Genomic DNA, 71,587 nt, shown 5'->3' on the forward strand with positions numbered 1-71,587 from the left:
TCAAGCCAAATGACCAAAGTTGAATGCTTGCACCTTATTTTTCTTTAACAAAAGCATTTTAAAGTTACAAAGCTAGGAAGGAAGTCTTATGCAGAATGTTTTAATTATGTGTCTTCAGTTATTGTTATTGATTTGTTGGGGGTTGGGGGATGTTGTTGTTGTTGTTTTGGTACTGGAGATTGAACCCAGGGGTGCTTTATCACTAAGCTACATCCCCAACACTTTTTATTTTTTTATTTTGCCAACTTAGTGAGGCTGGCCTTGAACTTGTGATTCTCCTGTCTCCAGCTCTAAGATTACAGGTGTAGGTCACTGCACCTGGTTTGGTTTGCATATTAAAGATAAAACTCAATGCTGTAAGAAAGGAAATAAGAAGTATGCTTCAGGGATGGGGGTGGTATTGAGGCCATTTGTAAAATGGGTTTGTTCTGGAGATGAAATGAGTTAATGCATGAAAACTTCTAGAACAATTACCGGCACTTAGTAAAATACACTTGGGAATTCAGTTCCCATTTTTCATGAGCCTCTTCATCTGTGTGTTCAAAATTGAACCCATTAGAGCTGTGGTTGTGGCTCAGTGATAGAGCGCTTGCCTAGCCTGTGGGAGGCACTGGGCTCAACCCTGAGGTCCTAAGCCATGCTCTTCCGCCAGGCTCTCTCCTCTGGCCAGCCACAGCACACTGCTCACTGGTCCCTAGGTACCTTTCTTTCAATGCATGCACCTCCTCCACCTTCAGACTCTGTGCTAAATTCCGCCATTACAGAGACAAATCCCTGCCTTCTACTTCTAAAACGCTGCCCACTTCCAGCTCTCACAGCCCACCGGCCCACGTGGTGAGCCACTCCCCCCCTTTCTGTGCAGCTTGGCACAGGCAAAGGTTTCCTTGGCTGCTTTTCCCTGAGACTCCCAGCTCCTCGTTGCCTCACGAACCACATCTCTGGGATGGCATCAACTGCTTGGCGCATTAGGTCTTCAAACCATATCAGAGGAAGGCCGGAAGGAAGAGAGGACAGAGCAAAACCAACTTAGGAAGGCTGTTCCCTGGTGCTGATGTTCACAAGGTAGGAGACAGTCAGGCTAAGCTGCTGCTGTGGCAGGGTAAGGACAGATGCCAGCATCAACAAATGGGCTTCTTCTGGTCCCTGGAGGGCTTTCCCCACTGCATGGCAGCCAGTGACATTGTTGACTTCTTCCTGGCCCACACCAAGTGGTTGATTCCAGTAAGGAAATTGGGGCACAGCGGGATCCTTTTTTTTATTCATTATTGCTGGGGGTTTTTTTGTTTTTTTGTAAGAAACAATACCTTTATTTTATTTATTTATTTTTATGTAGTGCTGAGGATCCAACCTGGGGCCTCAGGACCTCGCATGTGCTAGACAAGTGCTCTACTGCCCAGCCCCTCATTATTGCTGTCTTTTATAATAGAGGGACCACTCAGGAAATTCTCTCCCTCTTTCTCTTCCAAAGGGTGGAGAACCATTGATGTCTGTTGTGACAAAGAAACACCAAGAGCCAGCTTCATGCTCTGGAGGGAACACTTCACTTCCTCCGGAGAGTTTTCCAGAACTCTACGTGACCAAAGAAACCTCTCTAGTAACAAACTATAGAAATGATCCCTGTATAATCAGCTGGGTCACTTTATCAGCCACTGCTCGGGGCTTCCTCTATTTCCAGAGCACATTCATGAATCACTTATCTTGATAAAGAAGTTTACTGGTCTGGTGACTGACCTTCCCTATAATACTCTCCACTTTAGTCATTCTCCAATTTCTTTGGAACAGGGGAGGATGTTTCCCTCTAGTCTCTGTTGAGATCGTCTCTTGTCCACCCTCAAGGTAAAACAGTCTGCCAAGAGTTGGGAGCACATCTTGCCCTTGTTTAGCTTAGGACCCACTCAAATGACTCAAGGACAGACAACGACCCATACTCCCTCCTATGACCTTTATAGGACAATCACAAGTCCTCTTCTCGTTTCTCTTCCCTTTGCAAACTATTTCACCGGATGACAAAACCTACCAGTGGGGTCAAGCTCCAATGGGAAATTAGGTCATCAGACTGAATCTAGCCGCAGGTCCTGACCAGGAAGCCCTGGACAAAGCATTCCACAGCTTCCAGAACAGACTGCACCATTTTCAGATCAGGTTTAAGCTGACTCTCCTTGTTCAACACCTGAAGCCCCAGTCTCACAGTTAAAGGATTGAAAAACCATAGAAAGGAGCGATAGGTAATGAACCCCAGGAAGTAGCCCAGGCAGTAGAAACAAAACTAAACAAAATGTAATAACATTAAAAAATAAAGGATGTTTCAAGTGGTACTGCGTATAATGACAAAGTGCTAGAGGGAACAACCTGTGGGAAGAACAAATAAAACAGGACAGCGACAAGGGTGGACTGGAACTTGGCTGTTGGAAGCTGGGACCTGGAGCAGGGGTATGTGGAACTGGAAGTTCCCCTTGTTGGTGAAAGGAGGATTTCAGATCCTGCGAGAACGTCCTTGCCAGATTTAAATGTAAACAGTGAAGGATGAACATTATAAGTGGGATGAGCTGAATTAGGATCACAGCCTTAGCCACCCAGGGGAGAATATAGGAAGAAGGCAGCTGGGGAGCCAAAAAGTAGTCCCTCAGGATCAAGTTGGCAGAAGGCAGAGCCACAGCATACTTAGCAGGTCCCCAGTTCAGCCCAAGTCCCATAACGTAGGGCTTAGGTCCACTTCCTCCTCCCTGTTGACTACATTCTGTCATCTTCATGGTGACTACTGAATTGAGGCTAGAAGACAGGTTGATCTCATTCACCAAGGATGGTTCTGGGATCCCCAATAGAAGTACACATACCTGGGTGTTATGTCTGAACTTCATTTCCTGAATAATAAACCTACAGCAGAAACTGGGAGTTTGAAATCCTGTCTCACATAACACCAATGAAGCTTTCTCTTGCAGAGACACTGGCTAGATGAACTGTTACAGGTATAAGTTCTAGAATCTAAGTATGTGACTTTGGTAACATAATCTCTCTAACCATCAACTCCTATCTACAAAAAGGGGATAGTTGTGTGGGACTGATAATTTTATGGCACTGTAAGTGCCTGGCATGTGTGAGGCCTGGGTTTGGTCCCCAGCACCACAGGGAGAAAATATTTAAGACTGTTGAGGATTAAATAAATAACCCATCCTGAAAGCTCTTACACATGAGTGTGGGGCACAAATATTTGTCTTGATCAGTACTGGCTGCCATCAGGGAAGCAATGCAAGGTTCCATTCTCAAATTTAAGACATCATAATTATTTTCGTTTGGAGGCGGGGTACCAGGGTTTGAACTCTGGGGCACTCGGCCATTGAACCACATCCGCAGTCCTATTTTGTATTTTATTTAGAGACAGGGTCTCACTGAGTTGCTTAGCACCTCGTTGTTGCTGAGGCTGGCTTTGACCTGCGATCCTCCTGTCTCAGCCTCCTGAACCACTGGGATTACAGGTGTGCACCACTGTGCCTGGCCCATCTTAAATTATTTCTTAAACAAAGAGATCAAGAGATGTAAATCAGTCAGATGCCTCTGGGCACACCTGTAATCCCAGTGACTCTGGAAGCTGAGGCAGGAGGATCATGAGTTCAAAGCCAGCCTCAGCAACTTAGTGAGGTCCCATCTCAAAATAAAATAAAGGGGGAGAAGGGATATGGCTCGGTGGTAAAGTGCCCTTGGGTTAAATCCCCAGTACAAACAACAACAAAAAAGAGGTGGAAGTCTATGACCCAGCTATAGCATTTCTTGGTATTTACCCTGAAGAATTAAAGTTATCCTGCTACAGTGACCCATGCATACCCATGCTTACAGCAGCACAATCCACAATAGCCAAATGATGGAACTGGCCTAAGTGACCATCAATGGAAAATGTGTTATATATACACAATGGAGTTTTATTCAACCATTAAAAAAAATGAAATTATGGCATTTGCAGGAAAATGTAACAAAATAAGTCCAACTCAGAGGGTTAAGGGTGGTATGCTTTCTCTCATTTGTGGAAGCTGGAGAGGAAAATGAAAAAACAAAGGTGGAGGTAAATTTAAAAATAAAAAGGGAGATCAGTAGAGGAGAGGGACTAAGGGTTGGGAGATAGGGAGGGAGGAGGAAGTGCAGAGGGAGTGACATTGGTCAAGTTCTACTGCTATATTGTGTGCGTGTAACAAACCCCATCAATATGTACACCTATAATGCACCCATAAAAATGTGGAGAAAAAAATGTAAGTCATTTGCAACTCCAAGTCTAATCCATAATCTTAATACATGCACATTCACATTCAAACTTCTCAAACAAGCTCAGTGGCAAAGCACATGCTTACCACACAAGGTCATGGGTTTGATCCCCAGGACCAGAGGATAATCTTTTTAAAAAACAAAACTAGGTTAAGGAGCAGGGGAGCAGGGGAAAAAAGAAGAAACAAGAAAAAGACAAACAGTATATTGCCATTGCAGCAAATATTTTCCACTGTTCCCTGTGGAAAGATTTTCACAGGTCTGCCTAATATCCAGGGCTGCCACAAAAACCTACACGAGAGACATAGTTCTTAAACTGTCCGGCATGCTTAGTCCACCAATAGATAACCTGGAACGTCTCTTTAAGCATGCCATTGCCTAGCATTATCTGGTCATTTATTAAAAGACAGATGTCCTATAAAGACTGAATGGGGGGGGGGGGCTGGGGATGTGGCTCAAGCGGTAGCGCGCTCGCCTGGCATGCGTGCGGCCGGGTTCGATCCTAAGCACCACATACAAAGATGTTGTGTCTGCCGAAACCTAAAAAATTATCGTATTAAAAAAAAAAAAAAGACTGAATCGGGTGAGCCAAGTGGGAATCTAGGTTATCACACGATGCTCTTTTTTCACCAACCTGACCTTCAAAGAGTTGGCATGATCAGAATACATCATTCCCTTTCCTGGATTATAAGGAAAACAAGATCGTTTGCACAGTTCTTATTAGTGGGCACAGTTCTTATTAGTGGAAGTCCAGATAGTGGTCTCTTCACTTCCAGAGAGGTGACTGATCTGCACAGCAGCTTTACAACATCTTTTCCTCGTGGAGTCCTTATTTTGAACATCTGACCTTCCAATATGCAGAGCAAGATTAAAGCCAGGGAACCATTTACAACCCACTCGCTCCTTGCTGGACACAGTAGTGCACATCCATAACTCCAGTGACTCAAGAGGCTGAAAAAGGAGGATCACAAGTCCACACCAGCCTCAACAATTGAGAGATGGTTTCAAAAACTTAAAAAGGATCAAAGAAAGGCTGGTCTTGGTGGTGCACGCCTGTAATCCCAGTGGCTCAGGAGGCTGAGACAGGAAGATCAAGTTCAAAGCCAGCCTTAGTGATTCAGCAAGGCCCTAATCAACTCAGTGAGACCCTGTCTCTAAATAAAATTGTGTGAAGCACTAGGTTTGATCCTCAGCACATAAATAAAGTCATTGTGTCCATCCACATCTAAAAATGTTAGCTGGAAGATATAACTCACTGGAGAGTGCCCCCCCTGTTCAATCCGAAGTACTGCAGAAATAAAAACACTTGTCTCCCTTGTCCTGCAAATTTAAGAAAAAAAAACACCTGCTTTTCATCTGGGAACCTCAGACACCTGTGAAGTTGACCCTTGAAGGTCTGAGCATCTCAGATCCCGGACCCAAGAAACCCTCCCTGAGACACAGACACACTTGGCTTTCAATATAAGTTTCCTTTTATTTTGAAATTGAAACAGCGGAATAAATTGGGTTGTGGCTAAAACAACCTTCACGGGGGAAGAAAACTGGAGCGCTTATCCATCAAAAGAACAAACTCCAGAAGTCTGAAGCCAGCTGCCTCCCCCCACCCCCCACAGAGTGAGGAACAGATTATGGGGTGGGAGGAAGGGTACAATCAAATTCAAGGTGGTGATGGCTGGCAGAGTTCCAGTAAAGTACAATTTTCAAAGTCGCCACAATTACAGAATAAGGTAGCACTCATTTACAAAAAAAAAAAAAAAAAGTCACAAGCAGTAGCCCTCCAGCACCTCCCCTGATTTGCATTCATTCAATTTCAGTTTTCTACATAATGTCTCAGGACTGTATACCAATCCACTGTCTCAGCACAGGGGATGCAATGTTTTCTGATTTGGGGGACCAGGATAAAGATTCTGGAGAAAGGGGAGAACCCAAAGGGTAGTAGAGGATGTTTGTTATGCTAACTCATAATCTAGTGAAATTCATTTCAAATATCATTAGGTAGCAGTAGCTTACATAAAATTAGAGAAATGTTACAAGTAGTACCCAAGCCCTGGTAAGGGAAAATAATGAGACTAAGACTTGAGTACCCCAACACATGGGCTTTTGATTGGGGGCGGGGGTAAAGTCAATTGGCCGGGGAGGGTAGTAAGAACACAGGTAAGTGTCATTGGCAGGAACAGATGAGGGATGCAGCAAGCCCAGGGGTAGGCTGGAAAGCTGTACCTGTGAATCAGCTAAATCAGTGAAGAAGATTGCCAAAGAGTGAAATTTATGAGGGAAAAAAGGAGAAAAAAAGCTTGGGAAGTTAAAACAATCCAGAAGTCACTGGAAAATGTCCCCTCTTAAAATTTTTTTTTAATTTTTTATTTTTTGGAAAGTATTTTTAAGGTAATATTTTTTTTTCCTTTGGAAAAAGAAATCTTTTCCCCCCCTAACCTAAGCAAGTGGAGTTGCCACTACCTACTTTCTCTATTGTTTTGCTAAGAGGTAGATAAAACAAAAGTGAAACGGGGCTTCTATGAGGAGGTCCATTAGAGGGTGGGGAGGGGCTGGGTCGCCCAGAGGAGCTCCCAGACTACGAAACGGGAGTCCAGTGGACCAGGCCTTCAGACTCTCCCGGGGGTGAGGGGTCCTGCTCCACCTCAACTCCTTCCAGAGCCAAGTATCCCCTTGAAGATGGAGAAGGGGGGTCCACGGAGGTGGGAAAGTCTCAAAGAAACCCTGTGGAAGGGGTCTCAGCTCTGGCTTCCCCGGGTGTTGTGACTGACAGGTTGCCAGGCCAAGCCTGCGCTCACCTCCAGCCAGCCCCCTGTGGAGGAGTCCCTCACCATCTGGTCCAACAAAGCGAATGCAGGTGAGAGGAACAAGCTGGAGGAAAGGGGTGAAGCACCAGCAAGGAAGGCAGAAAGCGGGGACCTAATGGCCAGCCCTGCCAACCCGACCAATGAGTGGGGATGCTGGCAGGCCTGCCTGACCCCCAAGACCAACTTTGTGGCACAAGCCTCAACTCACTTGGGCTGGGACTCATACCCTCATGCACGAGTCCCTGCCCTTAGTTCCAATCTTACTGTAAAGGACTGAGGTAGTTAATCCATTTATACTCGTAGCATTCATCACCTGTGATCACTCAGAACACGCTCACGAAGAGCTTCCTGCTATTTCACTTAAGGAAAAAAAAAATTCTTTCTTTTGTCTTGTCAGTCCGGATTCAACCATACTAAGACACCAGTACTGGTGCCATCACACTGTGACCCAAGGAGGTCCACAGGGCGAGATTCAGGGCTGGGGCTGTTGCCCACCCCTCAACCCATCTCAGGCCATGAGGCCTTTTCTCTGCCCTGTACCCCCACTGAGTCAGTGTCCAAAGGAAAGAAACGGAAGTTTCAGCTGGTGTTAACTCTACGTCTGAATATAAGGAACATTCTGCATCTAAACCATCGAGTATTTGGAAGAGAAATGGCTTTTTACGTCCCCTGGCATCAGTGAGGATTTTTTTTTTCTTTTCTTCAATCTTCCTGCAATCATGTGTCAGGCTGTGCGGTTTTTCCTTCTATTGGTTTTCAACAGGCAAAACAGTCGCATGGATTGAATGGCAGAGCCAGGAGGATCTCCCCGCGAACACTTCAGGGGAAAGAAAGGGGGAGACCCCGCCCCGAGAGGTGGCAGGAAGGGTGGCCTAGAGGTGCTGGCTTCCTCAGCTCCCTCTGGGCTCGGTGAGGTAGTTTGTAGCACTGCTGGTTCCCAGATTGGCAGGTTATTTTATGTCTGGGGTGGGAGGAGGGGAAGGCACCCTGGAGAGCTAACTGAGGCCCCTCCTCACTGCCAGTCTGCCAGGCCTGACGGGAACTCCACGGTGCTATCTCTGCAGTGGGGACAGGGGACGAGAGCAGTCCCACAAACAGGAGCCCTAAACATCCCTTTTCCCCAAAGTGCAACCAGGAGCCAAAGAACCCCCTTTCTCAGCTCCCTACCCCTTGGCAAGCACCACTCCCAAGTCCCCTCAGAAGGGAGGGGACTCTGTCTTTAGCTCACACAGTTTCCAGGCCCCTCCCCCTCAGACAGCACGGGGAGATGTCGAAAGATGGCTACTGCTTTGATTCAGAAATGGCCTCTCTCAGCCTGTCTGTCTGTCTTTGGCACAGAGGAAAATGGACATAGAACCAACTGGAGCCCCCGCGCTCCAGCGTCCTCTGGGTTTCACCTGTGTGGTCTTTTCTGCCAACAGTGAGGCATAAATAAGAGAATGGCTCCCAACTTCCCCCCAGAAGCGTGGAGCTCAGGAAAAAAGGGAAAAAAAGAAAAACATGGAGAAGGACTGGGAGGAGGGGAGCAAATAGTAAACGGGGGGCTATAACTCCCTGTCCCAAAGAATGGCTCTCTCCTACCCAGACCCCTCCTAGGAGCCAAGTTCACAACCCAAACTACAAAAGGCAACAGGACCCTAGAGGGGATTAAAGCCATCAGCATGTAACTGGCAGATGCAGCTTCAAAGTTAAGTCAGTGAATCAAACCATTTTGGTTTTCTATGTGTTTCAAAGAATTTAAAAAATATATCCTAAAGAGATGGTCCTTTCATAAAAATATACATGTTGCGCACACACAAGTTAAGAGCACAGAAGCGTCTTTTTAAAAAGTCGCTTTTTCTCAAAACCATCCAGATATCCCGAGTGCTTCTCAGGATAGCTTGTTGTCTTCCCAAGGATTGGGGGAAAGGAGGTGCCCTAAGACCTGATCTTCAGGTCACAGAAGGGCACGCCAAGATGCTGCCTCCAGCGAAACCTCAACCCCCTAGCCAAATTCCTTTTGCTTTCTGGTAGCCTAACTTCCACAATTTTCCTGCTGGGCAAACATCAGCGATGAGTGGAGGCTTGCCTAATCCAAGTAAGTTTTCTGGTCCCCTGCCACACTTCCTGGTCTCTTCTGGGAGCTAAACCAGCCAAGCCAAAAGGACTCGAACTTCCAAGGTATGAAGGGAGCAGGCCCCCCCAAGGAACTGAACACTGCAACAATCACATTTCAGGTACTGTGGGATTTTTTCTTTTTCCTGATGATCATTTGAACCAGATATCAAAGCATGCTTGCTGCTAGAAATCAGCTTTAAATCACTAAATGGCCGAAGTCTGAATCTTATCTGCTTCATTTGGGGACAAAGAATACAGAGCCAGAGATGGAAAGCTGGGAGACCCTTTTTGTGGTTGGGACAGGTGGGAGGCTTAATTCTGTAATCCTGATCTCATCCCTAAATGCTTTCTTGCTTCTCTTCTTTGGGCCTAGAGTTCTGGGGGCTATGAAAGGATTTCATGTTGACAAAGTGATCAGACCTTAGCAAGGCAGAAAATTGTTCCAATCACCTGTGTCCGTTTCCCCTGTCTCTCTTGGCTACCCACCACCCTAAATCAAGTATTCCCTAAGTATATGGGTCCACTTTTTGAATCAATCAGATCAATCTAAAGATAGGGAGTGGGGGTGGGACAGCCATCTGAGGATCTGTTTGCCCCTTGGTCTATGAACATACTCTAAGAAGAATAGCAAGTTGGGATGGAAATGAATCAACAATTAACAAAAAAAAAATTTTTTTAAAATTGTATATGACAAACCAGGTGGACCTCTCTGAGGGTGAGAGGGTGGCCTTGTCTTTCTCCCATGAACGGAATCTTGGCTCCCATATTTTTAGACAGAGAAATATAGATTTTTTTAAAGGGTTTTTTTTTTCATTTTTTTAATCTTTTTCTCTTTTTTTTTTCTTTTTTTTTTAAGTTATTTTTCTCTCCTCGATAAAACGGAGGCAATATTTTAAAATATCACAACAGTACCACAGGTGGGAAAACCGGCTGGGAGGCCGTCTAACCGAAGGCAGGAAGAGAGGAGCCCAAAGGCTTGCAGGTAGGTGGACACTGCTGTTTTGCCCCAAGGGACCCAGGGCTCTGCGAGGCCTTTGAATCCTGTCAGGCAGGATATTTCAGCAGGGGATCCCAAGTCAGAGATCAGAGCTGGGCAAGGCTCTGGACTCTGCTCCTTGCGGCTGTCCAACCAGGGCCCTTCCGTCTCCACTCCCAGCCTCCTACCAAGGGTCCAGTCCCTGCCGCCTTTCCCACAGGGCCTGTTCTCCATAGGGAGTTGCTAAAGGTTACTGGCTCATGTTGTAAGAAATTATGAAACATAACTTTCTCATTTTTCTCTTTCATTAAAAAAATAAAATATTCAAGACTATCAGCTTCTCTTTTGCTTTGCTTTTCTTTTTTATATAAAATATCAGCAAGCCGCAAAGAAAAAAAATCAAAAAAATAATTAAAAAATGGGGTTCAGGGGAACAAAAAGGAAAATAATTGCTGAGGTAACTTCATACCTTGAGGTAGTTTACTTCGCACACGGCATTGCCTGACTCCACCCACGCATCATGGTTGTCCTGTTGTCACTGTTGTTGCAATGTCGGAAGGAGGGAAACTCCGTGCACGGAATTCTCCACATGCAGAGAGGCCTTCCTTCCTTCCCAGCACACTTGATAGTATTGTCCAGGGTAGCTAAAGTGCATCACCTGGCTAATCTGAACTGACAATCAATATAGTATTACGAGGGGAGGCCTAACCTCATTCAACTGATGGCTGCTGTTCTCCAAAAGGGCTAAACTTCCAACGGGATGTTTTTGAGCCTGGTAAATTAATAAATTATGCTTATTTATCCCTTTTGTAAATTATGCTGCTGATATTCTGAATTTTGTTTTTAGGCACACCTTTCATCATAATAATTCATGGAGTCAGAAGCCGTCAGTTAAATACTCCTCTAGAATAAAACAGAAGCAAATAATCTCCAATTTCCTGATTTTACCAGATGATGGACTTTAGCTTTTATCGGGAGCTCAAGGTTGGGTTCCAAGTCCCACCACCATCACTAAGGAAAGAGTGCTGTGGTGGGCAGTGTCCCACAACCCTTGCCTCTGGGAACCAGCCCTTATGGGAGCACATAGGCTGGGGTGAGGGCACCTTTGGGCCACTCAAGTCCTCCATGAAACTGAGACTTTATCAAGGGGAGTTCATGTCCCCTTCCCAGTGCTCATATCCAATCATTAAAATAGACTTTAAAAAAATATATAAAAATCCGCCTGAGAGTGATGGGAATCAGGGACAGTGGTAAGGCGCTACCCTGCTGAGTGTTCAGTGCCACCCATGTGCACCTGGACATGATGGGGGACCCATAGGGTTTGGAGGATGTAAATGTGGGGGAGGCCCAACAGCCTGAGGGGGAATTTCAATTGTGCCAAATTTTTAAGATGGTGATCTGGAATAGACCAGTCACAAGAGAATTTTTCTCTTTTTTTTCCTTTCATTATGGTACCGGGGATGGAACTACACAGGCTAGGCAACTGCTCTACCATTGAGCTGCATCCCCAGCCCAAGGGTACTTCCTTTTAAACGTGGATTACTATGTTTTTAATAAGCTCTTTCCCTGCCCCTACCCCTTCTTTAATTCTTTGCTGTTCCCTATTGGTTGGTTAGGGAGGGTTTGGAATCAAGCTACAGATGAAGATGTGTCTTCTCTACACAGTCAATACAAAGTAATGCATTAGTTCCCATTTTCCTGGTAGTAGTTAAAACAGTGTAACTATAGGAAGAGGTGGTGTAAGGGCATGAGAATGGAAGTATATTTTAATCAATTAACCAAGAAGGGGAAAGAAAGAAAGATTTTTGGGTCAAGAAACAAACCATCCTTTGAGGTTTTTATAAACCTGCAGGAAACTTTATTTCTCTTCCCCACTGGAGACTGAACCATCCTCTTGGTGGGATTTGGAGAACTTCCTTAAACAATCCACGTTTAAAAGCACCCTGAGCTAGAATTTGAATGGTGACACCCCAAGGTGTGGTGGGCCTGGCTGGGCTGGTCAGTCAGGGGTTTGGGATGGAGAGATCAGGATTCCTCACCAGAACATCCTTTTCAAGCAAGTGGGCAAACCTGATCTCCAGCCCAGCCCCAAGGAGGTCCCTGATTCCCACTCATTCTCAGGCCTGCCGGGAGAGTGCACTCCCCAGTTCTGCCCGGCATCCTGAAGCAAACGGGATTGGAAGGCGCTGGTCACTTCCTCCGTGCTTGGGCTTGGTTGCTCTGTCCCTTCTGGTGCTGTTGCTTAACTTGGGCCAGGATGTCTCGGATCTTCCGCTGAGCCATCTGCAGCAAGAACAGGCAAGCGAGTGGGATGAGGATCAACAAGGGGAGAAGTTCCAGGACTTATTAGAATATGTAGAAGAAGACTGAGGATCTAGGTAACCTTAAGTTTCTCTGCCTCCAAGTGAGCCTCCTCTGGGCAAAACAGAAAGTAAGCGGGGACAGAGAGGGTGAGCACAGAAGGGAGCAGAGACACAGCAGAAATCTATTAATCGGAATTTAGAACTTGACAAAGTTAACACTTTGTCATGATATTGAACCTAGAAATGGAACAACTTGAGCTTCGACCCAGAGGTACATTCCTGGTGTCCAGAGTCATAAATTAGCAGACACCATCACAAATCCAATAGTCATATAATGCCAGAGGGAGCGGACATAGTGCCCAGCTGTGGCTTAATAAAAAAAAAAAAAAAGTCAAATAAATACACTCCATTGTGAACTGGACTGGATTGAAATACCAAAGGATTTCCCCTACCTTTAGTGTATCCTACTTATAAGTTTCCTCCTTTAGAATAAAGTTTTGCAAGAGAAATCTACTGCAAGATGGAATTCATGTCTACAAATGTATCAGAATGTTTCCTTTCCATAAATTGAGTGCTTGGTTTCTTGGTTAAGAGAAAGTAGCTCTACATTGGGGAAAAAAATGTGGAATTCACTAGTAAATTCAGATTCAGATTCAGAGTTCAGATTCCATCAGGCTTGGCCTGATGTTTTAAGTATTTCACTTAATCCTCAAGCAGATCAACTGAAACTGCTGTAATATTTAATACACCCTGGTGGTATACATCCTTAGATCTACCCTCATTTCCTTGTTGGTAAAATCAAACTGTTAAAGGGATTAAATCAGTCAATATACAAAAACCATGATACAATGCTGGGTGTGTATCATAAGTACCCACAAATTTTAGCTATTATTCCTGTGGTCCTTACCAATACTTCTCCCAGGATTATAACAGAGTAGGCTGCTAATCCAGGTAACAGAGCAGAGAGGCTATGTGGGGCCTGAACTCGGTTTTCAGTGCTGCACCAACTATGCTCAGAGGTAAGGGGACAGTTTTGCCTTGGATTGTGACAACCTGCTGGAACTGTGTTCAGTGGTCTCAGAGTCCTTACTCTTAGGGCTAACACACAGAGCATTTCAGATTTTTTGAACTACGCTGTCAGTCACCCTTTCCTTGCCTTGTTGAGGCCCCAGTTTGAAGTTTGAAGCTGAGATTGGCCTTGTTTCTAGGCTGTGATGTCAACCCCAGACCAGGGAAGGGCAGGGATGAGGAGCTCCAAGAAAAGGATGGGAGGGTGGAAGATCAGGAACCAGGGAGGAAGGGGTCATGGCCATCATTTCTCTGGTTCCGGCCCCTGCAGCCCTTCGGAGATCGGGGAGCACCGGATGTACCTGGCTGGCATAGAAATGCCCGATGATCTTAACGATAACTTGATCATTTTCATCAGGCGTCTGGTCCCTCGGCACTACCACCTCAGCAGCTGTCAGATTCTGCAACTCATTCACCTGGGGGTGGCCAGAAAAGAGCTCAGGATGCTATCAAGAAAGCATGAGTGGGGAGCTGGGGTGTAGTTCAGAGATAGAGGACTTGCCTAGCATGCACAAGACCCTGGGTTCCATCACCAGCACCATACACACATAAAAGCATGGGTGGGACTGGAGCAAGACTACCACCAGGGAGTCAGGCATTGAACTTGGGGAAATAGAACTGGAGCAAGAGATAAGAGATATGGGCTGAGGTTGTGGCTCAGCCACAGAGCGCTCGCCTAGTGCGTGAGAGACCCTGGGTTCGATCCTCAGCACCACATTAAAAAAAAGGTATTGAGAACTACAACTAAAAAATAAATATTCAAAAAGAGATAAGAGGTACTAACAGGGAGTCAGGCATAGAACTTCAAGCAGAAGGGCAAGTGGGCATCCTGCAATCGAGCAAAACAGGGGAATAGGAGGCCAGAGAGGCCCTGTTGGATTTGGACTCCAAAGCCCAAAGCCTTCAACATGGCCCTAAGGGCTCACCGTTTTGCCGCCTTTGCCAATGACACGGCCAGCGGCCGAGGCTGGCACTCGGATATGTGTCTCCAGCTTTACTTCTTCCTTAGGACCAAAGAAGTTTTCTTCCTTGAGTTTTCCATATATTCTCCCCTGAGCCTGGGGAGAGGAGGTCATTGTTAATCAGCAGGTCATATATCTGTGACTAAAGTGAAGAGTGGTAAACACCGAATTTAACCCCACATTCCACTCCAGTCCGTCCTTTTCCGCTCTTTTGGCAGGTGGTGTGAAAGGCCCCATTCGGAAACCAGTCAAGGTCCCCTCCGCCTAGCTCCAACACTGCAGGTCCTGGAGCATTATTACGAATTGTGAGTAACTGAATAAATATGTCTAGGAGGATTATAACTCACCAGCTCCAAAGCAGACCTATAAGACCGGGAGGACTGCATTTATTTGGATGTGGCAAGACTAGCACATCAAGGCCTTTAATGGCAAATCATCAAGTCAAGCAGAGGGCAGCCCTGCCTGGCCCTAGAAAGCTGTCCCAGTTCTCCATCCTCATGTAGGTCAGGTTAAGCTATCTGGCCTTCTGATCACAAGCTCAACAACCTACAGATATGGTGGACACTAGGGAATTGGCATCGAATGCCAAGACCTCAGATTTCATTCTCTATAATTCCTGTATGAACCTGCAGGAACTGGAGGGGGAAGTAGAAGTCGACATGAAAAAGAAGTTCAATTCCACTTTGAAAGCAGCATCCTGCTGGAAAGAGTGAAAGATGTGACAAGAATATGACAGCTATCAGAAGCTGCACCGGGCTTTCTCCTGCACACATCAGGTTCCCAACCTCAATTCCCCCTGTAAATCAGTTTGGAAAAACAATATAAATCCAAACCTTGAATTGGGCCTCTGGGGGTCCGGTGATGATAACCATTCGAACTTTGGAGTCAGGTGTTTCCGGTGGAGCAATCTAAAAAACCAAATAGCAAAGAGAGACTTTCTAGAGGGAGATTCCTACCATCTCTACATCCTCCCGATCCCTTCCCTACCACACTCACTTCCACTGTCCATGCTGAGAACTGGGAAAGGGAAGAACCTGAAGCCCAAGTCACTGCCCAGGTGCACCCAAACTGTGACAAGGACACAGGTGGTCAGTTACAAGGTCCTGCTCGGTGACATTTTCTCATTAAGTTTTCCTGGCCCTCCCCACTCAGCCTGTAGTGGAGTTTCACTGTAAACTGCTGAGGCAGAGACACAAGGTGAGATGACCAATGGCAGAAGGGCAGTGACTGCACCTCCACAGGGGAACAATCACAGCTTCTCCCCAAAGATTCAAAGACCACTTCATCACTTGGAATTTGGGTTTGTGAAATTAACAGCACCTTTGCTTCATGAGGACACATTCTCCTTCTCTCCCCTCTACTCCAGATCCAAGGAAGGTAAAAGACAAATAAAATTCACTTAGTGTTACTGTAGCACAGAGTGAGCCGGGGGTTCTAACTGTATGGTTTCCTTGTGTACTGATGAGAAAAGGGAGGCTCCCTGTGGGGCTACTTCCACACTGAAGTCCTGCTCCTATCCAGTCTGAAAACCCAGAAGCACTGAATGCAGGCCACAAAGGACACAGCAAGGTCAAAAGTAATGAAAACTGGGGGAGGTTGTGGCTCAGTGGAAGAGCGCTCGCCTGGCATGCATGAGGCACTGGGTTCGATCCTCAGCACCACATAAAAATAAACAAACAAAATAAAGACATGCTGTCCAGATACAACTACAAAAAATAAAAATAAAAAAATAAAGTTATTGTGTCCATCTACAACTAAAAAAAATGCAAAGAAGATTGCAGTGGGGGGAGGGGGGCTGGCGGCACAGGTCCCTAACTAGAGATGCAGATTTCTCCAAAGCATATGGGAATCTGGAACAAACATCCCAGGAACTGGAGGAACACAGAGCAAATCACCTTGATGGAGGCACTGGCAAATCTGGAAAGTTGCTTGATGTGCTGTCCCTTCTTGCCGATGATGGCACCCACCGCCTGGGCAGGAATGAACACCTGCACCATCTCCTGCTCTGGAGCCTGCTGTAGGACAAGGACTTCTTACCAAGGGCCTGTGGGAAGGACCCAGGGGGTTCCTCCATTCCTCTGCCTTGCAGCCTCAAGGAAGAGGAAGTGCAGGTACCCAGCAGTACCCCTATGCTGCTGATGCATGCATGAGCTTTTAGCTCATCCTAAGCCCAGCAGGCCCAAAGGTAAGAGGCTGAGTAAGAGTGAGGAAAAGTGTTGAGCATCCGGGTAGCAAGCTCTGCTGGGCTCGGCACAGTTAGCATTCTGGAGTCAGAGCCCAAGGCTGGGAGCAATGCAGAGGAGGGCCATCTCAGAGACCTCCCATCCTTCTCCTGAGCACAGGGAGTTGGGCCTCTTAAGGTAGACCACCCACAAGACTGGGATCCCTGAGATAAGACCTTCCACTTACCATAAAGGAGCTGTAGGGAGCAGCACCAGTAACACTGCTGGGAGGTGGTGGGACTGCACTGGACGAGGCTGGGAAAAGCCCGACGGCGGCCAAGTTAAGGCCAGGGATGAGGTGAGACTGCAGCTGGGGAAAGAAGGTAGGGAGCAGGTCAGCTGAGAGAGCCCAGTGGTCCCTTGCCTGTGGCCCTGGCTGGTAAAAGTCAAACAACCCCAGAGGAAGTGGGCCAAAACCTTGAGAACTACATGCTTTTACATAAAAACCTGCCTGGCCTCGTGGTTTTCCTGTATTCTCACACTACACAGCTGTGGAATTGTTATTGAGGTCATGTCCTCACTGGACTAAGAGCCAGCACCTCCAACCTGAAGAGCCAACCAGCCCTGGATGTCAGTGGCCCTTCCTCTATGGTGGGTTCATCCACTCTAGTGGAAGACAGACCAGACTCATAATGCAGTAATCTAATGTTCAGCAGGGCAACAGAGCTCCCTCTGACTTCTAGAACTCAGTGGTTCCATCATATACCACTTCCACCCACATTTTCTTTTTTTTCTGTACTGGGGATTTAACCCAGGAGCAATGAACCACAAAGCTACATTCTCCGCCTCTTTTTTAAATTTTGACAAGTAGAGCATCCCTAAGTTGCTGAGGCTGCTCTTGAACTTGTGATCCTCCTGACTCAGCATCCCAAGTCACTGGGATTATAGGCCACTGCACCTGCCTGCACTCTCCTTTTGAAAATCAGATGAAAAATATAAAACCCTCTCTCCACTAAAGTGCACATAACCACAAAGTTTACAGAAGGGTCACAGCCACTCAGCCCAAGGCTGAATCTCAACTATAGGAATCTATAACACTCAAGACTGGATTCTCCACAGAAATCGAGGAAACAGATGAAAAGTCCCTGTTAATTAAATGTGGTGAAGTTATTTCTGAGGCTGAAAATGTTGCTCAGTGGTAGAGTGCTTGCTTCAGGTTCTGCCTTTCCTCGCCTGGATTTCATTCCCAGCATTACAGGGGGGAAAAAAAAAGCCATTTCTGATGAGTTCATGTCCAAAAAACAGAAAAGTGATGCTCCAAGGCCTTACAGCACAGGGTGCATGTGACTATCACCTTCCTGTCCATGGCCAGGAAAGGGAACACAAAGGAGCAAGACCTAATACTCACGCTCATGGCGGCCACGTCATTCTCATAAGCCTCCCTAACTTTCTTCATGATTTCCTGCTCAGCCCTGCAGCAGTTCTCAATGGCCCCCTTCACGGTGATGGTTCTCTCCGGGTTGTAGAGGGTGAGGTCCTGCAGCCTGGAGAAAAAACAGGGTGGTCTCAGGCTTTCACTAGCATCCCAGGACCTGGCAGGGGATGAGACCCAGAGACCATCCAAGTCCCAGGTCCCCCACTTCTGTAATCGGTGTGACTTATGGCAAGTAATTCTCCATTTCCAGCCTTTGGGGCCCTGATTTTGTAGCCAGGTCAGAGACAGAGGTACAGAGAGATGAGATTGCTCCACTGATACCCTTCTGCCAGAGTGGAGCCAATCCTGGGCAGGTTCCAGTCACCAGCCAACCCCAGCCAAGCCTAGAACCTGGCCCCACCTGTTAAGTCTCCAACATGGCTGGAGGCAATGGTTTTTTAGAAGATAGCAGTTACACTGCCCACAGGCTAGTAACTGAAGGAATGAGGAGACTTGGTACTTGCATAAAGGTAATCCACCCCTTAACTTGTTCTTCCAGGGAGGCTGCCCACTACAACTTCTTATGGGGACAGCAAGCCTCCCCATAAACAGGAAAGTGGGGGCTGCCTTACGAGGAGATGGTGATTTTCGTCTCTGTGTCCTGCTCCACCTTCTTCAGGTTCCGCCCTTCCTTGCCAATGAGACGTCCCACAAAGTTATTATGGGCCAGGATCTTTAGTGGGACTTCATCAGCCCTGGGGAAGAAACAGAGGACAAGAGTTCTTTTGGTGGTGGTCATCATGCCATCCCCAATATGGGGCTTATAGGACAAGCCACAAGACAAAAAGTGTTGGAAGGTTATAAAAATCAGCAGGTCAGTGGTTGCTTAGGAATAGAGAATTGGAAGAGGAGGACAGAGCGCAAAGGAACTTGGGGGCAAAGGCTTTATGTTAACTGTGATGATGGTTTTAATTGGTATAATACATATAATAAAACTCAAAACTGTATACTTTAAAAATAGATAATATCATTAAGTGCTAGAGTTGGCTCAGCGGTAGAGCGCTTGCCTAGCATGTGCACGACACTGGGTTCGATCCTCAGCACCGCATAAAAATAGATAAATAAAATTTATAAAGCAGGGCTGGAGGCTGGCATGGTGGCACACACCTGTAATCCCAGCAATGCAGGAGGCTGAGAGGCAGGAGGATCAAAGCCAGCCTCAGCAATTCAGCAAGGCTCTTAACAACTCAGAGAGACCCTATCTCTAAATAAAATACAAAATAGGGCTGGGGATGTGGCTCAGTGGTGGAGTGCCCCTAAATTCAATACACAGTACAAAAAAAAAAAAGTGTTGCTGGAAACTGAAGATTTGGACTCAGTGACAGAGCACTTGTCTGACATGTGTGAGGAGGCCTCCTTGGGTTCTAACCATAGTACCACCAAAAAGAAAGTTACGGGGACAAGAAAGTGTGTGTGAGCAGGAGTAAGTTAGCATTCTCTGAAGGCAAGAAAAGCTGGAGCCTTACGTTTTGGTGTCCTTTGCCTCCTTATGCATGATCTCCAAAATCATCTTACAGGCTGAGGAGCAGCCTTCGGGGGTTGAGTGGACGCTGATGGCCTTTTCCGCTGCACCTGCATTCTCCTTCCTATGCACATCAATCCTGAGGACCACAAGGACAAAGCCAGTTAGTTTTCCCCAGTGACAGTGGTCCTTAGGCTTCCCCACCTCAATCCACCAAAAGCAAAGAACATGCTCTTCTTCCAACAAGGCCAGTCAGGTACAGAACTGAGAAGGGCCAGGGAAATGTGGTCAGGCTGTTATTCTGACTCTCTCAGCAGGTGGCGAGGGACAAGTATGTCATCTACAACACTGATGCCAGGGTAGGGTTATCAGGCCAGGCTTGTAAAGCTGCATTTCCCCTTGAATTCTGTATGTCCCCCTTGAAGCAATCATAAGATACATTGTACCAACAAAAAGTAAGGAAAAACAGGATTTATTATGATTAAGGGAATAATGTGACCTTTTCTTTCCCACAGAGCATACCGATCAGCTATAAAAACTAGAGAAAGGTGGTAATTTATGGGAATGTGAGATGGGGGATAATTATAGCCCATATCATATGGCTCTATCTTTAGCCAGGTTTGACTAAGCCTGTGGCCACCAAGTGGTCATGAAAGCATAAGCATCAAAGAGCTACTGACTCATTACACTGGCATGTGTTTGAGACTTTCTGTGAAACTATATAGAACCCCTTCTTACTAAGAGTACAGGGCCCAGTCACTACCACCAGTGGTATACCCCAGATCCCTTGTCCCCTGCCATCTGCCCACCGCAATCCAGGAGGCAGAAGTGGAAGCAAGTGACCCCTAAGTATCCCAAGCAACTTTAAGAGTAAAATGTTGATGCCCCAGGGTGCTTCCAGGAGGTCTCCCGAGGAAAGAGGGAGTTCCCGCACCTAGCCTCTGTCCCCAGCAAACAGACTCACTTAGACTGCGTTTGTTTTGTGATGTTACGGATAGTGGCACCCTCCTTGCCGATGATGGCACCCACATATTGGGTGGGCACCAGGAGCCGAAGGGGGATGTCCACCTGCTGCTGCTTGGCTGGGGCCCCTGTTGCCACAGGAGAGCCCTGGCGGGGCTGACCACGAGAGCCAAAGCCTCCTCGGCGCCCATTCTCAGGACCCTGAGCTATCTGCTCATCAGGAATGTAGGAGACCTTCAAGGCATGATTCTCCAATTGGTGGCCGTTCAGCTTCATGATGGCTCTGGGAACAGAGGGGAAATCCACTGGTCACTCCAACCTTTGCCAATCACACCAGGAGCCTTCCTTGTTCAATAGCATTCTACCCAGTTACAACATGGAACACAGCGAGGAAAGGGAGGTAACCACCTCCTACCACCCCCATCTACTGTTTAAGAAAGCCTTCAGCTTACATGGTAGAAGACATCAAAAGAATAAATATAGAGATGCCTAATGACATTTGATGGGATGGCCTTCCATTTATATCATCAGAGAAGTGGCTTCCAGTACAAGGGAACATACAGTCTTAGGAGGAAAACCAAGTCATAGGTCTAAAAAAGAACCACATATGTGAAGTGACTTGACAAAGCTGACACCCGCAGTTTCTGGATGGGACTCCTACCAGAGGATGAAGAAACCAAGTACTAACTACTGCAAAACCTTGATATTATAGATGATGAAGCCAAGGCTTAAAAATGTGTTAATCCTGTCCTGGCTTATCCCAATGATAAGTGAAGATACTCAAATGAGTTAAGACACTACTGGTTTGTGCACTAGGTAATTTGTAACCTAGTCCACACCCTACCTAGTCTAGACCTAAGTCTCATCAGCTGCAAAGTGGAGGTTGTTGCCTGCCCTGTCTATAACTGTGACGCATTCAGAGTTAATTTGTATATAAAGTGCAAGCGATGGTCCAAATTCGTCTTTTTGTCTATGTATATCAAATTACCCTGGTACCATTCTTTATAAAGACTATTTTCCCACTGAATTTTTATAGCATCTCTTTTTTAAAAAAGTGACTGGTTGATTCTCAACCTAAATGTTTATTTCTAGATTCCACTGATCTATGTCTGTTCTCCTGCACATAACTCATTGATTTGATTATTGCAGCTTTGAAGTAAGTTTTAAAATGTGTAAGTTCAAGCTCAAGATTGCCATGGTTATTTTGGGTCTCTTGCTCAATTTAATATCAGCTTTTCAATTTCAGTCAAAATGATATGTCTTACAGGATGCATGTGAGAATCACATGTGAAAGCACATGATAAAATAAGAGGCTTTTTTTTACACCAAGTCTGCCACCTTCCGTAGTTAAGAAAATTTGGTGTAAAACCCATTAGTAGAAATCACATTTTGATGTCAATCTATGATGAAGATGCTTTTCTTAAGTATATTAACAGTATAGAATATTTGTGATTTTCTGGTAAAAGGTAACCCAAGACACAGGTCTTACTGAGTTGCTTAGAACCTTGCTATGTTGCTGAAGCTGACTTTGAACCCACGATTCTCCTGCTTCAGCCTCCCAAGTTGCTGGGATTATATAGAAGTGTGCCACCACACCCAGATGTGATACCACCATCCTGACACACAAAACCTCAGCTTGTTAGCAGTTAAAAAAAAAAAATGAGATCTGTAACAATGGTTACAGAGAAGCGTAACTGCTCAACCATGCTAAGGAGTTAGAAATTGTGGTTGTGATGGGACTGAAAAAATTCTACAAAAAAGCTTTAAGGAGGCAGCCTCCTGACCATCAGGACAATCAAATGTGAGGTAGGATATCACTGTCACAATCTTTTGAGTCCAGCATTTCCCCTATTCACCACTTGGTGACGCCTCCAACACAAAGAATCCCACATTTCCCTGGAAACCAGTAACCTAATCAGAGCCAAGGGCTTCTCCCAGACTGCCCACCTTTCCTGGAGGGCTTTAGGTTCCTTCCTTCTATGTATTTTTGTGATCAATCCTAAAGACTGCCTGAACCTTTGAGATCCCTGAGGAGGTAATCTGAAGTCAATATTGAGAAACACAACGAAGACCCTAGCCTGCCTGGGATTTCCCACATAGCTAGCTGAACACTTTACCCAGACCTGTTGAACTGTCTAGTCAGAGGGATCAGATAACCACTGGCCCACAAAGACACCCCAGTCCCACTGCCAGGGCACTTACTGCCTGGTCTGCTCCCGGTTGGAATAGGTTACGTTCACCACTGCTGTCTCACTCTCAGTGTTCACTGCAAAGACAACAGGACAGGGTTATCAAGGTGATATCTGCAATCCCTACAGATAAACCCCCCCAGCCCAGTTTACCAGGTTTTGAGGTCAAGAAAACATCCAGCTAGCTACTGGAGGTTATGAAAGACTCCACTAAATGGTCAAGTTTCTGCCTGAGGCCCCTTCCACCAGAAATACTGGAAAGTTCAAACTAACTTTCTTGCATTCCTCCTCTCCGAAAAGCAGGAATACAAAGGGTCTGGCCCCCACATCTGCAGCTATATAGAATGGCAAACCTCCACCCCCAACATACACTCACACCTGGATCTGGGAGACAGATTTACCCGTGGAAAGTTAAACTAGTTAAAAATCAACGCAGAGAGTGAGATTAGCAATTCAAAGAAGTAAACATCACAAGGTCTCTTAAGATATGGTTGGGGAACACCCAAATCCATTCTAGAATCCTACAAATCCCCAAGGACACACTCGAAGTGTATGAATATACAGCTACATGGATGAACAGGAGTGGATGTTGTAGGGTTTAGAAGAAAATCTGTCTGCATCTTTTCCAGGAGAAGATCTCCTGCCTGGAGTATTCTAACATCTTAGCAGTGAACTAGACACAGCGGGTCATCATAGCCTCAGAACACTGGCCATGAATCCCATCAAAGTCAATCTTTTGGCTTTCCTTTTCCCCCCACGCTTTTTTAACCTTCTGTCTTTTACACCAGTGCCTGTAACTTTGGTTCTTCTAAGGCCAGCTCATCCCAGTGTGGGGTACTGACTAGATAAATGAAGCCTCTGCCCTCTGGACCCTGATAAGGTCACAAAAGATCAGTGCAAATCCCTCTAAACCCCTCTGGCCTTCAGCAATGCTTTCCCAACTCAATGGTGAGTGACATTCTGACTTGACAAACAGAAAGGAACCTCTGCGTTCATGGAGTATACATTCCAGAGAGGCAAACAACAGTTATAATATAAGCTAAGTGATTATAACCAGTTATAATCACTTTTAGCTTGCCCCTTTCCACAAATACGGAAATCAATATTTAAATCTCAAAGTGACCAAAACCAGTATTTCTCTATCTAAACACCTCAAGATGTTGAATACGGTGGCACAAGCCTGCAATCCCAGTGACTTGGCATTTAAAAATCTACTTGGAAGGCTGGGACTGTGGCTCAGTGGTAGTGTACTTGCCTTGCATGTGTGAGGCTCTGGGTTCGATTCTCAGCACCACGTATAAATAAATAAAATAAAGATCTTTCAACAACTAAGGGAAAAATATTTTTAAGGGGCTGGGATTGTGGCTCAGTGGTAGAGTGCTCGCCTAGCACGAGCAGGACCCGGGTTCGATCCTCAGCACCACATAAATATAAAGGCATTGTGTTGTGTCCATCTACACCTAAAAAATAAATATTAAAAAAAATTTTTTAAAAATCTACTTGGAGGGCTGGGGATGTGGCTCAAGTGGTAGCGCGCTCGCCTGGCATGCGTGCGGCCCGGGTTCGATCCTCAGCACCACATACAAACAAAGATGTTGTGTCCGCCGATAACTAAAAAATAAATATTAAACTTGTCTCTCTCTCTCTCTCTCTCTCTCTCCCCCCTCACTCTCTCGCTCTCTCTTAAAAATAAATAAATAAATAAAATAAAAATCTACTTGGAGCCAAGCACATGCCTGAACAGATACATATGAGATGAAAATGACCAAAGACATGTAGCTATAAGTAAGAGCTTCTGAAGAGAAACGACCAATTAACAATTTCAGCCATAACCCAAAAATGGAGAAAACTACAAAATAAACGTGGGGGGGTGAGGGGTAGGGAGGTACTGGGCATTGTGGTAAGGACACTTTACCACTGAGCCTCATCCCCAGCCCTTTTTATTTTTCATTTTGAGACAGGGTCTCACTAAGGTGCTTAGAGCCTCACTAAACTGCAGAGAATGCCCTGAAACTTGTGATCCTCCTGCTTCAGCCTCCCAACAAGAGGCTGGAATTACAGGCATGGGCCACCTGTGAAAGTTAAAAAAACTTTTAAAATAAAAAGGCTGCAAGCCAGGCAAGGTGGTACACTTTTATAACCCCAGAAACTCAGGAGGCTAGGCAGAGGATCACAAGTTTGAGACCAGCCTCAGAAACTTAGCAAGATCCAATCTCAAAATAAAAATTAAACAAGACCCAGTCTCAAAAATTAAAAAGAGGTATAGCTGGGTAGTAAAGTGCCCTTGGGTTCAATCCCCAAAAACCCCAGCAGAAAATAGATTAGATAAATAGAAGACAGAAGAGACAGAAGAAAAAACCTGGGTCCAGGAATAAACGGTAGAGCTAAAAGGAGGCTTGGTGTCTAGTCCCCATGCCAGCCAATCTCCCTCTACATCCCATTCTATCTGGATCTTCCTGGTGTACTTATTTTATCACGGAATGGCAATCAGAGCAGGTCCCCAACTCCTCAGACACCCACCTCTCACCCTGACCCATCTTACCTTGCTCACAGTTTTCTACTGTTCCATACTGAGCCAGCAGACTATCCAGTACCTAGGAACATGGAGAAGGTGAGAAGACACAGAGAAGGGTGAGAATCCAAGTCAGGATCCCACTCTCCCCAAAACGCCAGGGCACAGGCAGAGCCATAGACAAGGACTGGGTATTACTGCCTTGTAGACTAACAATGATGGTGGCAGAGAGTATCTTTGAAGAGTTGTACTGAAGCTCTGCCTTGAAAGCTTTTTTGGGAAGCACATCCAGCTACCTGGGGCCCTATCGACTCCTACCATCACCAAATTTAAAGAACACCCTTCCCACCTTCTTAATGTCTCTAGCCTTAGAAATAGCCCAAAGGTTGGAATCCAAGATGAAGGAGACCCAACCAACCCCAGACCCAGGAGACTCCTCCTTTCAATTCAAGCCAACCCAGACATGCCACCACCTGACCCCACCTCATTCCACCAACAGCTTTCCCCAACCACTTACTTCCCATCGGAGCTGAGGTGGAATATTTCGTATCTGGATTTTTCGACTCCTGAAATAAAACAGAAATGAGTCAGAGAAAGCTCTGGGAGTTTTAACTAAGACCCTGTGAACTAGTAGTAGTTTCTAATCTTTGTCCTAGTTTTTAACCTCGCTCCTTCTGGTCACCAAAATTAAATCTTACAGTAACTTTTCAGTAATGCAGCTTTGGAGATGGGGTTGTCTCAAATTAGACCAAATTACACCACAGACAGCCTGGGAACAGCGGTGCATTCCTGTACTCCCAGGGGCTCAGGAGGCTGAGGCAGAAGGATCACAGGTTCAAGTCTAACCTCAGCAATTTAGTGAGACCATCAGCAAACTTAGCAAGTCCCGTTCTCAAAATAAAAAATAAAAAGTTTGAGGATGTGTTCACTGGTTAAGTGTCCCTGATGCAGAATCAAATGCTGGGAGCAGTTAGGTAACAAAATTCCCTAAAAAGTCACAACTGTTTTGTTACTACTTAGTGTTCTCACTCCATTCTTGTCACCACAACCAGCCACTACAATGCCATGCTAAATAAGACAAATTTAATTAATCTAACAACTCTCTAAATGGTACCTACTTCATGCTCTATTTTATTCAAGAGGCCTGGGGCACAGAAATGAACCAAACACAAAATGCTTGGCCTGAGGTGCTCACCAGGTTCTAGGGGAGACAATATATGCAAACAAATTACAGCAGATAATAACCAGGTTAAGCCCTTGGCAAGGATATGGATTTAAACCACTTATTAGCACTGATGTTGAAAAGATTATTTAACTTCTTTGAGGCCCAGTTTCCTCCCCTGTAAAGCAGGGATAATACCTATTCACAGGTGGTAGGTGGTGTTAGATATTTGTAAAGAGCTTAGCAAAAGGTTTGAAGTAAGTACTTATGCTGTAACAATAGGTGCATCTGTGAATACTAAGGTGGCTGCGCTGCTAGGCCTTAGCACCACCTTCCCCCTCTCCCAGTTCCCTCTCCTAAACAATGGTTCCCCCTCCATCACATCTTTCAAATTCCTCTTTAAAATGTCCATTTTCCCTGAGGAAAGCTTTCAGGTTCAGGGTTGAATCCCAGGGCAATTGCTCACCACTCAAATCAATACCCTAATCTCTGAGTTTGAGACATTTAAATTGGCTTGATGTGTTAGTCAATTGTCATTTAGGTCTTTGGATATCATCGATCATAAAGTCTTAGTTCAAGAACAAGGTCCAACAAAATAGTCGCAGTTTGGAGGAAAGCTGGACTAGAAAGCCAGAGTCCAGTTCAAGCCCCTAAACTGACTCCATTGGGATGTTGGTTGACTCTTAACCTCAAGCCCCAGTACCCTGCAGGATGTGCAATGGGGGCCAGCTCTTGTTCAGCTGAGAAAGGGATGCTAAAATTCTAATTGTAAATTGTGTCCACTTTGGCTATCCTGGTCCTGCTTACACCATTCACCAGTCTCCCCAGATACAAAGTGCAAACAGAAGGCTCTCTTCTCTAAGATCCCTTCTAACTCTGCAATTCTGATAGGAAATTTTTATCCACAAAATATACTAATGAACATCCCTTTCTGAAATGAAATAACTTGTGGAAATAGAAGAGATTCTTTGTGGCATTCTACTTTGGTTAGTTCATGAACTTGACTTAATTACAGCAAGACAAAACAGTGAAGATCAGAAACAAATGCAGTTCCATATTCTCAGATTCTATCAGGCCAACCTGTGATTCAATCCATTGGCCAAGAGGAAGCCCCACATCTGCCCAAGTGAGCAATTTCCAGTAAGTCTTTGGATGACCAGATGGACAGACTATTTTCAAGCTGTCAAGAGAACTGGATAAATAAAATGACTACACCATTTTAGGATGGAGAGAACTGATTTAGCTTAACAAAATAACAGGGACATCCCAGACCCATGATGCCTCCCTTAACAGTATAGACTTCAGGATGAAGGGCAAGGAGTTGAGGACTGCCTGCCTGGGTGTTCAAGCCAATAAGGACCTAATGTAACCCAACTGCAGGAGCCTAATTTGAAGTAAGCTCTTTCAAGACTGTCCCTTGCTATAAGCTAAGGCCAAAGGTCAACACTTCCCTCTTCAAACTGTTTTAGAAACTTTTTTTTTTCAGGGCAGGGAGGGGGAACAGGAGGGGTGGTAGTAGTGAAATCAAATCTCTGCTGGGATGTTAATCCATATCCTGAAAGCAATGGCAGGCAGTTTGTCTGGAATGTCTGGAATGTTCCAGGAGAGGGAGGGGGAGGAGGGCAGGGCCACCCAGCCAATGAAAGAAAAGATATCCTGGCAGCCCTCCCCCACCCCTCTAGGGCACATACCCCACCCACCCTGGGAACCCACTCCAGGCCCCACCCCCAGGCCTCTTTTCAGCAAAGCCCCCAGCCCCATACAACACAGCTAGGAGGGCCTGGAAGAGCTGAGGCCATGAAGAAACTTTATCTTCTGGGCCCTTGGCCTGGTTTCTATTAAGTTTGATGCTACCTAATTTATTTCAGCCCCAAAGCTCATGGGGCAATGCTGAAAGTTGTAACCTGCATTCCCTTGCACTGGACCTTTTAGGTGACTCATTCATTCCAGAAACAAGTACAGAAGGCCCAGGATAGACTGGGTCAAAGCAGGGTGCTGAGGGCCTGGGGGATCCTCATGGTGGAAAAGAAGCACCATAAGTCACTTTTTCACTCCACCTGCGTTTTCTCCTGTAGAAACACTGGCAAGGCCTTTGTAAGGACTAAATAGAGAAAACTGAATGAAGCAGGGTGCTCATCCATGTTCCAGTCCCCAGATGGCTACAGGTATCCAGACCAGAATGGAAAAGGGTCAGCAAGTAGTGCTGACAAAGAGTTAATGGTTGAGAGGGATGACAACCATTGATTAAAAAAAAACAACAACAACTTCTGAAATGATGGGAAAATAGTGGAAAACACTACTACTGCCTAAAGCCCCACTCCTGCTCCCCCACCTCCCAGGCCAATGGACCCCCTCTCTCTCCAGGAACCAGTATCTGCCAGGGCAAGATGAGCTCCTTCTATACTAGAGAGATAACAGGCCCCCTACCCTGAGAACCATCTCTGTACCTGGAGTGCCTAAACTGCAACACCCATTATTCAACAAAAGAAAACTCCCCACGGTTCATCAACTGCACCAACCACCAGGAGCTGAAAATCTGTTGAATGAAAGAATGAAGCTTCCTGTCCCAAGAAGGCAGAAGACTGCACCAGCCCAAAGGCTGAACTGCATGCCCACAGCCTGCCACTTGCAGTGCCCTCCGCCTGCCCTGCCCATCAGGACACTTAAAAGGCCCTAGAGGGCTATTCACCAAATACATAGCAATTAGAGAACCCACTTCTCAAATGCTACTGGGCCACCATGACACAGTGGTCCTTCTTTTTGGAAAACACAGAGACAATAGAGAATGTCACTGCAACATATGGCTATATAGGAAAGCAAGGGATTTGGGAAGCTCAGGAGCCAGTGCCCAGGAAGGGAATGTAAGTGGGAGCTCTACTATCACTCATCTAGTTATCACTCATCTAGTATCACTCATCTGGACTTCAGGGAAAGGGTCACAATTAGGGAAGAGCCTGATTAAATTTTATAACAAAGAGATCTAACATTTGAGAAGCACTTACCACCTGCCAGACCCTAAGATTATATATTATATAATCCTCCCACTACCCATGAAGGTGGTACCAGTGCTTCTGTTTGAGGGACCAGGGCCAAGATTAAGAGGCTGAATATTTCAACCAAGTCGCACAGCCACTAAAAGAGCCAGGATTTGAACCCCACATCTGTCTGTTCCAGGCTCTTTGCACTGACCCTGTGCTACATTTTTGATGGCATAAAAGAAACAAAAAGCCTTTTGCTATAGTTCCATCATGTTAGGCTTGAAGACCAATTATTAATACTAAGAGTTCACACATTGAAAAGTAGGGCAGCCACAAGGGTGCTGTTTTCCAATAAACCAAAATATCCCACCTAAGACTCATTAAGCTGTTAACTTCTTTTCCCAGCTGTGTATTTCCACACTTTATTGAAAAGTGATTTAATGGAATATCCTAAGCTTATTAGTTCGGTGACATGTTATTCTCTAAAATCACATTATGATTTGGGAAGTTCTTTGTCTCTGCCAACCTGTTCCTACCTCTTTATACCCCCCCCCCCATCTCACAGGGTAAGGTGCCACCTGCTGTGTGATGGCCTGCCCTTCCTAGTCTGAGGAGCTCCTTGAGACCAGGGTGGCAACAGCAGGTTTTAGAATCCTATCAAGTTTGGGCCCCAATTCCCAGAAGCCCTTGTTCTGAGTCAAGCCTGGACTTTCATCTCCCATGGGGAAGTAGGATTAAACTGGGATATTCAGATTAGATCCTTCACCTCCACCTTCCACAAGGCCATGCTTCTGCCTCAACATATGGTCTTGGGCAAGTCAAGCCTTCAACTCACTGAACCTCAGTTTCTTACATCTAGAAAACAAGGAATAGAATTATTCTATCTCCCTAGGTCTTCTGTCCCTAGGCAAGTATCAACCCTGTCTATCAACAGGAGAACTTTCCTGGGGTTGTGGCTGAGTGGTAGAGCACTGCCTAGCACGGGTGAGGCACTGGGTCTGATCCTCAGCACCACATAAAGATAAATAAAGGTATTGTGTCCACATACAACTAAAAATATATTAAAAAAAAAAAAAAAAACATGCTGGGGATGTGGCTCAAGCCGTAGCGCGCTCACCTGGCATGCGAGCAGCCCTGAGTTCGATCCTCAGCACCACATACAAATAAAAAAAATAAAGATGCTGTGTCCGCCAAAAACTAAAAACAATAAATATTTAAAATAAATAAATTTAAATAAAAAACAGGAGAACTTTCTCAATTTGAGATTATCTGTGCCTTAATGGTCTGAATAATTAATTGACTGTTCACTTTCTTTCTTTTGTCACCAGGGATTGAACCCAGGGTTGCATAGCCATTGAGCCACATGCCCAGCCCATTTTTAAAAAATAAACAATTTATTTATTGCTTTGGTTACTTGGATTGAACTCAGGGGTAGTCGACCACTAAGCAATATCCCCAGCCCTTTTTTTTATATATTTTATTTAGAGGCAAGGTCTCATTGATTTGCTTAGTGCCTCGCTGTTGCTGAGGCTGGCTTTGAACTCGTGATCCTCCTGCCTCAGCCTCTGGCCACTAGGACTGCAGGCATGCGCCACCACCTCCACTCTTTTCACTCCCACCAGAAAAATTAAAACCATTTTCACATAATTTCAAGACTTTAAGGGTTAATGAAAACCTTGGGATCCATCCAAGGTTAAGACACACATTCACACCTACAGGTAGGGCTTCGTGTAAATGATGTCCAAGTCTCAGACAAGCCTTATAGTGAGGGAGGATGTAAGAGGCAATTAAAAAATAATAAAGGTGAGGAGGCCTTGGGTATGGCTCAGTGGCAGAGCTCTTGCCTAGCACGCAACAGTCTAGAGTACCACAAATAGTAGTAGTAATAATAATAATAATAAAAGCTACACTGTGAGTAAGTTTGGTGTTACACTAGGATGTTGCAAGAGTGAGAAAAAAAAAAAAAGATGTTCCAAAACTGCAGGAACACACCACTCACTTACCTAACTGGTACCAATTTCTATTGGGTCAAGAAGCTGGCTACCATGGCTTCTCTCCCAGTCTCTGGAACAAGTCCAGCTGCTGGGCTATCCATTCCACAGAGGTTATCTTGGTATCTACCACACTCCAGGCCTATGCTATCCATCATGGTAGCCACTAACCACATGTGGCCTTGGAGCACTTACAATGTGGCTAGTTTAACTGAAGAACAATTTTAAATTTTATGTCAAGAATTTGTACAATGTTTTCAATTGTGAATTTTATGTAATCTAAATACATAATGAGTATCTCCAATAAAACACTTTGATTTTGTGATGGGCTAAGTGTAAAAAAAATACACACTGGATTCCTAAAACTTGAATACTCCCCTCCCAAGATAAAGAAAAAAAAAATCTCGTTAACCACTATTTATATTGGTTGTATTTTGAGGGTACTAGGGTTTTAATCCAGGGGTGCTTTACCACCTGGGTACATCCCCAGGCTTTTTTGAGACATGACAGTATCTCATCAAGTTAGTGGGGGTCTGAGTGTCTGCTAATTTGCAGACATGGGCCTCTAACTTAGGACCCTCTTCATCACCCTGGATTACAGGTTTGTGCCATAGTGGCCAGCAGAAATAATTTTTCGATATGCTGTCTTTAAAATTTCTTCAAGAGTAATTTCAGCCAAGTGCGGTGGCCACATGTCTGTAATGCCAGTGGCTCAGGAGTCTGAGGCAGGAGGATCAAGAGTTCAAAGCCAGGTCTGGGGATATAGCTCAGTTGGTAGAGTGCTTGATTCATATGCACAAGGCCCTGGGTTCAATCCACACTACCACAAAAAAAAAAAAAAACAAGAATTCAAAACCAGCCCTCGGTAAGTTAGCTAGGCTCTCAGCAACTCAGCAAGACACTGTCTCAAAATAAAAAATAAAAAAGTCTGGGGATGTGACTTAGCAGTTAAGTTCCCCTGAGTTAAATCCCTGGTACCAAAGAAGTATTTTCACCTGTTTCATTTTCAGTATGCGAGGGCTAGGGATACAACTCAGTTGGTAGAGTGCTTGCTGCACATCCACAAGACCCAGGGTTGGATCCCTAGCAACACACACACACACATACAAAAAAAAAAACACCTCTGTGTGGCTCATCTGTACTGCACAGTGCTGGGCACTGTCTGCATGCTGAGCACAGAGCGACGACAAGGATCCTGCTTCCCTGCAGTTTCAGTCCCATAGGAACCCCAGAGTGAACAGGGAGGGATAAAACAAGGCTGACTGGGAGAGGGCTGTCCATTGGGTGCCTGCCCTCAGAAACAGTGATTCTGCAGGCTCTTCCAACAAAAGGGTCCCAGTGAGGTTGATGTGGGCGTGGAAGGGTCCTCACAAAGCTGGAGTCCTTCAGGCTGCATCTCCAAGCTGGAAGTTGTCCTAAAGGACCCAGCTCTGCTTTTTTCTAAAGATCACCACTGCACTGACTCAGTCCTTCCTCCCCACCCTTCCCATCCCTATATACAGGATGGAGAAGTGGCACACACAAACAACAAAAAGAACTTGCCCAGGAAAACTTCTGAAGGGGGCGAGCCTGGCACGCTCCAGGCAGGGCTCTAGTTGAGAAAGGGGGCGGGGCTGCGGAGGGAGGAGAAGCTGGCCCCATGCCCAGGGCTCTGTGCCAGGCTGATCCAGAGGCAGGGCAGCCAGACAGGCGGGGACGGCGGATGGCTGGCGCGTAAGGGCTAGAAGTTGGAAAACAGGGACCTACTAGGTGATGTGGGACTAACAGATTAGGTTCTGATACTAGGAAGAACATCAGTATGGAGGGACTGGAAGGCAGGGACACCACTGGAATGTAACTGTGGCACTGAGCATGTGGTCCTTTTAAATGAAGGGTGGCATATCCAGAGTCTCACATGTCCCCTGATTCCTGTACTAACTCTGAGAAAAAGAAAGTAGGAAAAGCACATCTCCAGGACCTCCTCTGGCTCTCTTTCGGAGGGGTCTTCTAACAGTGTGTAATAACATTTCAAAGGAGAAAGGGAGATTGCCCAGCTTCTTACATGACCACAGACACACCACACACACTACCCCTTCACCTATCACCAAGAATTTCCAGTTGAAAAGAATCAGATTCATAGTTTGAGGCTGGAAAGCAGGAAGCCCACACGCCTGATCTAAAGTCATCCTTTATTTCATGGGAGAAAAGGAGCCTGAGAAAAGGAAAAAAGCTTTGCCAATTTGGAAGTAGAACTAGAACTCACTCTCCAAGCTCGTCTGTGTTCATTTTACCAAAGCACACTGCTTTCCCTCAGAAGAGGAGGAGTGTTGATACAGCAGAAGCTCATAGAGCCTGACGTCAGGAGCAGGAAAAATGCCCATATTCTGTATGGCTAAATGCGTGCCAACTGGCATTTACTGCATGCGGCTCTAATTTGGGCAAAAGATTTAATTTGCAGAAGAGCTAACTACCCTATAATACGGCTGGATGGCTGTCAGAGATCTGTTAAGAGGGGAAAAGGGTAGTCACCAGAAGTTCTTATCTTGCACACAATGCCAGCTAGGTCTAAGGTAGACAAGGAAGCCAAGGAGTAGGCTGAGGGAGAGGTGCTAAGGTGTTGACTAGGGTAGAGAGCAAGCGGCAGCCATGAATACTTAGCTCAGTTCACTCATCTCAGGAATAAATGGGTTGACAAGAAAGCCTGAAGACTTTTTTTTTTTTCCTTGCCCATCTGGGCAGTGCCAGAGGAAGCCAAAACAGAAGCTCTGGGACAACCGATCTGTTTCCAGACAAATTCTGAGTCTGCCTGGGCCAACTGGTGTCCCCTCCCCCTCTTCCTCTCTGCCTAGAATCTTACTCTTTAACCTCAGAGCAGCTCCTGCAGGGGACTGGCCGTGTGGAGTTACACAGTGGGAAGAGGGAACCAAGAGAATGAAAAATCTGAGGTGTGATAAATGTGCGGGAGAAACCATCAGGGGGGAAAGAAACTTAAGTATGTGTGAAGGACCTCAAGGACCCAGGCCCCACATTAGGAAATCCAGCCCCTATGCCTTGAAGCTGCAGGATGCTTTCTTACCCAAACCCCATGTCAAAGCCCCACCAGCTGCCCATAGCATTTCAAGTGTTGCACAAAGTTACCACAAGATGTTCTATGTAGATAACCCTAACAGGCCCCCTACCACAAAATGTTCCTTTCAGACAGCCCTACCAGCTAAACTTGAGAACTAAGTTTAAAAACAGGAACCAAGAAGGGCAAGATGTAACTTTAGGGTTTTTCCAAGAACAAAAAGTCGAAAAACAAGTTTACCCACTAGGTGACCCCCCTGCTGGATTCAGAGGAACCAATAGAAGGGCTGTTGCTGTGCTAAGCTAAGAACTAACCCACTTGTACCCTATAAAAGATCTGTATCCCAAAGCCCGGTGTGCCAGTTCACCGAAGCTCCGGCTGAGGTTTCGCTGAGCACCCGCAGGCGCCTGTGTGACAATAAACGCCTCCTGCTTTTTGCAGCCAGTGTCTCGTGTGGTTCGTTCCGGGTTTGGGATCTGTGGATCTTTCATTTTGGAGGTTCCACCGAGATTCCCGATCCCGGTTCCGATCCCGATCCCTATCCGGAGAACACTCGACATCACTGGGAGGTAAGCTGGCCAGCTCGAGCTGTCTATGTCTAACCTGTTGTCCTATTGGCTATCTGTTCTCTGTTTCGCGCAGCGTCTGAAAGACTAGGCATAGTCATTGGTATTCCGATTCTGAAGTAATTCTGTGATCACTCAGCTTTCTGAGGCAGGCGGGGAAGGAGTTGACGAACTCAGACTTCACCCCTGCCACCCTGGGAGACGTCCCAGGGATCAGAGGGGTCCATTTCTTTGGGGCCCCCGGTGTTTCCAAGGGATACACCGTTTTTGTAGGCGACGGAGAAGCAGTTTCTCCCAGGCCATCTGATTCTTTCGGTTTGTGCCGAAGCCGCGCAGCGTTCTTTGTGTTTTATGTCCTGTCTGATTCATATCTGTACTTTAGAGATGAGAACCAAATTTTCAGTCACAAATTTTGACACTCTCAAAGGGACTTTTAAGGAGTCCCCACTCTGCTTTCTTGGGGAAGCCTAGCACTCGAAACAACTGCAAGCAGAGGATAAACTTTTTGGGAGCTGGCTACTAAAAAGTTAGAAAAACAAAAAAAAATGCCTAATGCCTAAGGTCAAACCAAACTGGAGGAACTAATCCTATGGATAAAAGATAGGATTAAGGGACTCCCAGCAGCTGCCAGAGCCATTTAGCTCTGGGGAGTTCCCTGGGTCCTTATCTACATCTTAAGGATTACACCACCTCTGTTTACTTAAAAAGAAGGAACACTGAATGCAGTAAAGCCAGTCACACTGAGACCCTTGATTTTACACCTATAGTTCTAAAGCATTGCACTATCTTGCAGTTAAAAGTTGGGTTTAAGCAATTGTTTAGTTTGATTTCAGATAGTTCATGCTAGAAAACTTAAATACTTGGAATAAAAAAAAAATTAAAGAGTTTCAATTTTGAACTGGGTAACCTGAAAAAAAAACAATTTAATTAAAACGTTGGTCTGGCTCATAAAAATGACATTAGATAATTAAATAACAATAGTCTTAAAAATTTTCAAAGCTTAATTTCAGATATATATGATAATATGTAAGTAAATTTAATGTAACTCAATGCTACTTTAGAAACTTCAGAACAAGCAAAGTGGCTTAAAGGTACTAAAAAAATTTCTTCTGATGGTAGAGATTCTATTTCCAGTTTTATGTGAACAAGTTTTTCTAATGTAAAAAGATATAAAATTTTAAATTTTAAAAATTGCTTCTTAAATTTGTATCATAATTTCCAACATCTAAACCTGAAAATATAACTTAATGTAAACAAACAAAAAAAAAAGTTTATATAATTATGGTGTTATTAATGTGTTCATATCTTCCAGGTATACAAGCCTGTAAGGTAAAAGCTTCGAAAGAACCTTATATCAAGCTGGTATTCTAAAGTTATATGGTAATTAAAAAAAAAAAAATGTAAAGGTTTTATTGCAAAACACAAAAGTACATCACTACTTTTCTATAAGAGGTTAAAAGCTTTCAGCCTTTAATTCATGTTTTAGGTGTGATATTATGTTATGTTAGCTAATGTTCATGTAAACTTGAACAACAATTTATGTAAACTTTATAAAATGATCAGCTTCAGAACTATAGTAATTGAGATTTATAAAGAGCCCTGCCTTACTTGAGATAAGGCTCTATCCCATCTCACTACATATGAAAATGGCTATAAAAAAGTAAGCCAGATTTCAGTACAGTTAAAGTTGTGTCCAAAAATAGGTTTGTGCCAAGATTACTAGGATCTCAAACAGAAAATTATGATGTATAACCCTACTAGAATTCAAGGTAGCTATTATATAAGCTAAATATGTTTTTACCCTAGTTAGTTTTGTTTTGTAGTTTACTTATAGATGATTTAAAAATTGCCTATTAATATTTTAAAGAGGTATTACTTTAAGAACACAACCTGGGCCAACATAAGACAAGGAGTTATCACCTACAGGATAAAAAAATAAACATTAAAGCCCAGTGCTCTTAATATAAGGCTGTTAACTTATTTGCTGGATGTTTAAGATCAAGTTTTAAAATTAGTTAAATTAAAAAGGCCAAGAAAACCAATATTCGGCTCTTGCCCTCTGAGTCAGTCTGAATCAGGGAATAGGGAACTTCTCCAAAGGGCTCAGCAACTCTAGGCCACATAACCTCCTGAGCAAGGAGATTAATGAGACCAGTGGAGAACAGGAAGCCAATCGGTGCATTTGCTGTAAAGAGGAGGATCATTAAAAAAGGGAGACATCCCTGATGCTTCTGAGGGAAGCCATATGGTCAAGCAAGGCCTGGACCCATCCTAGCGCAAATGGCACTAGCAGAACTGAAAAGCTGCTATGAAGTTCCCGAGGACTCCCAGGATAACTCAGCTGACTATAAACAATAGGTAAAAATAAAAGTCAGTTTGACTTGCTTCATCTTAAACACTTAGCAAAGACAGTAAAAGCCAAAGCACAGCTGTTCCTGGACATCTTAAATAATAATAATAATTAAATGTAACTTCCATAAATAAGTAGACTGGAGGCTACAAGAGAGATTCTTAGACAGAAATGCCTGATAACTGTCAAAGGGACTACTAGAATAGTTTTAGTCTAAGGCTTTTATTTCTAGCCAACGCAGGTAGACTTGATGTTTGCTAATATGGTTATCCAGTCCTAAGTAGCAGAATTAAAAATTTCTCTATTAGACACAGAGAAGAAACAAAAGGTTCTCTTGGAAGCTCGCAAAAATGTGCCAGGGGATGACGGGCGCCCCACCCAACTCGCAAATTTGATTAACGAAGCTTTTCCTTTAACCCGGCCAAACTGGGACTATGCGACTGAAGCAGGTAGGAACCACCTACGTCTCTATTGCCAGTTACTCATAGCGGGTCTCCATGGAGCAGGGCGATGGCCCACTAATTTGGCTCAGGTAAGACAGACTATCCAGGGGTCAAAGGAAACTCCGACAGCCTTCTTAGAGAAATTAAAAGAGGCTTATCGGGGGTTTACTCCCTTTGATCCTGATAGTGAGGACCAAAAAAAAAAAAAAAAAAAAAAACAAAACATTTAATAGGCCTGCCTTCGTCTCCCAGGTAAGTCAGATGGTGGCCAATACATTGGAAATTAATTAAAAATTATATTGTGCTTATAGACCCCAAAGTTCAGGACAGATAAAAAAAGATAAATAGAACCATCAAGGAGACTTTAACTAAATTAACACTTAAAACTGGCACTAAAGACTGGGTACAACTCCTACCTTTAGCCTTGTATCGGGCCCGAAACACCCCAGGCCCACATGGACTAACCCCATTTGAAATCCTGTACGGTGCCCCACCTCCCGCTGTTAACTTTTATGAAACTGAAACCTATGCCTCCCTCACCCCATCTATGCAGACTCATTTGCATGCTTTGCAATTGGTCCAGAACGAGGTCTGGAAGCCTCTAGCCGCAGCATACAAAGAGGAACTTAAAACCCCCTTGCTGCCACATCCCTTCAAAGTTGGAGACACCGTCTGGGTACGCAGGCACCAGAGCAAGAACCTCGAATCGCGGTGGAAAGGACCCTACACCATTCTGCTGACCACTCCCACTGCAGTCAAAGTGGACGGCATCACCGCTTGGATCCACACCTCCCACGTGAAAGCTGCACATCCACAGGAGTCCGCAGGCACCTCTCCGGATCCAGAATGAAAGTTGCAACGCACTCAAAATCCACTAAAGATAAGACTCACACGCTGTTGATTTTCCTTGCTTTGTGCTTTGTATTTCCCCTAACGGTTGCTAACCAAACTGTGAGCCAGACATGGCAAATATTATCGGGGACAGGAGATATAATTTAAAACCAAACATCCACAAAATACCCCCTTTGGGCTTCGTAACCTGCTCTAAGGCCTGATCTTTGTTACCTGCTGGCTAAGGCAAAGGACTTTGATGATCCCAGTGAGGCAGAAGCATGCGTCTACAGTGGATGCTGCACCTGCATAAAACATCCCACAGGGTGTAGAGCAGCTCTAAGGGAGACACCCTTCTACATATGCCCTAGGGATGAAAAAAACCCAGTCACAAAAATGTGGACAACATGAAAGTTACTATTGTAAATCTTGGGGATATAAAACTATGAGGGATATATGATGGAAGCCAGGTTCATCTGGGGATTTAATACAAGTAAAAAAAAAAAAGGGACAAGAGCCCCCACTATCTTCCGCAGCATACATCGACTCCTGTAGGAACCTAAAATGGTACGGGGCAGGGCCATGCTCCACGTTTGCCTGCAACCCCTTAAACATTACCTTTACTCAGGCAGGCAAGGCATCAAAGGAATGGATTAAAAAAAAAAAACAATGGGGCCTAAAAATGTACTTCAAAAATGCCTACGACCCTGGGGTCCTATTCAAAATTAGGCTAACTACTATATTATCTACTGTAGCTGGCCCCTTGATTATATTACTGTTAATTTTAACCTTTGGACCTTGTATATTCAACAAATTAATGCAATTTATAAAAAAAGACTGTCTGTAATCCAAACTATGGTCCTCGCGCAGCAATATCAAGTACTCCCACAGCACCCTGAGCCATCAGCTGAGCAAGTGCCGGACTCTGAGCAGGTAGATCAATGGATATAAGATTATATCCCGGATAAAGAAAAGGGGGAAATGAAGGACCTCAAGGACCCAGGCCCCACATTAGGAAATCCAGCCCCTATGCCTTGAAGCTGCAGGATGCTTTCTTACCCAAACCCCATGTCAAAGCCCCACCAGCTGCCCATAGCATTTCAAGTGTTGCACAAAGTTACCACAAGATGTTCTATGTAGATAACCCTAACAGGCCCCCTACCACAAAATGTTCCTTTCAGACAGCCCTACCAGCTAAACTTGAGAACTAAGTTTAAAAACAGGAACCAAGAAGGGCAAGATGTAACTTTAGGGTTTTTCCAAGAACAAAAAGTCGAAAAACAAGTTTACCCACTAGGTGACCCCCCTGCTGGATTCAGAGGAACCAATAGAAGGGCTGTTGCTGTGCTAAGCTAAGAACTAACCCACTTGTACCCTATAAAAGATCTGTATCCCAAAGCCCGGTGTGCCAGTTCACCGAAGCTCCGGCTGAGGTTTCGCTGAGCACCCGCAGGCGCCTGTGTGACAATAAACGCCTCCTGCTTTTTGCAGCCAGTGTCTCGTGTGGTTCGTTCCGGGTTTGGGATCTGTGGATCTTTCATGTGGACATGGCGAAAAAGAGGTGACCAGTGTAGCCAGGCCTTTCTGGTGGAGGCAGAAATGGTGCCCTGGAGGATGCTGCTCCCCATCCTTCTCAGACTGGCAGTGGGGAGTATCCGGGATTTTCCCTGGGGGTAGGGAAGCTTAATAAGCTGAGAAAGGGAAAGACCACATCAGAGATGCTGGGTGAGCTCTCATCCCAGTGCAGATGTCAGCATCTCCCCAGGAAGCCGAAGAGCCAAATGGTCGGGCATTCTGGGGCCCAGAGACCTGTCTAAGGATGGAGCTGCCACTCAGTGGATGGTGACATGGGAGATGCCTTGGAAATGGAGAGGAGGAATCTCTCCTCAGGAAGAGCAGCACGTGGAGAGCACAGCTCATGGTGAGGAATTTGAGGGGAAATCAGAAGAAAGGAAAAGGAAACCAGCTCACTTTTTGCAACTGGTGACTTGGGCCTGCCAAAAAGACCCTCTTAAGAATGAACTTCGTGTTTGGAAGAAGTGTTCCCTGTATATGGATGGGAGTGTGTCCTGGTGTACATTAAATAGTAACAATTTAATTCATCCTATTAGTGGAAAGGAGCTCTGGTTGCCTCCCCTCCAGGTGCCAACAGAGACCTGTAGCTGGTGGGACACTTCAGGTAGCCAGGTGTCTGTTTCTTCCTCGTGGAGCAGTTCTGGCAGGGAGGTACATCTGATTTCTGCCTGGCTTGGGGTAGGAGGAAATTTATTTTTTTATTTTTTTATTTTTTTTATTTTCTTCCTGGTTCAGGGTTCTGAGCGGCAGGTTTGACAACGCCTTCCAAGATGGTTCTCAACGCCCTCGGCCAGGAGAAGGCGCAGGGCTCCCGCAGCCTGAAGGACCTGGGCCGGACCCAGCCTTCCCCCTGAGGGTTGGAAAGCCCAGCAGTCTGGGCCACGAAGAGAAAGAGGTGCCTGGGAAGGGCGGCAGCAGCTGAGGGTGGGGGAGGGCTGGCAGCAGCTGGGGGGGAGGAGGGGAGTCCTGAGAGCCCGCAATTGAGAAGGTCTGAGCAGCTGAGAGGCCAGGCCTGTGCCCCATGGGGGCGGACCCTCCCCCAGCCCCTCTCACCTAACCAGGGAAAGCTGAGCGCTCACTCTCCCACCCCAGCCTCTGGGTGGGCTTCAGCTGCGGAGCGCCACGAGGAGGCAAAGGATGTCCCCCAAACGCCCCGCCCCCCCCCGTTAATCTAGAATGTTCTCCAGCCAAATCACCCTCGGTGTCCGAGAAGCTCCAAGCTGGTCCGGCGGGCCCCGCGGGCCCTAGGCTACCAGCGCAGGGCCCAGAGGGGGAGGGGACCTGCGCCAGGGGCTGCTGGGTGGGGGTGGGGACCAGGACTTTGCCCTTTGTGTGTGTCAGTCTCTCTCCCTTTCTCTCCCCACCGGCAGAAATCCGACCCCATCGGTGAGCCAGGCAGCCAGCGCGGGACAGGCTCCCCCTCCGGGGTCCTTTAGTAAATCCAGACCCGACCTCCCTGTGGTCAGGGCTGTGACTGAGGTGGTCCTGTGGGGGGAGGGGGCTTTCCGCCTGCAAACAGGCCTGCAAGCATTTAAGTGGGAACCGGTTGGGGGTAGGGAGCCGGGAAGAGGCTGGAAGTGGGGCCGCAGAAGCTGGAGGGGAGAAAATGGCCCGGGAGGCGGCATTCCTTAGAGACCTCGGCTGGGCTGCGGGAGGAGGCAAGACCCGGCTGGGGAGGCCTCCCACTGAGAAGGCAGGAACCGGGGCCTGGGAGTGGGATAGGGAGGAGTGGTGAACTTAGGGGCCTTCCAGGAGAGGCCAGGTCCCCATGGCCAACAGGGAAGGCTCCCAAGCAGAGTAGATAGAATAACCTTATCTGCCAGCCCTTTTGGAGTGTCATCAATTCATAATGTTATTTAATAACGCACCTAGGCATGGTACTTCAAAGTTAACAAAGTGCCTCTTTACCAGTTCTTTCTTTCTATGAACCTGGATCAACAAAAAGATGCTGGTCTGAGGCTCTCAAGCACCAAGGACGGCAGAATATTTATTTATTATTTCAATTCTGCAGGTCCAAAAGAGGTCAAGTGACTAGCCCCAGGTGACACTAGCCAGCAAGTGTCACTACATTGTGCAGCCTACTCCTGCTTGCCAGAGAATATTTTAAGTGAGTTATTGCTCAACATGTATCTCCAAGCCGCTCTGGAGGCTGAGGCAGGAGCCTGGTGAGTTCAATGCCAGCCTTAGCAACTCAGTGAGGCCCTAAGAAACTTAGGGAGACCTTGTCTCAAAATAAAATATACAAAAAGGGTGGGCATGTGGCTCAGTCCTTAAGTGCCCTTGTGTTAAATCTAGGTACAAAAAAAAAAAGATATGGTATCAACTATGACTTGTGATTCTGCAATCCCTGTAACAAATGTCACCTCTTTGTCCCTGCAGCGGGGCAGGGGAGAAGAGAGGGAAGCCATCTCAATCCTGGCCCTCTTCTCCAAGCTCCTATTTCCCCCTGAGTTGAAACCAAACAAAACAGGAGAGGCAGGAATTAGCCAAAAGTTCCAGCCTTGGTGCCTTGTGAAGTGTGAAGGTTCTTTCTTAGAACCCAAAATACTCATTCAGCTTATTTCGTGAGGTTTCTGGAGATGGCAAGGATCCAGGTGAAGAAACAGAAACCTGGGAAAAAACAATGACAATAGATACCACAAAGGACACAGCTGGGGGGAGAGAGGGCTGGGCTGAGACTGACATCTGCCCCTGCAACCCACTCGGGTCTTTCCCTCCACTTGCTTCAGCTCCCTCTCTGTGGCTCTCACACTCCAATATAGAATCCCCTTTCCAATTTTAGGGGCCCAGACAAGGGGAGAGAATTCTTGGATCCATTATCTCACTTGAGATGCCCTAAAAATCCCAACAGGGAAAAGAAAATGCAATGGAAAGCCAGTGTTCCACGACTGAGAAGGAAAGGAAGCACAGAGCAAGCAGTCGTGTGATTTCATGTGGGTTTGTATTTATATTTGCAAAGCTTATGGCCCCCCAACAATGTCAAAGTAAACCTTGTGAGAGGACCACCTGGCCCCACCCCTAAGAGAGCTCAGCCTTAAAGACAGAAATGCCAAAGTTGAATCTAGCCCTACTCATTCTTGTACCACTAGGCTTCATATTATTCTATATTATGAAAATAATGCCTTTGGGGTTCTTGTATGGCTTCAATGAAATAAGAGTTCTTAGAGTAGATAATATAAGTTTCTTAGAGTAGATAATATAAGTTTCCTATAATTATAGAAAGACCATCTTTTGACCTTCCTTGCTTCTCATAGTGCTTAGGAGCAAAGCAGATAGATAGATTGATATTCAATGAAGGAAATTAACAGGGTGACTGCCCTACCTACCTACCTATAACTTATCCCTGAGATAAGTTACTGAATGCTGCCCCACCCTCATAAATTATTTTTGCCACAAATCCCACCCTGTCCGTTTGTCCATCAAGCTCTCCTTAATTCAATCCTCTTTTCTGCCTATGCTCCAAAACCTAGTTTAGCTACCACCTCCCTCTCCTCTTAGTCCTGAGATGGCATACTCCTATTATTATAATCCCCCAGGCCTCCATGCTGTCCCACAGCTTTCCTGGATCTAAACTGGTAACACTGGAGGGCAGGAAGGCTCTCTCTTAACCCCCATGCCTGCCTTCTCCACCCAAAACAGGAGATAATACTACTAAATATAAATTAAATAATTGAAATATTCAATTCAGGGGAGGGTGTCAGGTAAATATTCCCACATTGCATGAGCATGGTGGCACACATCTATAATCCCAGCAGCTCGGGAGGCAGAGGCAAGAGGATCATAAATTCAAAGGCAGCCTCAGGACCTTAGTAAGGCCCTAAGCAACTCAGTGAGACCCTGTCTCTACATAAAATATAAAATAGGGCTGGGGATGTGGCTCAGTGGTTGAGTGCCCCTGAGTGCAATCCCTAGTACCAAAAAAAAAAAGGCTGAGGATGTGGCTCAGGGGTTAAGTGCCCTGGGTTCAAGCCTTGGTACCAAAAACACTGTCTAGGATGAAGTGTCACTTCCATGTGGGTAAAAGCAAAACCAGCAATGGTTTTGAAACAGTGATTTGTTTGTGAGGTGCAATGATGCAAGCCTGTTGTCCCAGCTACTAGAGACTGAGGCTGAAGGATCACCTGAGCCCAAGAGTTCAAGACCAATGTGGGTAAGTAACATTGCAAGATTCCCATATTTCAAGAGAAAAAAATGGCAAAGAAAAAAAGAGTACTTGATAAATTATAGTTCTTTTCATATCCATTGTAAGACCAAGGTCTTCACTTATTCCCCGTGTATTTCTAGTTTGTAGCAAAGGGAATGTTGTACATAGTAGATTCCAAATAGATAAGCATTGGATAAATGCATATGCTCGTGGATGATTAGAGGTACCAATATTTGCAGCAATTCGCAAGCCATCACAAAGTACCATCTTCGAGGATGCCTGCAGGTTTGTTTTCTGTGGGGTTTTGTTTTTATTGTTTGGTATAGGAATTGAACCCAAGGGCATTTAACCACTCAGCCACATCCCTCCAGCCCTTTTAAAAAATATATTTTATTTAGAGACAGGGTCTTACTATGCCATGTCTTGCTGAACCTGGCTTTGAACTCATGATCCTCCTTACTCAGCTACCTTAGAATTGACTTCTGAGTTTGCACCACTGCGCCTCACAAGTCACTACCATCTTGCTAAATATTTTCTCACATGCATTTTTTAAAGTATTAGTTGTAGATGGTTTATCTATTTTTTATGTGGGGCTGAGCATTGAACCCAGTGCCTCACACGTGCCAGGCAAGTACTCTACCACTGAGCTACAACCCCAGCCCTCACGTGGATTTTTGTTGTAATTTTTTTAATATTATTTAATGGCCAATGGTTGAGTAGCAAATGCACTCCGCAGACCCCGGGGAGCTTGAACTAGATAGGTGGCATTCCTCTTCTAGTCAGAGGTTGAAAGGAAACTACTCATTTAAGATGGCCAGAGAAAAAGGCAAGGGTAGAAAGTGAAACAAAGATCATCTCTCCGAGATACGGGTTTGTGAAGATCATTCTCCCTGGCCTCCAGAGCTCAGGACTCCCTCCACTATTTCCAAAAAGCCAGCAGCAGCAAAATGGTAATAAACAGAGGAAAAGCCTCTAGATAAGTTAGCTTCTGACGGCTAGATCTTCCTTTTTTTCATGTGAAATAAAAAGTTGCTGAATGGACACCTAAGAGTGAATACTGGCTTGGTGCCGCGGCCCAGACCTGCAATACGACTCGGGAAGCTGAGACTGGAGATCACAAGTTCAAGGCCAACTGGGACAACCTAGCAAGACCCTCTCTCAAAATAAGAAATAAAAAGAGCCAGGGATGTAGCTGAGTGGTAGAGTGCTTGCCTAGCACATGCAAGATGCTGGTATAACAAGTGTGCACAAACACAGGGCACAGGGCACCCCTTCCTGCTGCCTCCAGTCACCATCCTAGTACAGCCAGTCCTTGCTCAGAATACACTGGCTGCAGACACCAGCAGCCACAGCTCTGTGAAGAACATCTTTGCCCTTTAATTTAGGGCTCCATCTCCAAATCCTGCCCAAACAACTGGTGTCTATTACATTTGGACTTCTCCTCCCAACCAACTTAGAGACCTCGAAAAGGAAGAATAAATATTCTAACGTTGAATAGACAAGCCTCAAAAAGTTTCTTTTACCCAGCAACCCCCATTTCAGTTCCTGTCTCCCCTCATTTTCTCCTTCTCAACAGAAACTAATGGGAAGTAGATGAGCCCCAAGCAATCTCAAATGCAACATACATCACTCTGCATAAACTAATTGTAAAACCCTTTATAGTAACTGATTAAAGTCACAAGCCTGTTAAAGGGCCAGAAACCACATCCGTATTGGAGACCATTCCCCTTCTCCATCCCAAGTAAGAGAAGATTCGATTAATCCCTGGCTGGGTCCTGGGCATCAGTATGAACACATGCATATTCCCACAATGTCCAGGGTATGGTGTGTGTGTTTTGAGGAGGGCTGACTGAAAAGAGGAAGTGGTCACAAAGTTGGGTTCTGAATACGTCTTTGGGAGCTGTTTCCAGACTAGCATAGCAGACCTGGGAGAAAGGAAAAACCTCTACAAAGGCAAAGGAAGGAAGGAACTCACCTCCTGGGCCTCCAAGAATCCAATATATTCATCTCCCACCTGGTATCCTCTCAAACCCCAAAAGGACTCAATTCTTAATACACTTTCCACATTTGCAGATCCAGGTGGACCCCCACAGTGTCCCTTTTCTAATGCATCTGTGATAGTGGTTGAAAATGTGAAATTTCAGCTAGGAACCTGGCCCAGGTTCAGAGAATCTACAATCAAAAAGGCTCATTTCTCCTAATGAAGAACCTAGGATTCCCACCATGCTTGCCCCATCTCCCCAAGCCTGTCTCAGATTGATGGGCAACAGTACTGACAGGTTCATGATCCAGGTTTCTCTAGTGAGCTTCCTCTCTCTCCCCAAAGATAGCTTTTGCTTTTCCTTTCAGCACAGGGGCAGAGTTTTAAAGGAACCCTACACAGATCCCCTTCAACATGTTACTAAAATATACTCCAAATGCACATAAATATACTTAAACACCCCAACACAGTGCCTGATATGTACCACACACTGCCACACTCTCATGAACCATTTTCAAATGTCAATATACTTGATCATTTCTGATTCTCTTGGAATTACCCTCAGCTCTACAAGGCAGAGCAGAGAACTGCAAAGCTTGAGGACAAAGACTGGACAAAACAGGAGACAATGAAGTCAACATCCAAAGCAAAAGAATATGATCATTATAATAGCTATTGCATATTACTGTTAGGATCACTTATAGAAGTAGAGCTCTTGCTTTTAAAAAACTATATCCTGGGACTAAGAACAGATAGAGTGGTAGAGCACTGGTTTCCGAGCACCCACGAGGGCTAAGTAACACCAAATAAACAACAAAAACAACTTTATATACAGGTATCCTGGGAGAAAAAACCTGTACAGGTATGGAGGATGAAAGATCTAAGATGGCCCTAAGTCTCTGATATTATAGAGCTTCCTCCCTCCTTGAGCCTTAAGAATTTAATGGTGGCACATGCCTGTAATCCCAGTAGCTTGGGAGGCTGAGGCAGGAGGAGCTCAAATTCAAAGCCAGCCTCAAAATATTGGGGAGAACCTGTCTCAAAAATAAATTTTAAAAAATGGGTTTGGAATGTGGCTCAGTGGTTAAGCATCCCTGGGTTCAATCCCTAATATCCCGCTCAAAAAAAAAAAAAAGAATTACTATCCAATCAAATTTTCATTTATTTCCCACTTAAAGTGGCTAAAATAACCGCGGTGAAGAGCTGGCCTACTGAGGGGAGCTTGCTCTGGGCTGGAGGCAGTGACCTTAGAGCTCCCACTGGTTGAGCCAGATCTGCCCTGGACGTCTCCCTCTCTCTCTAACCCACATGGGTGTGGTGTTGGCCATTGATATCTGTGTTTCTGAACCCTGCCTGTGCTGATTAACACACACTGGCCCACTCAGGTAGAGGTGGCATCATTCATGCAGGAAATAAGCAAATTAAAGCTCACAGGTTCTTTATATTTTAAAAAATCAAAAAAAAAAAAAAAAAATTAAGTGACCAAAATATCTTGATAGTTTGTAACTTAATTTGCAATGAAAAAAAATTGAAAATTCCCCTTAACCCTCTTAAGACAATGTGGAAGATTAACTACAATGCATAGAATCAACATGGTAGAAGAAAAGAACACTGAAATATTCACCCACTTCTAGTGCCTCTGCTGTTATTTTCTTCTCCCACAACCCTAGTCCAAACTGAGCAAAATTCCCAGCCATCTCTTATCAGACCGTCCCTTATATGCCTTCCAGTTACCAAAATGCCCCTTGTCTAATAAGATTTGTCCCAAGGAGTCTTGATATCTGGACAATCCAGCCAAAAATTCGTTTAATCATCCTGCTGTTTGCTCTGTATTTCATTCAAAAGTAGTTTATTAATGGCTAGCACACTGTTGCTGGGAGCTGGACTTCTGCAACAGGACTGCATTTCTCATGGTGTTTGTCTGCATAGTTAGATCTCAGGTAGAGCAATGAGGTTTTTTACTATATTAAAATCATATAGTCCAGGGCACACTCCTGTAACCCCAGCAACTTGTGAAGCTGGGGTAGGAGGATTTCAAATTCAAGGTCAGCCTCAGCAATTTAGTGAGACCCTGTCTCAAAATCAGAAATAAAAAAAAAGGGCTGTAATGAGCTGGGCATGGTGACACATGCATGTAATCCTAGCGGCTAAGGATGCTGAGGCAGGACGATCCTGAGTTCAAAGCCAACCTCAGCAACAGCAAGGTGCTAAGCAACTCAGTGAGACCCTGTCTCTAAAAAAAATATAATAGGGCTTGGGGTGGGGAGGGTCCAGTGCCCCTAAATTCAATCTCCAGTACCAAAAAAAAAGAAAAATAACCTCCTACTTTTCATCATGATTTAACCATAACCAACATTTATATAATTTTTTTTAGTTGTAGATGGACATAATACCTTTATTTTGTTTATTTTTTGTAGTGCTGAGGATCCCAGCGCCTCACAGGTGTGAGGCAAGTGCTCTGCTGCTGAGCCCCTACCTCAGCTCCATTACCAATATTTTGTTATCAGCGGTTTGTGTTTAGAGTAATAGCTCATTCTAGGCTGTTCTATTTACTGAAAATCTACTGTAGTTAGGTAGAAAACAAAGTCTTACAAAGCTGGCTATATAACACTTCAAAACCAGAACACCCTTTCTCACCTACTAACAAGTAAATATTCCCCCTTGATCAAAGCCTCAAAAATCAATTTTTTTTAACTAGAAAGAACAGTTATTGAACATCTTCCTGATGGCAGTCCATACATGTTCACTTATAGGATCATTTCTAACCAAATCAAGCTTTATCAATAACCAATCAGGTGTGCATTTTCTTGGGTGTATGTTTTTTTGAAATTCCTTTCTTTGGGGAGAAAAAGTGGAAGTGGGTGAGGAGCAAGTTTTTTTCTAATAACATGAAGTCCAACATGAGTTTGAGAATGGGGCTGAGACACCAAGTAAAATCCTCAAAGCCTCACCCGTGGCCAACTGGAGGACAGGCATTGCAATCATGTTTTCTCCAATTTCTAGATGATGAGATCCAGGACAACTTTTCCCCCTGATTTGTTCAAAATCCACACACATTTTATATAAGCAGTGCTTAAGGTTAAAACTCACTCTAAGCTTTGTGCAGAGGCAGTATCATAGCTGATGATGTTTATCCCAGGCATGATTATTACTAATCTAAAACTCTTCCCAATACCCAGCCATGACAGCTTGAAATACAGTCAGTACTGACCAAAAACAAAAAACAAACTTGCTCTACCCTAACATGTTAACCACACTTTGAACTGTTACACAAAACTTCTCATTACTATTACTCCCTATATTATTGCTTCCTATCAGTGTTCAGGACAGATTATCTGCCTGCAGACTTGGGAGGCTGAGGCAAGAGAATCACAAGTTCAAAGCCAGCCTCAGCAACTTATGGAAACCCTGTCTTGAAAAAGTAAGAAAGGGCTGGGAATATAGTTCAGCAGTAAAGCACTCTTGGGTTCAATCCCCAGTACCAGAAATAATATTTTTTTAAAAAAATATTAAATTATTTGAATTGACAACTGTTAACTCTTAAAAGTTTGATTCCCCAGATCTAGAGACCTCTCTGGTACCCAGACACAACAGCAACTACCTTCATCTCCATTTTCTTCCACTTTTGTGCTCCTTTACCCACTCAATTCCTCTGTCCTCTGCCTCTATTTCACTTCACAATGAAGCTCCTGGCCTCTTGCCTTAGAATGAAAGAAAAGTCTCCGAAGGGGTCTATACCCCTGCAGCAGGACTTGGGGAAGTCACGGCAAAGGCTAAGGCACGCTGGAGCCTGGCGGGCCGTGGGAAGCAAGTCCTCAAAGATGCACGCCGCGGATGTCCTCTGCCCGGGAGGAAGGCAAGGCGGGAGGCCCCTCAGCCAAGCCGACCGCGGATTGCGGGGCTGGGGCAGTTGCTGGGATGGGCGGAGAAGGGTTAGGGCACAGGAGCGCGGGCGGCGGGAGATCTCCAGGAAGCCCTCCAGCGCCGCTGCCACTATCCTCTCCCTCTGTTTTTTATTTTAAAGGGGAAGGGAAAGCAGTCAACCCCAAAAGCAAAAAGCCTTTCCCTGCGCTAAATCAATCAACCACGGTCTCCTGAACCTGGTGTCTGGGAGCCTCCAGCAGCTCCTCTGGAGGCGAGGGGGTAATCCACCCCATCCTCAGTGTCTGCCAGGCAGTAGGTCTGTCTATTTCTTTCTCCAGTTCCCACCCCTACAACACCCCATCACAAAATTTAATTTTGAATTTTGGAGAAGTCATTAGCCACATTTAAAATTTTTTTTAAAAGGATGGGGAGTAAAAAAGACTGAATTTTAATTTAATTTTAAATTCTAACAGTTGGAAAAATGAGTTCCTCAAACTTTTCCTTTGGTTCATTTATTTATTCTAAGACACCACCACTAACACAGAGATGATCAATAATTTCTTCAACTCAAAAATCTCTAAAATTTCTAAAAATATCATTTGCTTTGTCTCCCCCTTTGCACTCAATAAAATGAAATCTAAAATTAAAAAAAAATTTAAAGCCTATACTCACTAGCCTACCTCAATACTATCTTTGTCAACTAGCTCTTACCCATTAAAATATAGAATAACCTTTTAAGTCTTAAAAGAACCCACACACATAGAACAGATTAAAATGATATATATTAAAGTAATTTTAGAAGATTAGAAAGCTCAGAAACTTTGAATCAAGATTCTTCCCATTGCTAATGTTATATTTAATCTCTGAAACATGATTATAAGAAAGAATGTTTTACTTTTTCCACCAAGAGCTGTGTCATACCTACACATTTGGAATAGTTAACTCTGAATAAGTTAATAATGGGAATTGCAATTCTTTCCCTTCATTACTACAGTCCTCCATCTGAGAAACCATCAGAGTAAAATATCATCTTTCTAATTTGGGTCAGAAAATCAGGGGTTATGGAAACTTCCAAGAGACAATCAAATACCACTGCTCTTAGGAATGTCTCATCTTGAAATACTGAGCAACTAACACACTAAGGATTTTTCTAGCAAAGAAAAACTACACATTCATAAACTGAGTTAATTTCTAGGAGGAAATTAAAAATGAGGGCGAACCCAATTCCCACCTTTACTCCAGTAGTGCAGGAAAATTTAAGACTCATTTCTCATTTATTTAAAGAAAGAAAACCAGAACCTAATCGGAAACCTTTTTACTAAAAGAATCAAATTGTTTCAGTTTTAAACTTGTTGAATATTAGCCACGTGTATTTTTCCCCTATAAGTTGTTAACTTTCTTTTTGATTTGAAGGCTAACTCACATTACAATCATTAAAGCAAAAGTGAATGGAATAAAAATTTAATCCAGCTCTTGTATCTTGCAAACTCCTTTCATTTTAGCCCCTAACTACAAGTTGTCATGTTGTTATTGTTTTAATTTTATTAAATGTGAAACTATTCCTAAAGGTAAAAATTTTAGTTTGAGACCATTCAGCGACCCAAGTATTTCTTCAGAGCCTCTAAAATTCATTAAATAAATTGAATTTTTTTTCAATTTACAAGACAACCCTTCAGATTTTTAAACCTGTAACATCAGAAAATTCAGCTGTAAAATAGGAAACAAGTTAGAACACATTGAGGGTTACCATGCTTTTATGAATGGGTATGAGACTAATATTCATTTTAATAGGTAAAAATGAGGAAAGAAACATTAACCTGACTAAAGAAACCAAAATTAGGACTATTTAACTTCAATATATTTCACCTTGAAAAAACACTTGTGCATCTTTTTTTTTTTTAACAGTAACACCTTTTATTTTGATGACACCCGTTGACAGTAAATATGCCATCCTTAGGTCACAGTCCTATAGGAAAAGGCATATAAATAGTGGCAAGAACAAAAGTTGAATTCCCTCAAAAAATAATTTCCTGAAGTAAACAAGTCTCATTAAAATTGTAGCCCTTCACCTCAACTTCTTTCATGTCTCTCAAAAGAAAACACATACACAAACTCTCCACAACTATTTTTTAAATGTCTTGAGTTTTTCTATTTTTGTACCAACATTTGACAGCAAATATATATCAAAATTCAACAAAAAGCCAAAATTGTTAACCAAAACCCAATACAGGCAAAACAAGGGTTTGAGAAAAGGGCAGAGAACCTCAATGTCATTTTTTTTTTAAATTCAAATTAATTGCTCTTTTCAGTTTAAGATATTGTTTAAATTACATGAAAAAGATTCAACGTAAATACAAAATATCAACACTTTTAAATCAAAACTGACTTCCTCTTCTTTAAAACCTATAGAGGTACATTTAAGTTGTTGGGGTTTTATGAGTCTCAGAAATTTAAATCATAATTCATTTAGTACTGAGTGTTATCTGAGAAAACACTTTATCTTAGATAATAAAAAACAAGTATATGTACACATATGTATACATAGTATATATGTGCAGTTGTTCATTTTGCTTAGAATGTCATAATTAAATAATTTCTCTTCTGTACTGAGATTGAAAGTCAGTAACCCACCCAAATGAAGGAATACTTTCAGACTAAAGACACATATCACAACATGCTTCCTCAAAGAACAGAAAACGAGAAAGCACACCGACTTCATGAAAACAAACTTTTTTAAAATCTGGGACTTGAAAAATTGATTCATGCTAGAAAAATGAAGTCCCTCTCACCACCACTATCTCCCCAGCCCCCCCAAAAGACAACTGTCTCAATGTTTGGACTCAAAAATTATTTCAGAAAGGGGGGGAACACACAAAAGATCTAATTGAATATGGGTATGGAAAGGCAGATTTTTACCCAGTCTTCTCACAAACCTCCTCCCCATTCCAACTCAAAGAGCCCTTAGCAATGCATTTTGGAGGGAACAAGAAGGAGCCTAGAAATAAAAGCAAGCAGATGGCTTGAGAAAAAAGATCCATAAATATAGGGCACCATGAAAATTAAAATATAAATGTTTTGAGTTCCATTTCATCACATTTTGCTATTTCAAGCTTTTCACTTCATTCTCTTTAAAATGTAAACCATCCTCTAGCAAAAAAACAAAAAATTTCAAAATCCCAGTCATTAGGGATATTTCTCAGCAATATTCAGCTTTCAATTCAAATATCCATAATCAATAAATCTACTAGTGTCTAAGTGTTTGCATCTTATTCTCATATTCAGAAAGTTTCAAAATATTGAGACTTCTTCCAATTTTATTGCCTCTTTACTCCTAACTGTAATTGCCCTCCCAATAACAGTATTTCAAGCATTTGAGGATAAATCACAAGCTGTACAAACACAGTAACAAGCCATATTGATCATCTATAGATATAATAGTTGCAAGTAAAATATCTTAAGCTAAACCAATGCACAGATTCTCGCATTAAACTTTCTAGATCCTTGAACTACCCCCCCCAAAAAAATACCCAGCCACCCTCTTGTCTTCTCTTACCCAGGAAAAGTCCAGAGACTATGCAAACTTCCAGTTTTGAAATGGGGGTTGGGGGGAATAAAGATTTACTGGGGGTTGCTTCCAACCAACCACACAAGAGAAAACTCTGTACTGTCAATATGTTTAAAGTCTGATGTGAGAGAAGTAGAAAGAATGCTCTACACTCCCAGCCAGAGTGCAACATACAATTTCAGAATTCGAAATATCTGAAATCCACCATGAATTTTTATAAAGCACTTTAAGAGATACCCCATTTTGCTGGCGAGAGGGGATAGTGGGTACTGGAACACACCACAACACACACACACAACCATTCATCCACGGAGTTCTAGACCCTCCAAAGAGCCCCAGCTCACAGCCTGAACACAAAGCTCTCACCCCAGATGGTCCCCTTGTAACAATGGGCTGAAGGAGTGGGGGTGGGGGGGCTCGAAAAGGATAGTACAGCCAAAGCATATTCTGTGAAAAATCCAGTTGGGGAGAAAGGCGATCTAAGATCTGAGGGACTGTGGGAGGGGGTCTATGGGGGAAAAAAAATGTTTTTGCCTCTTACAGAAATATAAATAAAGCACAAGCATAAGAGGATTCTTGGGGGAGAGTAGGAGAGGCTCATTCCACATCCTCTAGGGAGTAGAAAAGAAGTACCCCCCTCAATCCACTTAAGAATTATGGTGTGGGAAGGTGAGAAAAAACAGAAAATGAGGCCTGCTAGGAAGTTGTAGAAATCGTCTTCAGATTTAAAGCTTCCCAACAAACATGGCCCCACACTTTGAACAAACTCCACAAGGTTTTTCTCCCCTATTGATTTTTCCCCCTTTATTTCTACAAGTAACATCTTTAGCTCACCCCCAGCCCCAACTTTTTTTTTAAAACAAGCTGTAAACCACCCATTACAAGATCTTGGCCTATCTTCCCTCCCAGCCCCCAACATCCGGAGTTGGGGGTGGGAAGGCCAGTAATGGTTTTCCACTGGAGACATTTATGAACCCCTGAACTGTCTCTCAGCCCCCCATTAGAATTTTTCCCTACCTTTGTTTTTTGGGAACGGAGTGTTCAATCTCCAGGCGTTTTCCTTGCAATTCGACTTTGCCTAAAGATTAAAAAAAAGAGAGACCTGAACGTTAGAGTGAAGTGGGGGTGCGGATGGAGGACACATACTTAGGTATTTCAAGAGTTACTGGGATTGGAGACCTACATAGAAATCTAGGCAGTGGCTTCCGCAATCCAATGGGAAAAGATTGGACTTGGAATGGTGGAATCTATAAATTCGTTGTTATGTTTTCTTAATTTTAATCTGTTTTGCTTAATCACAAAAGCTACTTGAGAGGGTCGTTCGGAGAGCCTGATTCCGGAAATGTGCGAGGGCATTTGTGTGAAGAGTGCTGCCTCCATGGCTCCCAGATGTGGGGAGTAGGTGCCAGGAGAAAAGGGTTCCCCGTTTCCCGTAATGGGGGGGGGGGTGCAGAATGAAACTTTAATTTTCTTTTGAGGCATGGGAGAAGGGCTTCAGGCGGTGGGTCGTCACCTGTCGGGGCTGGTCCGCAAGCAAAGAACCTGAAGGAGACCAGCGGGGCCCCGCGGGGAGGGTCCCTTGCGGCCACAGCGCGCGCCTCTTGGCCCAGCCTCGGCGTCTCGGGAAGCAGCATGGCGACCCGGCGCCGCCGCCGCCGCCGCGCCACCCCGCTCACGCCCCACTTTCAAATCAAAATGGCTCAAGCCCCAAGCCCTGCGCGGGAGGCGGGAGCCCCTTCCTCCCATGCCCTGCCAGAGGGCTGCAGTTCCCACCCAAAGAGGGGGAAACCCGAGACGGTGTGGGGACCCCCTTCACGACTGGAAAGGCCCAGGATTGAGGAATGGGAGCTGGGGGTGTTCAAGTTGGGGGGCCATCCAGCGACGCACAGGGAGGGGCTGGCCGTGGAAATAACGCCCAGGCTGGGTCGTTTGAGCCCCTAAAGCCACCACCCCCACTACTGCGAACAGGGGCTCCCGCCCCGTCGGTGGGGAGTAAAGGGAACCCCCTCCCCATCTTCCCATCTCCGGCTGGAAGAGGGGCAAGGAAATCCCTAATGTTTCTGCTCCGGGGTGTGGTTGGGTGAAGGGACGGGGGCGTCGGAGGTCGGTAGAGTGTGGATACTGAAGTCGAGCCCCACAGGCCCAGGGAAAAGTAGAGTTAGCAGGCAAGGAAAGAGGAGGTGAGGGTCCCCGTTGTTCCGGATTTCGATGTGTTTTTTCCGGGGAGGTGGCTACGCTCTTACCCGAGAAAGTTTCGATGGCCTTCATCGCCCAGTGCTCGTCGGGGCAGTCCACGAAAGCGTAGCCGGATTTGACCAAGAACTGGCCGCTGTAGGAGATCTTGTGCTCCGCAAATACTTTCTCCAAGTCCGCGGGGGTCACGCTCTCGTTGAGGTTACCGATGTAAAGCTTGTTCATGGTTGCGGTGTCGGGGCAGGACGCGGTCCGGGTAAGGCCGTACGGGCAGGCGCTGGCGGCAAACCTCCTAGGCCCAGAGGCGGGGAGGCCGGCGGCAGGAGCCGCAAACTTTCTTTGCACCCCACTCCAGAAGTTGTCCGGAGCCCAGGGCAGGAAGGGCGGCCTGAGGGCGCGCGGAGATTGCCGGAGAGTTAGGGGAAAGCTGGAGAGAAGTGCCCGTGGTGCGCTAGGAGACGGACGACGCAGCGCGGATCCTTCCCTTCGGTCCGAAACCCCTCCGAGCGGGCTGGTGTGTCACGTTTCTCCACGGCCGCCCTGGCGCCGCCTCTAAATAAAATCGACTTGAAAAAAAAATGGAGCGGAAAAAAAAAGGCTAAGCCACGTGGTGACAGCCCCCACCCACCCTGCAGGGGAAGACCCCCGACGCCGCAGGGCTTCTGGGACCTCCAAATCCGCCAAACCCCACAACCTTTCTTCTTGGAGGGAGGGGTCATTCAACTCACCCCCAGGGTAAAGTGGGACGTTGGGTGCGGAGTCCTCTAAGGTCTCTTCGCCCCCTCCCCTTTTGCAAAAACCTGGCCCCTGGAGAAGCGCCCCGCCCCCACCCCTCCCCCTACCCGGGCAGAACTGGGGTAGGGGGTCGAGCTCCAAATCTCTTCTTAGAGTAAAACGTACGGTAATTTTTTATTCGTTTTGGGTGGCTGGGTTGCCCACCCCACCCGGGTTAACTGCTAGCGACTGACAGGCGGGGGACGGCCGAGATAGACAAAGAGAAGCCAAGGACTCTGGGGTCTTCAGGAGGGGGTCGCACGAGCCAGCGATTTAAAAAGGCGCCTTTTCCCTTGATATTTAAGTAGGGATCTCCACGTTTCCCGACCAACCCACTGTCTCTGGGGGTCTAGGACTGGGGGATTTTGCAAGCGCGGCACTGGGAACCTGGGAACATTGGGGATCGTGGCTGGGAACGACAGATCGCAGGAAATCGTGTTTCAGGATCCCCACGAAAGAATGAGTGGCCTACACCCCCAATCCAGCTGTTACATTAACATTCTGGGGTTCTGGGGAAAACCGCAGCCCGAGATGACCCCAGGAGCGAGGCAGGGTGAGAGAAGGTAGAGGGGTGGTCGCTTGGGCTAACACGAGCCATCCAAAGGGGGAGGTCTTAGAGGAGGACCGGGTGAAGATTCAAATGGTCCCCTTTTCCCTCCCTGATGCAGGGGCAGACAGGTGGAGTACCCGGCGCCCGCTCCATCCCGGACAACAAGAGCAGCTCTCTGAGCGCAGGGTTTGGGTCTCCGAACTTTGTTTGGGGTGCAGAATTCGTGAAGGCGGGAGAGGGGCGGAGGGCCGGGGCCGAGCTCGAAGCCCCGCCTACGTCCCCAGGTCAGACCCGCGGGGGGAGGGCGTAATTTCCGCTCCGCGCTCGGGGAAGCGAGGGGTGGGAGCTTAGGGGAGGGGGCGGCGGCCCCTCCCCCGTCTGTTCCAGGGGAGGGTAAAGCGGATCCGCCCTGATCCCCTCCCTCGGCTTTGACCAACTCGTTCCGGATCCTTAGTCTCCTGGAGCCCGAGGGAAAGACCCGACTGGGCAAGGGGCGACACGTGGGCGGTCGCACCCGGTCTGGGTGGTGGGGGAGGGGGCAGCTCGCCGCGCGCTTCGGAGTCCCGGATACTCAGCGGAGCGCGGGACGCGCGCTGCACGCGCAAATCGGGGATCCCCGGCAAAGCGGCAAGGGAGGCCGAGGAGTTTCTAGCATCGGGAATAGGGATGGCCCCAGGGGGTGACGGAGAGCCCTGCCGGGGGATCCCCAGTATCCCCTCATCCAGCCAATCTGTAGAAGAGGGGCGTCGACCCCCAGGAATGCCGGAGTCCCCTGAACTGGGCGGGTGCTGGGTCTTACTCAGATTTGCAGGAGGGAGAATAATTCTGTTTGGGGCAGGCATGCTGTGAGGACAGGTGAGGAACGGGGTCACTCTTGTTTCCCCGTCCCGACCCCATTGTCTCAGTCGCCTACAGCCCGGGCCGACTGTGTAACACGTGTTGACTACACCGATATGAATGCCTTGAATTTTTTTATTGTTATTATTTTTCGTTTGCAGGGTCAGTGAGGCAACTCCCACTTCGGTCCCCCGCCCTTCTGCCGGATGATTTTATGCCGCTTAAAAGTCGGGAGTTGAAAGACAACATCCAGCACCTTTGTCCCCCTCCCATTTTTCCCTGCGCGCTGAAAAGAAATGGGGGTGGGACGTGGGCGGAGGACTGCTTCCAACTCGGTTTCTCTATCTCCTTCACCACCTTCAATACCCACCCTCCCAAATGAGCGTTTTGTTCTAGCCAGACACGTGTTTGTCGAATTTTTATTTTTGTGGAATTTTTTCTTCCCATGAGGCAATAAGGACAAAAATACTATAAGCTGTTGGTTGCTGTGAAGAAAAGAGTGTTTTCTGTCCAAGAAGGTGGGAGACTTCTGTGTCTCAGCTCCCACACCTCCTCGGACCCTCCCCATTGGATCCCGATTCTTAATGTTTAGTCAGCTCTTGATCACAAAAACAATTTTAAAACAAACAAAACCAATTAGCTGAAAATGGTGCCTACCACATAGTAGGCCCTCAATAAACACTTTCTGAATGAAAAGCAACGAGAAAAGCAAAGAGAATTCAGAAAAATTAGTCCGGGGGTGGGGGTAGGCAGAGATGGGAGTTCTCTTGGCCAGAAAATATGGGTCTGTTTGCCTGGGGACTTTTCTTGGTGATGTGTGTGAATTTTTTAAAGGGCTACCGACATCTCCTTGGCCTTTTCCTAAATAGTTGTTCCAATCTCCTTAACTCTTTCTTTTTTTTTTTTTTTTTTTTCCCTGCTGCATTGGGAAACAAAGAAGATGCCCTAAGGAGAGCATCCTAGTTCGCAGGAACTTTAAGTGCTATTTCATTCATTTGGTTTGAATCTTTAGGTGTTGATAAAAACACCTCTCAGATTTTCTCCCCAGGGAAACACATCTCCTACTATATCTCTTTCTTCCTAAAACAAAGGCAAGTTACACCCCACCAAAAAAAAAAACTCTCCATCTAGACCTGCAAATAGCAGCCCACCAATTACTGTCCTAGAGTTAAAAAGAAACAATTAAAAAATAATAATAATTGAGTTCAGATCACTTTTAGATTGACTTTTCCATTTAAAACATTATAATGAAAATATAGCCCAAATTTTAGCTGAAACCACTTAGTTTTTTAAATATATTTAAAAGTAGAGAAGAAAATATAAAGTGACTTAAACTGCTTAAAAATCCTTATTTACTTAACAATGTAGAAATTATTAGTCTATTGAAACTGATTGATTCTTTTTTTTAATCAGCTGTTTCACTGAATTCTAATCCTCTGCAACCTCCCCCCACCCCACACCCAGGGGCTTCTGTTTGTATAGTTGAAAGCTGTAAAAGCTGCAAGAACACAAGAGAGGAGGCTATTAGGGTGAGAGACAGGTCTTGGTCCCCACATCAGTTTTGCCTCAGTGACCTGGCTATTTCAGGCTGGGATGGGGGATACTAAATGGTGTTTATTAGTGCTTCATCTCTCCCTCTGCCTGAGCCCAGCATTAAAATTAACCTAAAGGAAAGGTTATTTCTTGTCAAGACTCACATCCTAGATTGGGGTAGAAATGAGTAGCTTAGAGTACCTTTCCCTTCCAGCTTCCTTTCTTGTTTTTTGTTTGTTTTGTTTTGTTTTTTCTTTTCTTTCTTTTGTTTATATTAAAGACAGCTAGCAAACATTGTATTTGTTTTCCATTTTTTTTCTACCTTACCTTTCTGGATTGAGATGGAGGATTGAGATGAATCCTCAATGCAGAGTTTAATTTTAGTTTGTGTAAGAGCTGCCAAAAAAAAATTAAATAATAATTATTTAATAATTATTATTATTTTTTACTGTACTCTCCCCTCTTTTTTTGTTTAGTTATTGATAGACATTTATTTTATTTATTTTTATGTGGTGCTGAGGATCAAACCCAGTGCCTCATACATGCTAGGCAAGTACTCTACCACTGAGCCACAACCCCAGCCCTCCCCCTCTCTTATTGCTGGGCTCCTCTTCCTCCTCCTCCTTCATCTTTCCTAGAGAAGTGTTTGGTCTACTTATGGAATTCAACTCCCTTCTGAATTCAGAAACACTGAAACTTGACTCCATTCTAAAGATAGGATTCTGATCCATTCTCCTCCAATGTGAACATACAAATAAATGCAGATTATATATATATATATATATATATATATATATATATATATATATATATATATATATATAATGTGTAAGGCACTGGGTTCAATCTTCAGGACCACACAAAAATAAATAAAGGTATTATGTTTATCTACAACTAAAAAACTTAATTAAAAAGAACAAAACAGCTTTTTAAAAATATTTTTTTAGTTGTAGATGGACACAATATCTTGGGGCTGGGGATGTGGCTCAAGTGGTAGCACGCTTGCCTGGCATGCGCAGGGCGCTGGGTTCGATCCTCAGCACCACATAAAAATAAAACAAAGATGTTGTGTCCACCAAAAACTGAAAAATAGTTATTAAAAATTTTCTCTCTCTCTTAAAAAAAAAAAAACTTAATTAAAAAGAATAAAACAGTTTTTTTTAAAATTTTTAGTTGTAGATGGACACAATATCTTTTATTTTGTTTATTTTTTTATTTTTTTAATGTGGTGCCAAGGATGGAACCTCACACATGTGAGGCAAGCACTCAACCACTGAGCTACAACCCCAGTCTAAAACAGCTTTAAAAAAAAAAAAAAAAAATTGGAAATAGAAAATTTTAAAAATCAACAATCTCCACTACTGTCATATAAAATTGATTGTATTCATAAATGTTTCCATCATTTGTTCACTTATAGTAGTTTTACATTTTGTCATCTTATTTTTCTATCTTAATTTTTTACTTGCTATTGTACCACAGCACTTTCCAATGCTGCCTCAGTTTTTTCATAACTCATTTTCATTCAGTATAACAGATGTAATTCATTAATCATTGTTTTTAGATATGTACATTACATCCAATTTTTAACTTTTATAAATAGTGCAGAACAACTTTTTTCCTCCTTTGGATTAATTCCTTTGGTTGAGAATATGTATTGTATTTTCAATTTAACATTTATCAGTGACTTTTTTTGTTTAAAAAATTTAGCATATTTTATGACAGAACAAAAAAAATGGAAAGCAGAGGAAAATACATTAGAATAAAATTTTTATTTTATATTTCTAATTAATCATAATCAATTTTGAAATAAAAATGGTTGCTGTAAAATACAGAAAAAGAAAAAATCACATTAGTGAACAACTTTGACTTCAAAGGTTTGGGGGTTTTGTTTGTTTATTTGGGGGGTTATTTGATTTATTTTTGGTTGTTTGCTTGTTTTTTCATTGTTACTACCTTGGAATGTTTTGTTTCTTCCTGCAATTTGAAGTCTTAGTGTGGTTCTCTTAAATGCCTATAAACTTTGAGAATGTGTAAATTAGTCCCAGTTTAAAAGCACATGCAGCATTTTCTCCAGTCAAATCAATAAGGATAATTATGTGTTTAGGACGTCTCACAAAATGTAAGAGAATCATAACTAGAAAAGAAGATATTCCTTCTTCAAGTTATCATTTATTCAGAAAGGATTCAATGTGTTTCAAGCCTTAAAAATAAGTGTATTACTGAGATAAAAGACTCAAGGGGAAAAGGTAACTTTAAAAGATAATCGTTTGTTTTTCTGAGGGTCACACACCATATGTGACAAAACCTCTCAATTTTTTGTTTTGGCTCAGGTTTACAATGTAGAAACTTTAAGGCTAGGAAGGACAAAATTTATTCTGTTAATTTTTTTAAATGGACATTTCCAAATTCATTTTGTGAGTAAATCAGACTACTCCACTCAGTCCCTATTGAAAAATGTAGAATAGTCAAGAACATTCTCCACATTACACTAACACTGCCTTTTCCATTTTATTTAACTCTAAAATCATTTGATTAAACGATAATGAACAATTTTATTTAGTTCTTACAGCACAAAATGTCAAATAGATCACTAGTTCATTTGAGGGAAACTGTACAATTCAAGAAAAGACAAATGTTTTTCAAAAATAAAACAAAATATAAAAAGCAACAAAAAATTATTACCTAAATATTATTTAAGATGGAACTACAAATAAAATAATTTTGTACTTGAAATGAACATGTCTTCTTAGTATTTGAATTATTTTAATTCATAATGAATCATTTATAACATCAAACCACATTAACTTAATTCTAGTTTATCTACACAACACATGTGCCTAAGAATTTTTTCTGACTTTTTGAAAAGAAAATTATTTCTGTTAGCTCTTTAAATTTTTTACTCCTGTTAAAATTCATTGATTTTACTCTTGTTTCTAGTTAGAATTTTTTTTTTCCAGGCTGCCAAAAATATTCAGAGTTCTTAAGGAAAAAAAAAAAGTGTTGCTAAGGCTTCTTATTTTCTAATTTTTAATAAATTAATACAAATATTGTTTCACAAGTATTTCATACCACACACACATACACACACAAAAAAAAAATCATTAAAACCTTCAGTCTCTCTTCATATACAAACCAGTTTTACAAACAAAAGAGGCTCAACCTAATAATAGTATGTTTTTTTTTTTTTTTAAACTGGTTGTTTGACTAAAGGTGGATAGAATTCTTAAAGTGATTTCTGGTTTTCACTAGTTAATCTAGAATTTGTTTCCATTCATCCACCTCTCCCATTAACACTTCAAAATTTTTAAGAACTTCTATTATAACAAATTAATTTCCACTCTTAAACATAACCTGAAAATAGTTGCTCAGCACTTACATGATAAATTACTGAGTACTTTTTTATGACTTTCTTTTCATTTCTAAAGCATGTCTATAAGGTGTGTAGGAAACAAATATGAGAGTTATTTCTAAATTGCTTTCAAATGAGGTTCCTAATCCCACTCTTTCCCTTCCTCTTCCTCCCAGCCCCTCCCCTTGCCCCTCCTCTCTCTCTCCCCCCCACCTCCTTTTGTTCCTCCATTTTTCTTCCTGCTCCCGACACTGTCAATTCCTCTCCTCCTCCCCCTTTACCTTTATCCTCTTTCAAATTTTTCTTTTTTCTTTGTTGCTTCTCTTCCCCCTTTATTATTCTCAGGCTCCTCTGTCCCTCAACTCTTTTCTCTTCTCTTTTTAATCCTTGTTTATCCTCACTTCTATCCTTTTCTTCTCTCCTTCTCTTTCCTTCTTCCTTTCCCACTATTACAAACTCCTTATCATTCAGCTGTTATTTCTGGTGAAGGGAAGGATGCAAAGATGCTTGAATTATTTTATACACCAAAATAGGAAACTTGTTACATTTTTTAAGAGAACCCTAGGATGATTCAGACCCCAGAGCTCCTCCATGCCTTTACTCCTGGCATTTGTTATCTGAACATTTATTAGACACTTTTACTTGTTTGTATCATTTTTTTGTGTGTGTATCTTATGTTCTTTAAAACTAATTTTGTTACCAGTATTTTATGTATTAAATCCTTGGATGCAAAGACTATTGTATCTCCCAGTGAGTCTAACACAGTGCCAGAGAGGTGTCCAGTGAAAATACTTTGGATAAGTATTGTTTGATACTATCTGAGAAAACATGACCATTATGATTAGATAAAGTGCTGTTCAGCCTGTTAGTGCCTTTAAAAAAACCTTAGTAAATAAGATACACCACAGTCATCAGATGAAATATCATCAATGTAATCACTTAAAAGGCTAACTGGTCTACATCAAGAATAGCAACCAAGGGACATCTCTTGGGCTTGCCACTCCCTAGTTCTGTGCCTATGACAGTCTTCTATGCAGTGTTAACTGATGAGCATCCTCTTCCCCCTGTGACTGATCTTATAGCCTCAGAATTCTCAACTCAAGATTTCAAATAGTCATTGGCAACCATCAGAGTTACTTGTGTTGCAACCCCTTTGCTTTTCTGGTCTCCCCTGATGCCACGCAGCCAAGATGACATTTCAAGTGGGATATCCACATACACCTTTTGCTAAGATCTATCTAAGGGATTTCCTTCTGGGAGATCAAATTGCATCCCATTAACCAAGTCAAGATTTATTAATTGGTGTGTCATTCAAAGCCAAAATTTCACTCCGGATAGATTGTCTTTTTTCTTAATGATTCCCTGACCCTCTGGTATGCCTACTTGTCCATATTAGATGTTTACTGAATGTTCTAACTATTAATACTAGCTGTGAACACTCAGAAAGCAAACCACTTTTCATAGATATAAATTAAAACAAAAGTGAAGGAGGTCATGAAAATAGAGTTGCATTTTTAAAAATGTTTCTGATATTCATTACTAGCAAGAATATAGTGAAATAAACATTTTAAATAGCTGTGTGGGAGGAAAAAAATTGCATTAAATTTTTGGTGCATGAGCCAAGAAAAAAGAATGATTTTAAAACAACAAGGATCTTGAAAACTTCATAGTTTAACTTAGAATTTGTACTACTGAACAACCTTTCTTCCAAAAATCCTGTTTTGTTTTTTTAATTCACCGTTTTAGAGCAATAAAATTCTGCTATCTGCTACAACATGGATGAATCTTGAAAATGTTATGCTAAATAAAATAGGCTAGACCCAAAGGGAAAACATCATATAATTCTTCATACAGAATTTCAATTTCAGATGATGAAAAATGTTCATGAGATAAACAGTGTGATGTTTGCATTATTCTTAATGCTACTAAATTTTTACACGTAAATGATTAAAATAGTAAAATTGTGCATATTATATGGTTATTTTAAAAAAAGAATTAGCTTCTTAAAAAGAAGTGGAACAAAGACATGTTATTTATTGTCAAGAAAAAACTATTAACGATATAATGCTCAGAAATAGGATAATGTTCACGTAACTTCTACTATGGTCAGTTGATGAAATATTATGTTCAAAAAGACTTAGAAACCCTTAAAGAAAAGATTATCAAAAGAGTGTAGCACAGAATTGAGTATTGTGTTCACATATTTCTTTTTTTTTAATTTGTTCTAATTAGTTATACATGACAGTAGGTGTTTATATATTTCTATTGATTGGAAAGTTTTTTTTAACTACATGAGCATAAAAGACTAGAAAGAAATTATTCTACAGAAACTCCTGCACAGTGACCTAGAGAGACATACACACGAATACCCATAGCAGCATTGTTTATAACAAAACTAGAAATCACACAAATGTCCATCAACAGGAGAAGGTAGAAATAAAACCTGTTACTTTTGTTTGTTTGTTTGTTTTGCTTTTTGGAACCAGGCATTGAACTCAGGGGCACTTGACCACGGAGCCACATCCCCAGTCCTATTTTGTATTTTTTTTAGAGACAGGGTCTCACTCTGACTAAGTTGCTTAGCGCCTCCCTTTTGCTGAGGCTGGCTTTGAACTCATGATCCTCCTGCCTCAGCCTCCTGAGCCTCTGGGATTACAGGCAGCATGCACTACCCTGCTGGGCCACCTGGTATGGTCTTGCCATGGAATATTAATGAGCAAACACAATGACCTTCAGCAACGTACACCAACATGGTGAATCTCACAATGCTGATCCAAAAAAAAACTAAAACTGAAGAATATACACATTAATATTGTGTTCATATAAGTTAAGTGTGCAAAACTAAACCACATATTATTTAGGGATACATCCAGAAGAGAGAAAAATTTTAAAGAAAACAAAGGGAATGATAAATGCAAAATTCCAGACTATGTTTAATTCTGGAAAAGTAGAATACATCCAGGGCTGATTTCAGAGGGGCACACAGGGCACCTTAAAGATACTGAGGTTGTTTTAGTTTTTTATCTGAGTGGTAGCTTTACAAGTATTGACTTTAATATTCTTGAAACCATACAGGTAAATTTTATTTTAGCTTTGTTAAGTATCAATATTTCATGATAAAAACTGAAATAATGAAAATCTGGAAAGAAACTGTTATCAGTGATTCTTTTTAATTTTGAGAATATTAGTGCTTGCTCTCTTTCTCTGTGTGTGTGTCTCTCTCCCTACTCCTTTCCAGACTGAGTCCATTATATTTTTATTTTTATTGTTTTTAGTTGTAGATGGACACAATACCTTTATTTTGTTTATTTATTTTTATGCGGTTCTGAGGATCGAACCCAGTGCCTCATATATGTGAGGAGAGCGATCTACCACTGAGCCACAACCCCAGCCCCATTATATTTTTATAACAAACTATTAATAATAGCAAATGAAGCTGGGCCCGGTGTTACACAACTGTAATCCCAGAGGTTCAGGAGGCTGAGACAAGAGATTCGCGAGTTCAAAGCCAGCCTCAGCAAAAGGGAGGCGCTAAGCAAGCCAGTGAGACCCTGTGTCTAAAAAAAATACAAAAAAGGGCTGGGGGATGGGATGTAGCTCAGTGGCAAAGCGTCTGCCTTGCATTCACAAAGCCCTGGGTTAGACCCACAGTTCAAAAAAAAAAAAAAGGGCAGGGGCTGGGAATGTGGCTAAGTGGTTGAGTATCCCTGATTCAATCCCAGGAACCCCCCTCCCTGAAAACAATTCAATGGACAAAGAGTAGACTTTTTAACAAATTAGGTATTTACATGAAAAAAAAACGTTTTGAAATAAATACAACATAACAGAGAAAAATCATAATAGAAAAAAATAAGCCTCCATTCATACCTCACCCTGCTGTAATCTCAACAGCACAGGATGCTGAGGCAGGTGATCATTTAGTGAGGCCCTAAGCAACTTATCGAGACCCCATCTCAGAATAAAACCTAAAAAGGGCTAGAGATGTGGCTTAATGGTTAAGCATCCCTGGAAAAAAAAGTGATAAATAAAATAAAATTGCTATCATGACAGAAAAAGACTGAAGTACTGATTAAAGAAGAATTAAAGAGACATAAAAATTAAATGCAATACACCAGACTAGAATGGATCAAATAATGAAGGGGAATTCCCTAATGACATTACCAGGATAATAGAAAAAATTAGATTATGGACTTCACATATCAATGTTACATTTCTTGAATTTGATGTCTGTATGTACCTTGGTTACATAAGTTAATACATAAGTGAATATCCTCTTTCTTTGGAGATATACATGAATGTATTAAGTAGTAAAGAAGCATGATTATATGATCTACTCAAAAATGTTTAGAGTGGTTTGTTATCTAGGCAGATAAATGATCTGATAAAACAAAAATGGCAAAATTTTAAAAGTTGGTCAATTTTGGTAGAAGATGTGTTGGAGTTCTCTGTATTATTTTTTCAATTTCCCTGTACATTTAAAAAAATTTAAAGAAAGAATTTAAGAATCTCTAGGAGCTAATTAGAACATTTTTTAAAAAAAATAAAGTAAAAAAAAAAAAAATCCCTAGGAAGGATAGGCACAATGGCACATGCTTGTAACCTCAGTGGCTCTAAGGCAGGAGGATAGCAAACTTGAGGCCAGCCTCAGCAATTTAGTGAGATCCTAAGCAACACCTTGCTCAAAATAAAAAATAAAGGGCTGGGGATGTGGCTCAAGCAGTAACATGCTTGTCTGGCATGTGCGGGGCACTGGGTTCGATCCCCAGCACCACATAAAAATAAAATGAAGATGTTGTGTCCATCAAAAACTAGAATGTTTAAAAAATAAATAAATAAAATAAAAAATAAAAAGGGCTAGGGATGTGGCTCAGTACTTAAACATCCCTGCGTTCAATCCCTGGTACCAAACACACACAAACACACACATACACACATGCACACACACACACACACACACACACACTCAAATAAAGGGGGTGGATCTTTGGGTAGCAGGGTGAAGTGGTATGTACCTGTACTCCTCAAGTACTGAGGAGGCTGAGGAAGGAGGATTGCTTGAACCCAGGAGTTCAGAGTCAGCCTGGGCAACATAGCCAAAACCTAGTCTTTTACCAAAAAAAATTTTGAACCAGGCATGGTGGTAGGGACCTGTAAACCCAGTGACTGGGGAGGCTAAGATGGGAGGATCCCAAGTTTTCGGTCAGCCTGGGCAACTCAGCAAGATCCTATATCAAAATTTAAAAAAATAATAATAATAAAGAGGGGAAACTTGGGATATAGCAAAGCACCCCTGGGTTCAATTCCTAGTAATACTAAATCACCCTACTATTAAACAAAGTTAGGTTTGTCTCCAAAGCCCTTTCTTCCAAAATAAACTTCCATAGCCCTCTGTGCTGGGCTGAATCAGTGGCTTCCTAATTTCATTTTATTTAATTTCAGTGAGAAAGCCCAGCACAGTGGTAGAATCCCAGCAACTTCAGAGGCTGTGGCAGGAGGATCACAAGTTCAAAGCCAACCTGGGCAATTTAGAGAGACCTTGTCTCAAAACAAAAGGAAAAATAGGGCTGGAGTTTAGCTCAGTGGTAAAGCAACCCTGGGTTTGATTCCCAGTTTCTCTTTAATGAGGAGGGGAGATGTTCTTGCCAATACTCTCAGGCTACCTTCAAGTAAAGAAGACATTAACTTGACACTTATGTATAAAGCAGGCAGGACAAGTTTTGTTTTGTTTTGTGCTAGGGATTGAATTTTTGATGCTCAACCACTGAGCTACATCCCAAGCTTTTTCAATTTTTTTTTCTTTTTTTTTTTTTGTATTTTGAGACAGGATCTTGCTAAACTGCCCAAGGTGGCCTCAAACTTTGCAATCCTCTTGCTTGTGTTTTTTTTTTTTTTTTTTTTTTACAATTTACAGGTTTGTTAAACTGTAATGTTTCACCCACAATCCTTTTGCTTAAAACCACCCCCACCCTACCCCTGCTCCAGTAGCTGGGATTACAGCCATGCACCACCATGCTGGGGGAGGAAGGGTAAATTTTGGTGTCCCTTTCAACTTAGTGACGAACTAAGCCAAACCTAACTTTAAAACCTGGGGATCCACCTAATCTTCTTTCCCTGCCCCATCAAGATGTTCCCTAATCTAATTAATAAGGGGTTTGTTTTCTTAGAGTGGTAGATGTCCCTACACATTGCAGGATGGGGGAGTTCCAGTAGAGATTTTGGAAACTGCTCCAAACCCCCAGGCTCCAAGAAAAGGAAAGGAAGAGAAAGACTTTCTTCTCATCCCTCCCCTCCTTTCCCTGGGATGTTTTCCCATTGGGGGACAGAGAGGCTCAGAATTCCATTCTCTCTGGGAGCCTCAGGCCTTTGGTCTTCCATCCCAAATGGATAAGGTGGCCCTCAATTATCTCTTGCCTCTTGGTATTCACACCTGTGTGAAACCCTTTCCCTCTAGCACAGTTCCCTGGAAGTGAGGATCTGGTGGCCACCCCCTCCTAGTTCTAACTCTTTACTTCATTTCTCCTCCTAGGGATTAGGCAGCAAATGCTAAAGTTTTGAGCTATTTCCCTGACAAACAAAAAGTCTTTGAAAACAGCAAGAGGGATTAGGATAAGATCTGAGAGAGAACTTCCAAACTGATTGCTTTAGCAAATGGCCAGGAAAGACTTAGAGACCAATCTGGAAAGTAGCTCTCTTGACCTAAGTGGTGGTGGGGGTTGGTATGGCCAAAAATGTTTGGGACCATGACTGTGGTTGTGGTGTAGCTGGGAAGGAAAGCAGGAGGTAGTCCTTCTAGGAATCAGGACAACCAGATGACTCACGGCCATGTCAATTCTTGTCTCCTGGGCTGCAGGAGGTATAAGAGGGATCAGAGGGGGAAGCTGACTTTCTGAGTCAGCCAGTGAATTTGAAAACTGAGGGAACTTCAAAAGTAGTGTCCACGCAGGGAGGGCTGAGGCCAGCACTCTGAGTCAGGCGGACTGGCTTCAGGCTGGGCTTCAGGCTGGGCCTGGAATGTCAGCAGTGGCTGTGGTGGGAGGTGGTGGTAGTGAGTCACCACTGGGGCCGGGAACAGCCAGCAAACACCAAATTTTATTCTTCTGTTCAGTTCACATTCCTGGGCCTCCATCTTAGCACCCATGAAGGGCTATGCGTCCGTCAGATTTTAATCACTGTGACAAAATAACCTTGAGAAAATCAACTCAAAGGAGAAAAGAGCCAGGCATGGTGGTGTGGCGTATGCCTGTAGTCCCAGCAACTGGGGAGGCTGAGGCAGGAAGATCACAAGTTTGAGGCCAGCCTGGGCAACTTTGTGAGATCCTGTTTCAAAAAAAAAAAAAAAAGTCTGGGGATGTAGCTCAGTGGTAGAGAACCCCTGGGTTCAATCTCAAGCACTGCAAATTTTAAAGAAAAGGAAAAAAGATCTGCTTTGGCTTATACTTTCAGGGGATTAAGTTCATGGTCATTTGCCCCCTCACTTTGGGCCTGAGGTGAGACAGAGAGCATGTGGCAGAACAGAGCTGCTCTCCTTATCGCAGCCAGGAAGCAGAGAGGAGGAGAGGAAGGGGCTACAGACAAGACATACCTTCCTAAGGCATGTCCCCCACTTCCTTCAACCTGTTCCACCTCCTATAGTTTCTACCACCTCCCAATAGTTCAGTTATGGCCCCATAAATGGGCTAATCTATCGATGGGATCAGATCTACCCAGTCACTTCCCAAAAGCCCCACCGCTGAACATTGCTGCACTGGGGACAAAGCTTTGAACACAGGAACCTTTGAGGGACATTCCAGACCCAAGCTAGGAAGCAGGAACCTGGGCACTCTCTGGCCCATCACTCCTTCCTCATCTTACCCTGTGAACTTCTGACTTTTGTGACTTCACCACCCCCACCTCTATATACTCCCTCCACCTACCTGGGTTTGGGGCCAGTTGGGATGTCTCTCTGCCTCCCATCCCGCGTCTTCCCTGACTCCTCAGATCCTGGAAATTCTCTGTAGTGGTACCAGGAGGCAGGGGGTGGGGGATGACTCTGCTCCCTCCTGAGCTTCCCATCCCCAGCCCACCCCGAAACTGCTCAGGACTCTGCACATCAAGGCCCTGCTCTTTATGATGTGGTCAGGTTGGGTGAGCTGCCAGTTGGATTGGTTGAACTATTTTGATCAAGTCCAGCAGGCCCTGGATGGGGGTGTATAGCTCAGTGGTAGATGGCAAGCTTAGTATTTTCCAAGCCCTGGATTTGATCCCCATCACTGCAATCAATCAATCAATCAATCAATACCTAAACCTAACAACCAAATAGTAACAAACCCAACAAAAAGTCTAGGAGGCCCTACCTATAGCCAGAAACTTTCCAAGGTCATCTTTTCCATTTTCCTGCCTCTCCAGTTGCTGTGGTGTGGGGGGCCTGTGGACAAGCCAGGGGAGAGCCTGTGGTTTCTTCTTTGATCTTCTCCTCTGGCCCTCCCCATGTTGATCTCCAGGAATGTGGAGCTTGAGGCTTGAGCAGGAGCTTTGGGTTTGGTGGCCACTATACCCCCTGCTCTGCCCATCCTGCCCCTCCCAGGGCCCTCCCTAGTCTGTCCACTTGAGGAACAAGGGTCAAAGATCAAAGGCAGACTAGGAGATGGTTGTGGAA

General features: G+C 44.0%; 1 protein-coding gene, 1 long non-coding RNA gene and 2 pseudogenes across 4 annotated transcripts; 2 read left to right on the forward strand and 2 right to left on the reverse strand.

Annotated features, from left to right (window-relative positions):
• Positions 1 to 1,430: 1,430 nt before the first annotated feature.
• On the reverse strand, positions 1,431 to 1,632 carry LOC114083498 (small nucleolar RNA U3; annotated as a pseudogene).
• Positions 1,633 to 12,315: 10,683 nt separating this feature from the next.
• Positions 12,316 to 56,134, reverse strand: Igf2bp1 (insulin like growth factor 2 mRNA binding protein 1). Of its 3 annotated transcripts, none has more exons than XM_027924754.2 (15): positions 55,960 to 56,134; positions 54,734 to 54,794; positions 25,738 to 25,786; positions 25,251 to 25,302; positions 22,722 to 22,785; positions 20,521 to 20,802; positions 19,561 to 19,695; positions 18,667 to 18,789; positions 18,029 to 18,164; positions 16,868 to 16,990; positions 16,354 to 16,470; positions 15,292 to 15,366; positions 14,423 to 14,554; positions 13,799 to 13,912; positions 12,316 to 12,408 (listed from the first exon to the last, which is right to left on the reverse strand). In XM_027924754.2, the coding sequence occupies exons 1-15, from the start codon at positions 56,132 to 56,134 to the stop codon at positions 12,316 to 12,318; spliced, it is 1,731 nt and encodes a 576-aa protein (XP_027780555.1). The 3 variants fall into 3 exon arrangements, with proteins under 3 accessions (XP_027780555.1, XP_027780554.1, XP_027780556.1); XM_027924753.2 differs by having other exon boundaries at positions 16,354 to 16,473; XM_027924755.2 differs by lacking the exons at positions 19,561 to 19,695; positions 20,521 to 20,802 and having other exon boundaries at positions 16,354 to 16,473.
• On the forward strand, positions 34,331 to 40,077 carry LOC139702439 (uncharacterized). The gene is made up of 2 exons (XR_011705050.1): positions 34,331 to 34,966; positions 38,310 to 40,077. It is a non-coding gene; the product is annotated as an uncharacterized lncRNA (long non-coding RNA).
• On the forward strand, positions 49,382 to 49,496 carry LOC114083500 (U4 spliceosomal RNA; annotated as a pseudogene).
• Positions 56,135 to 71,587: the final 15,453 nt, after the last annotated feature.

Source organism: Marmota flaviventris, chromosome 17 (assembly GCF_047511675.1).
Source record: "Marmota flaviventris isolate mMarFla1 chromosome 17, mMarFla1.hap1, whole genome shotgun sequence".
Classification (NCBI taxonomy): domain Eukaryota; kingdom Metazoa; phylum Chordata; class Mammalia; order Rodentia; family Sciuridae; genus Marmota; species Marmota flaviventris.

Bases quoted from the DNA above. Each gene is read 5' to 3' on its own strand.
- Igf2bp1 (XM_027924753.2), bottom strand. From the start codon at position 56,134: ATGAACAAGCTTTACATCGGTAACCTCAACGAGAGCGTGACCCCCGCG. The intron at 25,303-25,737 runs GTAAGTGGTTGG...CCATGTTCCTAG, and splicing joins CACCTCAGCTCCGATGGGAA to GTACTGGATAGTCTGCTGGC. The intron at 20,803-22,721 runs GTAAGTGCCCTG...CTCTGTTCCCAG, and splicing joins AACCGGGAGCAGACCAGGCA to AGCCATCATGAAGCTGAACG.